Source organism: Neoarius graeffei, chromosome 23, assembly GCF_027579695.1.
Source record: "Neoarius graeffei isolate fNeoGra1 chromosome 23, fNeoGra1.pri, whole genome shotgun sequence".
Taxonomy (NCBI): domain Eukaryota; kingdom Metazoa; phylum Chordata; class Actinopteri; order Siluriformes; family Ariidae; genus Neoarius; species Neoarius graeffei.
This window is the reverse complement of record NC_083591.1, coordinates 45,732,025-45,804,113: the sequence shown is the minus strand read 5'-3', so window position 1 is coordinate 45,804,113 and position 72,089 is coordinate 45,732,025. Positions and strand designations below refer to the sequence as shown.

At 41.3% G+C, this 72,089-nt stretch overlaps 3 protein-coding genes across 3 annotated transcripts; all 3 read right to left on the bottom strand.

Moving 5' to 3' along the window:
- Positions 1-18,445: 18,445 nt before the first annotated feature.
- Positions 18,446-22,285, bottom strand: LOC132871236 (CD59 glycoprotein-like). The gene is made up of 3 exons (XM_060905357.1): positions 22,237-22,285; positions 21,649-21,768; positions 18,446-18,599 (listed from the first exon to the last, which is right to left on the bottom strand). The coding sequence occupies exons 1-3, from the start codon at positions 22,283-22,285 to the stop codon at positions 18,499-18,501; spliced, it is 270 nt and encodes an 89-aa protein (XP_060761340.1). The 3' UTR covers positions 18,446-18,498.
- Positions 22,286-35,149: 12,864 nt separating this feature from the next.
- On the bottom strand, positions 35,150-46,264 carry LOC132871302 (MICOS complex subunit MIC26-like). The gene is made up of 6 exons (XM_060905417.1): positions 46,181-46,264; positions 40,782-40,814; positions 36,179-36,225; positions 35,964-36,082; positions 35,807-35,880; positions 35,150-35,290 (listed from the first exon to the last, which is right to left on the bottom strand). Exons 1-6 carry the CDS (start codon positions 46,262-46,264, stop codon positions 35,150-35,152), a joined length of 498 nt encoding a protein of 165 aa, XP_060761400.1.
- Positions 46,265-63,928: 17,664 nt separating this feature from the next.
- On the bottom strand, positions 63,929-68,411 carry LOC132871301 (phospholipase A2 inhibitor and Ly6/PLAUR domain-containing protein-like). The gene is made up of 3 exons (XM_060905416.1): positions 68,303-68,411; positions 64,578-64,697; positions 63,929-64,221 (listed from the first exon to the last, which is right to left on the bottom strand). Exons 1-3 carry the CDS (start codon positions 68,409-68,411, stop codon positions 64,121-64,123), a joined length of 330 nt encoding a protein of 109 aa, XP_060761399.1. The 3' UTR covers positions 63,929-64,120.
- Positions 68,412-72,089: the final 3,678 nt, after the last annotated feature.

The following is a 72,089-nucleotide window of genomic DNA, read 5'->3' as shown; positions in this document are numbered from 1 at the left end:
CAATAGTAAGGGCTAGACAAATCGTGGTCAGGAAACAGGCAATAGTCGAAGAATCGGGAATCAGGAGATACTGGCAAGCTAAACACAAGGACTAGGCAAATCGTAATCAGAAAACAGGTGAGGATCGAGAAACCGGGAATCAAGAGAAACGGGCAATCAAAACACAAGGGCTAGGCGAAACAGGAAAAAAACGGAAGGCAAAAAGGGTCATACACAGGTAAACAATCAGTACAATAATGCTCAGTAGGCTTACAAAAAGTGAAGGCAATACTGAGCAAAGAACAAAACAGACAAAGGGGTATAAATACAGACATAAACAAAAAAGTACAGGTGATTGTGATTAGAACTCAGGTGAACCACTCCTAGGAGGTTCCGGATTGGATGACGGAGTGCACGTGGTAGTGACTGGTGTGTGAGGGGGATTATGGGAACTGGAGGCCTGAGGGTTGAGGCAGATGGAGGGTGAGACCGGAAGCGTGACAGATACCATCAAGGACATTCTGAAGCATGGTGGAGTACTGCACAAGTGAAAGGATATTGTAACTGAGAGGCCACAGCGGCGGAGGTTCATTTATGACACATGCAAAAAGATTGACACTGCCAGGAAGGAGGATAACTGGAGGAAAAAAGCTAAATGACATGAAAAGAGAGCTTTTGAAAGGACATAAACAATGAATTTTGATATGAAAAGAGAGAGCCTTAAGAGGACTCAATTAATGACCTACAGTGGCATGCAAAAGTTTGGGCACCCTTACTGAAAATGTCTGTTACTGTGAATAGTTAAGTGAGCAGAAGATGAACTGATCACCAAAAAGCATAAAGGTAAAGATGACACATTTCTTTTCAGTGTTTTCTGCAAGATTTGTGTATTATTTTTGTTTTGTACAATTGGAGACTGAAAAAAGAAAAGGAACACCATGCAAAAGTTTGGGCACCACAATATATTTGTGTTCTCAGGTAACTTTTACCAAGGTTCCAGACCTTAATTAGCTTATTGAGCTGTGGCTTGTTCAAATTCTTCATTAGGAAAGGTCAGATGATGCAGATTTCAAAGCTGTATAAATTCTCTGACTCCTCAAACTTGTCCCTAAGATCAACAGCCATGGGCTCCTCTAAGCAACTCCCTCGCATTCTGAATAATAAAATAATTGATGCTCACAAAGCAGGAGAAAGCTACAAGAACACAGAAAGGTGATTTCAGGAAGCTGTTTCCTCAGATTGTAATGTTATTAAGAAATGGCAGTTAACAGAAACAGTGGAGATCAAGGTGAGGTCTGGAAGATGAAGAAAACTTTCTGAAAGAACTGCTCGTTGGATTGCTAGAAAGGCAAATAAAAACCCCTGTTTGACTGCAAAAGACCTTCAGAAAAATTTAGCAGACCCTGGAGTGGTGGTGCACTGTTCTACTATGCAGCGACACCTGAACAAATATGACCTTCATGGGAGAGTCATCAGAGTCATCAGTCACTTTTCCTGTGTCCTAACCACAAAATTCAGCATCTGAAGTTTGCAAATGAACATCTAAATAAGCCTGATGCATTTTGGAAACAAGTCCTGTGGACTGATGAAATCAAAATATAACTTTTTGGCCACAATGTGCAAAGGTATGTTTGGAGAAAAAAGGGGGCCAAATTCCAGGAAAAGAACACCTCTCCAACTCTGAAGCATGGGTGTGGATCGATCATGCTTTGGGGTTGTGTTGCAGCCAGTGGCACAGGGCACATTTCATTGGTCGAGGATTCGAATAAATACCAGCAAATTCTGGAAGCAAACATCACACCATCTGTAAAAAAGTTGAAGTTAAAAAGAGGATGGGTCCTACAATAAGACAATGACCCAAAACACACCTCAAAATCTACAATGGAATCCCTCAAGAGGCCCAAGCTGAAGGTTTTGCCCTGGCCCTCACAGTCCCCTGACCTAAACATCATTGAAAATCTGTGGATAGATCTCAAAAGAGCAGTGCATGCAAGACCACCCAAGAAACTTGTAGAACTGGAAGCCTTTTGCAAGGACGAGTGTGTGAAAATCCCCCAGGTAAGAACTGAAAGATTATTAGCTGGCTACAAAAAGTGTTTACAAGCTGTGATACTTACCAAAAGGGGTGTTACTAGGTACTAACCATGCAGGGTGCCCAAACTTTTGCTTCGGGCCTTTTTCCTTTTTTGTCATTTTGAAAATGTAAAAGATGAAAATAAAAAAATATATTTTTTTGCTTTAAATATAAAGGGAATGAGTCATCTTTAACTTTATGCCTTTTGGAGATCATTTCACCTTCAACTTGCTTAACTGTTCACAGTAATAGTAATTTTGACCGGGGTGCCCAAACTTTTGCATACCACTGTATAATGAACATAACTTAATATACATTTATTGCCATATACGTACATGTGATTGATTATAATGTCTCCTGCAGCTGTCTTGTAATCTGTATTTACCCGTATCGGGTTTAAGGTGAATTATATATATATATATATATATATATATATATATATATATATATATATATATATATATATATATATAAAACACTGTCACTTATACTGTTTCATACTGTAAAGATAATGTAAAAGTCAGGATATATTCAGATTTCCTTTTTCATTACCTTAAGCCCATGTACGGTACAACCCCGATTCCAAAAAAGTTGGGACAAAGTACAAATTGTAAATAAAAACGGAATGCAATAATTTACATATCTCAAAAACTGATATTGTATTCACAATAGAACATAGACAACATATCAAATGTTGAAAGTGAGACATTTTGAAATTTCATGCCAAATATTGGTTCATTTTAAATTTCATGACAGCAACACATCTCAAAAAAGTTGGGACAGGGGCAATAAGAGGCTGGAAAAGTTAAAGGTACAAAAAAGGAACAGTTGGAGGACCAAATTGCAACTCATTAGGTCAATTGGCAATAGGTCATTAACATGACTGGGTATAAAAAGAGCATCTTGGAGTGGCAGCAACTCTCAGAAGTAAAGATGGGAAGAGGATCACCAATCCCCCTAATTCTGCGCCGACAAATAGTGGCGCAATATCAGAAAGGAGTTCGACAGTGTAAAATTGCAAAGAGTTTGAACATATCATCATCTACAGTGCATAATATCATCAAAAGATTCAAAGAATCTGGAAGAATCTCTGTGCGTAAGGGTCAAGGCCGGAAAACCATACTGGGTGCCCGTGATCTTCGGGCCCTTAGACGGCACTGCATCACATACAGGCATGCTTCTGTATTGGAAATCACAAAATGGGCTCAGGAATATTTCCAGAGAACATTATCCGTGAACACAATTCACCATGCCATCTGCCGTTGCCAGCTAAAACTCTATAGTTCAAAGACAAAGCCGTATCTAAACATGATCCAGAAGCTCAGATGTCTTCTCTGGGTCAAGGCTCATTTAAAATGGACTGTGGCAAAGTGGAAAACTGTTCTGTGGTCAGACGAATCAAAATCTGAAGTTCTTTATGGAAATCAGGGACGCCGTGTCATTCGGACTAAAGAGGAGAAGGACGACCCAAGTTGTTATCAGCGCTCAGTTCAGAAGCCTGCATCTCTGATGGTATGGGGTTGCATTAGTGCGTGTGGCATGGGCAGCTTACACATCTGGAAAGACACCATCAATGCTGAAAGGTATATCCAGGTTCTAGAGCAACATATGCTCCCATCCAGACGACATCTCTTTCAGGGAAGACCTTGCATTTTCCAACATGACAATGCCAAACCACATACTGCATCAATTACAGCATCATGGCTGCGTAGAAGAAGGGTCTGGGTACTGAACTGGCCAGCCTGCAGTCCAGATCTTTCACCTATAGAAAACATTTGGCGCATCATAAAATGGAAGACATGACAAAAAAGACCTAAGACAGTTGAGCAACTAGAATCCTACATTAGACAAGAATGAGTTAACATTCCTATCCCTAAACTTGAGCAACTTGTCTCCTCAGTCCCCAGACGTTTACAGACTGTTGTAAAGAGAAAAGGGGATGTCTCACAGTGGTAAACATGGCCTTGTCCCAACTTTTTTGAGATGTGTTGTTGTCATGAAATTTAAAATCACCTAATTTTTCTCTTTAAATGATACATTTTCTCAGTTTAAACATTTGATATGTCATCTATGTTCTATTCTGAATAAAATATGGAATTTTGAAACGTCCACATCATTGCATTCCGTTTTTATTTACAATTTGTACTTTGTCCCAACTTTTTTGGAATCGTGGTTGTAAATGTGATGAGTAAAAGGGAGACGTAGAGGACTTGTTGATAATAAATTTCTCATTTATTCCTTCTATGGTGCAATTAGGAGCACTGTTTACCCAGCCTAGTGAGCCATTAAAACTGCCATTGTCTTGCTCATTAAATTCACCTCCTTTATGGCCTCTGGGAGGATATATGACATATGGGCATGACAACCAGCCAGGCTTAATGTCCTGCCAAGCTCAGTGTCCTAAACATGAACTGCACTTGACTGTGTCACCTCATCATGATCCCTAGTCTTCTGTCATTTCTTTTATATTCATGAATTCACAGAGACTGGACTATTGTCCTCCTGATGTATGTAAGTGTAACTAACAGTGTGTAAACTCCTGTGGAGAAACAAAACCATGAACGAAGCGATGTACAATTAGATCCCCCACCCGTTGATTCTACATCACCTCCCCCTGCCACTTCCTCGCCATGGTAACAGGTGCAGACGTGCAATCCTGCTCCTCTTTGGTAGCGTTTGCCACCATTTCTCTTGCTCTGATTCCCCGCCGCTGCCATGGCAACAGGCTGATCATATGCAAAGAGGACCGATACAGGCGTAGCCAGCTGAGGCCAAGCCATCATTGCAGTCTTTGAAAATCAAATTGACTGTTATGAGGAGTTAGTCCACAGTGCATTCATGCAGACTTTTAACATTGCAGGTTTAGGGTTTTGAGGACTAAGGAAAAGCAAAAGAACAAAAAGAGCACAAATTTCTCTTCTCTTGTTAATGAAAACATGGATTCTTGAAGATTCCTTCTGTATGTCAAGTTTCATTAATTCTGGTATAGTGCAGTGGTGAAAGAAGAGCAGTCTGATATTATTTGAAGGCTCCAAAACCATAAAACCAATGACCCACCATGGCTGCACTATTAAACACAAAAACACTTTTCTCATTTGTTATAGAAACATTATTCTGGTTCTTTTATCTTGGATGCTTATGATGAAACACATGTATCCATTCTCAAACAAAATTTGTATTTCTACTTGATGAGTAGAAATGCAGGCGGCACGGTGGTGTAGTGGTTAGCGCTGTCGCCTCACAGCAACAAGGTCCTGGGTTCAAACCCAGTGGCCGGCGAGGACCTTTCTGTGCGGAGTTTGCATGTTGTCCGCGTGGGTTTCCTCCGGGTGCTCCGGTTTCCCCCACAGTCCAAAGACGTGCAGGTTAGGTTAACTGGTGACTCTAAATTGACCGTGAATGGTTGTCTGTGTCTATGTGTCAGCCCTGTGATAACCTGGCGACTTGTCCAGGGTGTACCCTGCCTTTCGCCGTAGTCAGCTGGGATAGGCTCCAGCTTACCTGCGACCCTGTAGAACAGGATAAAGCGGCTAGAGATAATGAGATGAGTAGAAATGCAATATGTATGAAAGGGGACACTGTTTTACAGACAGGGGTGAATACATATGAAAGGACAAATATATATATATATATATATATATGCCATTCTATAATTGTGGGTACATTTAAAGTGTTAACTCTGTTCGTCATTGTCAACTCTGTTATCATTAAACTGGGCAATCCATTAACAGGATTGATGATAACAGAGTTGACAATTTCCACCATTTTGTGTCTTAACTCCACGTGCTAACCTCAAACTAGCTACCACATGGCATGTATAAAAACAGAATTTTATGGCTTTTAATCATATTTTTGTTTTTTTAAAAAAAATGAATGAGAAATTTGCTCCAATATCACAATAACAGATTTGACAAATAATTAATCCACTCTTGGCGTATCCTCAACATTTGGTTCAAATTAATGAGAGAAGAAACATAACATACCTCACTGCCTTTCTGAAGTTTCCCACCAGAGGAAGTGACATCTCTTGGTGCAGGGGTCATGTGTATTATTAAAAGTCTTTGTGGATTTTATGCGGTTTTATAACAGAGTTAACAGCGTTGACAAGAACATTGGGATGGATAAAAAAATGTGTATTTTTATTATTGAAATTTCACATCATACAGAAAATTGACTTTCTATGCAATTGATTTAATAACAGTTGATAGAATAAGCCCCCCAAAAAACAGATTGCTAGACTAAATCACTTCATAGTTTATTCAAGTTGAATGTATGAATCAGGAGTCGAAGACAGCCAATAATGTGTGTGGGGGGGGGGTGGGGGTGAGGGGTGGGAGTCATTTGGTTAATGTTTTATGGATAAATTGGGTCGAAAATGTACATCAAGCATCGCTACTGGTGAAAGTTCATCATAATTTGCGTTATTGTTCAAAACTGATTGTTCAAAATCCCAAATTATACTAACGTTCAAAAGTTTGGGGTCCCTTTGAAATTTCCTTATTTTTGAAAGAAAAGCACTGTTCTTTTCAATGAAGATCACTTTAAACTAATCAGAAATACACTCTATACATTGCTAATGTGGTAAATGACTATTCTAGCTAAATTCTACTAAATGTCTGGTTTTTGGTGCAATATCTCCATAGGTGTAGAGGCCCATTTCCAGCAACTCTCACTCCAGTGTTCTAATGGTACAATGTGTTTGCTCATTGCCTCAGAAGGCTAATGGATGATTAGAAAACCCTTGTACAATCATGTTAGCACAGCTGAAAACAGTTTAGCTCTTTAGAGAAGCTATAAAACTGTCCTTCCTTTGAGCAGATTGAGTTTCTGGAGCATCACATTTGTGGGGTCGATTAAATGCTCAAAATGGCCAGAAAAATGTCTTGACTATATTTTCTGTTCATTTTACAACTTATGGTGGTAAATAAAAGTGTGACTTTTCATGGAAAACACAAAATTGTCTGGGTGACCCCAAACTTTTGAACGGTAGTAGACTTGTGTCCTCTGTAGTTGACATTTGTTTTACGTGCACACCCTCTTACTCTTTCAAGCTATTCACTTGAATCCTGGTGTCATGTAAAAAGTACATCCTGGGCTTTCCAATGGTATATAATGTAACTAGGAGGGTTGCTGGGAAATTCCTAGTAAGGAAATCACAACAAAAGAGAAATTGAGAGACACATTTTTTTCTTGGTTCCCAGGAGGTTATATGAAAAGACAGGGTTTTTTGGACCATTTCAGGTCCAGATCCTACAAATTCTGGGAAATTTCAACAGAGTGAATACTTATGCATTACAAAATTGCATAATAATATTAAATATTTTAATTTATAACAACTGATCAAATTGTATGTGAGATCAGGTTGCCTTTAAGCACATTTCTGTTGAAGGAAAAGTGGCTGAAGAGCTCTGCCAGACCCTCTGAGGGAGAGCTCCTCTGTTCTCTGTGTAAACACAACCGTCCGGAAAAAGTAAAACACAGGGCCATGGCGAGGAGAAAAGAATGCCAGAGATGTAGTCCAGCTGAGAATATCCAGATAGCACTCTGTTTTCACTTCAAATAAACATGACTGATGGGCGTTTTGTGGGTTAGATCCAGAGTTGGTGCGTGTGTGTGTTTCCCATCAGCAACTCAATGCAGCTACTGTACAGTTCTACAAAGATGAGGCCTGACACAAAAACCATTGTTTCTTCTTGGCTAAGCATTTATTATAAGTCAATAAGCTCATGAGGGATAGATCAGATTTTATACTCTTCAGGTTAGTCAAACTAAAAATAGTCAAAATTAAAGACCCCATTAATCCCAGGTGTCACACCTATTGCACTGTAGATTTCATCCAAAGCATATGATTAATAAGGGCTTAGATATCAATTGGTTAATGATATCAATGTGTTTAATGTTCTGTAGTCTTCCACCTGGTGTCTGGCATGCCTGATATAAAAGGCATGCTGTACTAGGAAAATGATCAGTGAGGCGTAATCTGAATGCCTCTAAGCTGAAATGGCAAGAGCAAGTACAATCCCAAATCAGAAAAAGTTTGGATGGAATGTTGAAATTGAAATTAAAACTAAAAACAGTTATTTATGAAAAATCTTTGACCTGTATTGCACTCAAAACAATATAATAGCACATTATTTGACATTTTACCTCATGAATTTTATTGTTTTTCCAAAATAAACACTTATTTCAATTTTGATTCTTGCAACACATCGGTATGAGCTCTACCAAGTGTTCTTCTAATTTCGAAATGTGTTGCACATGCAATATTAGAATATCCAGATGTTTACTATGTTTATCTGGATTTGCATCAAAATCTAATCAATTGTTCCTTGGGCCATGGACCACATTTCCTGAAAATTTCATCAAAATCTGTTCAGTACTTTTTGAGTTACGTTGGGAACAGACAGACAAACAAACAAACAAACAGAGGTAAAAACATAACCTCCTCCAACAAATTTGGCAGCGGTAAAAGGTTGGGATGGTAAAGCATTTATCGCTTTATAAGTTGCCATTCCTTCTCAGGACACACAAAAAAGATGTTTAGGGACAGAAGACACCAAGCGATGAAGTGTTTCAGGTGTTATTTTGTCCCATTCTTCCTGCAAACAGGTCTTAAGGTGTTGAAATATGCATGGGCATCCCTGGAAAAGATGTCATATTTAAATCTCATGTACGTTTTTGCATTAATGCTCCATCACAGACGTGTAAGTTACTTTTGTCAAGAGCACTGACACAACGACATACCATGCCACACCCTGGCTTTTGGACTTGTTCCTGGTAACAGTCTGGATGGTCCTTTTCATCTTTGGTCTGGAGCACACAGCGTCCATTTCTTACAAAGAAGACCTGGAATACTGATTTATCTGACCACAATACATGTTTCCACTGTGTGATGGTCCGTCCCAGATGCCTCTGAGCCCAGAGAAGTCGATGGTGCTTCTGGACACAGTTAACATAAGGCTTCTTTTTTGCACAGTAAAGTTTTAACTGGCATTTGTAGATGTAACTCTGTATTGTAGAGCTTTTCAAAGGTTTGCCAAAGTAATCCCAAACCCATGTGGTTATATCAGCTATAGATGAATGATGGTTCTTGATTCAGTGCAGTCTGAGGGATCGGAGATCACGGGTGTTCAGCTTAGGCTTGTGCCCTTGCCCTTTACACACTGAAATTCCTCCAGATTCTTTTAATTGTTTAATGATATTATGGCACCATAGAGGGTGAAATATCCAAATTCCTTCCTATCTTTCTTTGAGGAACATTGTTTTTAAACATTTGAGTAATTTTCTCATGTATTTGTTAACAAACTGGAGGTCCTCGGCCCAGCTTTAGTCCTCAAAGGCTAGTCCTTTCCAGGACACTGATTTTGTCCCAAATCATGATCACAATCACATGTTGACATCACCTGTTTCAAATCACATCATTATTGAATTGCTTTATCTTATTGCTAGCCATAAATTGCCCAGTCCCCACTTTTTTTTTTTTGAATGTATTACAGGCCTGAAACACAGGAATGAATGTATATTAACAAATAACATGAAGTTGATGAGACATACCATGAAATATCTTGGGTTTTATTCAATGTCAAAGTAAATTTAGAAATCACTGCTTTCTTTTTTTATTGGCATTTTCCATACCATCTCAATTTTTTCTGATTTGGGGTTGTAGATAAGAGCCTGTTAAAAAAAGTATTGAAAAAAAGCCCTGGATTGAATTTTCTTCAATTAAAGAAATAAAAATTTTATTTTACAGTGGTATGCAAAAGTTTGGGCACCCCTGGTCACCCCTGGTTCCTAGAATTTGGCACCCTTTTTTTCTCCAAACATACCTTTGCACATTGTGGCCAAAAAGTTCTATTTTGATTTCATCAGTCCACAGGACTTGTTTCCAAAATGCATCAAGCTTATTTAGATGTTCATTTGCAAACTTCAGATGCTGAATTTTGTGGCTAGGATGCAGGAAAGGTTTTCTTCTGATGACTCTCCCATGACCAAAACCCCTATGGAGAAAAAATCAAGGACCGTGACGTCGCCCGGTATGACGCAGCCGGGGCCCCACCCTGGAGCCAGGCCCGGGGTTGGGGCTCGTATGTGAGTGCTTGGTGGCCGGGCCTTTGTCCATGGGGCCCGGCCGGGCTCAGCCCGAAGAGGTGACATGAGCCCGACCTCCTGTGGGTTCACCACCCACAGAGGTAGCAGTAGGGGATTGGTGCAGTGTGGATTGGGTGGCAGTCGAAGGCAGGGGCCTCGACGACCTGATCCCCGGACACAGCGGCTGGCTGTTGGGACATGGAATCCTCGGATCCAGGAGGAACAATGCGGTTTTCGTCCTGGTCGTGGAACACTGGACCAGCTCTATACCCTTCATAGGGTGCTCGAGGGTTCATGGGAGTTTGCCCAACCAGTCCACATGTGCTTTGTGGATCTGGAGAAGGCATTCGACCGTGTCCCCCATGGTATTCTGTGGGGGGTGCTTCGGGAGTATGGGGTTCGGGACTCTTTGTTAAGGGCTGTCCGGTCCCTGTACGAACGGAGCAGGAGTCTGGTTCGCATTGCCGGCAGTAAGTCAGACCTGTTCCCAGTGCATGTTGGACTCCGGCAGGGCTGCCCTTTGTCACCGGTTCTGTTCATAATTTTTATGGACAGAATTTCTAGGCGCAGCCAGGGGCCGGAAGGAATCCTGTTTGGGAACTACAGGATTTCATCTCTGCTTTTTGTGGATGATGTTGTCCTGTTGGTTTCTTCAAACCAGGACCTTCAGCATGCACTGGGGCGGTTTGCAGTCGAGTGTGAAGCGGCTGGGATGAGAATCAGCACCTCCAAGTCCGAGGCCATGGTTCTCGACCGGAAAAGGGTGGCTTGCCCTCTCCAGGTTGGTGGAGAAGTCCTGCCTCAAGTGGAGGAGTTTAAGTATCTCGGGATCTTGTTCACGAATGAGGGAAGGATGGAGCGTGAGATCGACAGGCGGATCAGTGCAGCCTCCACAGTGATGCGGTCGCTTTACCGGTCCGTCGTGGTGAAGAAGGAGCTGAGCCAAAAGGCGAAGCTCTCAATTTACCGGTCGATCTATGTCCCGACTCTCACCTATGGTCATGAGCTTTGGGTAATGACCGAAAGAACAAGATCACAGATACAAGCGGCCGAAATGAGTTTCCTTCGCAGGGTGGCTGGGTGCTCTCTTAGAGATAGGATGAGAAGCACAGTTACTCGGGAGGAGCTCGGAGTAGAGCCGCTGCTCCTCCACATCGAGAGGAATCAGCTGAGGTGGCTCGGGCATCTTTTTCGGATGCCTCCTGGACGCCTCCCTGGGGAGGTGTTCCAGGCATGTCCCCCCGGGAGGAGGCCCCGGGGAAGACCCAGGACACGCTGGAGGGACTATGTCTCTCGGCTGGCCTGGGAACGCCTCGGTGTTCTTCCCGAGGAGCTGGCCGAGGTGTCTGGGGAAAGGGAAGTTTGGGCTTCCATGCTTAGACTGCTGCCTCCGCGACCCGGTCCCGGATAAAGCGGAAGAAGACGAGACGAGACTCTCCCATGAAGGTCATATTTGTTCAGGTGTCGCTGGATAATAGAACAGTGCACCACCACTCCAGGGTCTGCTAAATCTTTCTGAAGGTCTTTTGCAGTCAAACAGGGGTTTTTATTTGCCTTTCTAGCAATCCAACGAGCAGTTCTTTCAGAAAGTTTTCTTCATCTTCCAGACCTCACCTTGATCTCCACTGTTTCTGTTAACTGCCATTTCTTAATAACATTACAATCTGAGGAAACAGCTATCTGAAAACACTTTGCTACGTTCTTGTAGCCTTCTCCTGCTTTGTGAGCATCAATTATTTTATTATTCAGAATGCAAGGGAGTTGCTTAGAGGAGCCCACGGCTGTTGATTTTAGGGACAAGTTTGAGGAGTCAGAGAATTTATACAGCTTTGAAATCTGCATCATCTGACCTTTCCTAACGAAGAATTTGAACAAGCCACAGCTCAATAAGCTAATTAAGGTCTGGAACCTTGGTAAAAGTTACCTGAGAACTCAAATGTATTGGGGTGCCCAAAATTTTGCATGGTGTTCCTTTTCTTTTTTCAGTCTCCAATTGTACAAAACAAAAATAATACACAAATCTTGCAGAAAAAGCTGAAAAGAAATGTGTTGTCTTTACCTTTTATGCCTTTTGGTGATTAGTTCATCTTCACTTAACAATTCACAGTAACAGACATTTTCAGTCAGGGTGCCCAAACTTTTGCATGCCACTGTACCTTTACAAAATTTTTTTGACCTGATAATAGGTCGTAATTTTTCAAGGACCAACTTAAATCACATTTGTAATGTTACCATAGGCAAGCTTTCCCCTTTCTCCCAACTGACTCCACCCCCTCTGTAAAACCTATTCCTTGTGAGTTACCTTTAAGGAAAGAAAGTCACATCTGAACATCTCATCTCATTATCTCTAGCTGCTTTATCCTGTTCTACAGGGTTGCAGGCAAGCTGGAGCCTATCCCAGCTGACTATGGGTGAAAGGCGGGGTACACCCTGGACAAGTCGCCAGGTCATCACAGGGCTGACACATAGACACAGACAACCATTCACTCTCACATTCACACCTACAGTCAATTTAGAGTCACCAGTTAACCTAACCTGCATGTCTTTGGACTGTGGGGGAAACCGGAGCACCCGGAGGAAACCCACGCGGACACGGGGAGAACATGCAAACTCCACACAGAAAGGCCCTCGCCGGCCACGAGGCTCGAACCCGGACCTTCTTGCTGTGAGGCGACAGCGCTAACCACTACACCACCGTGCCGTCCCCACATCTGAACAGTATATATATATATTTTTTGTTGGTGGGTGAAGCTAATTTTAGAAGGACAAAATGCAGACAGAACTTTGACATGACAAAACTGCAAAAACAATATTGCAGATCACAGATATTTTTCAAAAATATCTTTAAAATTATATAACTTTCAAACTACATCTTTAATTTGTTTCCAAAATGGTTATAAATTTCAGGATGGACTTGCGCTAAACTACATGCAAAACAGAACTCATCGTCTTATTACTAATAAAATCCTCCATTACAGCTGTGCATTCGCTTTATCTATCTTCAGCATCACTTTAATATATCAGAAGTGACATTTGTAGAACTGCTGTTTTCTGGATGCAGTTTTTCGCTCTGTCACTTTATTCTGAGATAAATCAATTGTTCCGTTTATTCTGACTGTCATAGGTGGCCTCAGGGATGCTAAAAGGAGATGACAATCAAAAACACAGACAGAAGGATGAATAGAAAATGAAAATATACATCAAGCAGAGTAGATACTTCTGTCAACCTAATTAAGTCACTCTGCATTAAATGAATCAGACTGAATCTTGTCGAGCTTCATTCAAACAACCTTCCGCACTGAACTTCACTGGGACACCAGTGTTTAATTGTTTCAAAATAAGATGTCTAGTATTCATATGAATTAGTTTGATTTAATTCCGGTTTCATCTTCAAAATAAGACAAAGTCAAGGTCGAGATTGTTTGCTGTATACTACTTCTGCCACTACTCCTACTAATACTCTTACTCCTCCTCCTCCCACTATTCCTTCTACAACTCTTATTTATACACCTTCTCTTACTCCTCCTCCTCTGCCTCCTCTTACTCTTATTCCTACTCCTATTAGTTCTCCTCCTCCCACTACTCCTACTACAACTCTTACTTATACACCTTCTTTTCCTCCACCTCCTCATCCTCTGCCTCCTCCTCCTATTACTACTCCTATGAGTCCTCCTCCTCTGCTTCCTCCTCTTATTACCACTCCTAGTACTACTCCTTTTAGTTCTCCTCCTCCTCCTCCTACTACTACTACTCTTCCTACTAGTACTCCTACTTCTACTATTACTGCTCCTATTATTCCTCCTTCTACTGCCCTTCCTTCTCCTATTCCTAATAGTAATTCTATTACTCCTCTTCCATCTCCAACTACTACTCCTATTTGTCCTCCTCCTTATCCCCCTACTATTCCAACTCCTCCTCCTATTCCTACTCCAACCATAACTACCACTAATTCTACTACAACTCCTATAAGTCCTACGACGACTGCTACAGTACTACTATTCCGACTCCTATTCCTACTCTAACTACTACTACTACTACTACTACTACTAATGTATTTTCAAAGTTCAAAATCTCAAACTGCTTTAAAAGATTGGATGGTCAAGGTCAAAACAAAAACCAGTGCAAATGAGTAATGATCAGTAACATCTGTTACTGCCAATAAAAAGATGAAGTGCAGGCCAAAATAATGAAGACATGCACTGGTTTCTCAGTGCATGTCTTCATATCCCATATCCCTATATCCCATAATATAGGATAAACATATTACTATTGTTTCTTACATGATAAGCAATTTTAGAGATGCTAGTTTCATGGTATTTAGGAATCCGTATATTAGCAGGAACACATCAGTGCTCTGCTGAAAGCTTAAAGGACAATGATGCCAAATGGATCTCCATCTAGGACCAGTCCTCATTCATGGAGAGAGAGAAAGAGAGAGAGAGAGAGAGAGAGAGAGAGAGCGCAAGTGTGGCCTCAAAGGCCAAATCTCATGGGCAAGTTTGGTTTGAATTGATCAGTGCAGTAAAACTGTTGTTTGATTTCATTCTTCATTAAAGTATAGATTGTAGCATGTATTTTGATTCCGTGCCAGGTATAAATCAGTTATTTGCATCTTCATTCTCTCTGTGAGATTTAATTTATTAGCCTGCAGAAAAATATTGCATCAACCTGACTAGGTTCATAGAATATCTCAATATGACATTAAGAGTTATAAAATTGTTTGAGGTTACATTTACAGCCCCCTGTAAAAATAAATAAATAAATAAATAAATAAATAAATAGGGCGGTACGGTGGTGTAGTGGTTAGCGCTGTTGCCTCACAGCAAGAAGGTCCGGGTTTGAGCCCCGTGGCCGGCGAGGGCCTTTCTGTGCGGAGTTTGCATGTTCTCCCCGTGTCCGCGTGGGTTTCCTCCGGGTGCTCTGGTTTCCTCCACAGTCCAAAGACATGCAGGTTAGGTTAACTGGTGACTCTAAATTGACCGTAGGTGTGAATGTGAGAGTGAATGGTCGTCTGTGTCTATGTGTCAGCCCTGTGATGACCTGGCGACTTGTCCAGGGTGTACCCCGCCTTTCGCCCGTAGTCAGCTGGGATAGGCTCCAGCTTGCCTGCGACCCTGTAGAACAGGATAAAGTGGCTAGAGATGATGAGATGAGATGAGATGAGATAAAAATAAATAATAATTATAGTGCTTTGTTATAAAACTCTTGAACTCTTGTAGTGTCCTGCTGACAGTTGGTCTGACAGCGCCTCCTAGTGGCATGTCATGAATCTCCAGCGTGATTTTCACCCTGCTTAAAGACTGTAGACTGCTTAAAGACTTTTGTTCCCCGAGCCACTGAGTTATCACTTTTTGCACCTAAATCAACCATTTATCGGATCATCAAGAACTTCAAGGAGAGAGGTTCAATTGCTGTGAACAAGGCTTCAGAGCACCCAAGAAAGTCCAGCAAGTGTCAGGACCACCTCCTAAAGAGGATTCAGCTACGGGATTGGGTCACCACCAGTGTAGAGCTTGCTTAGAAATGGCAGCAGGTAGGTGTGAGGTAGGTGTGAGTGCACAGTGAGGCAAAGACTTTTGGAGGATGGCCTGGTGTCAAGAGGGGCAGCAAAGAAGCCACTTCTCTCCAAGAAAAATATCACGAACAGACTGACATTCTGCAGGAAGTACAGGGATTGAACTGCAGAGGACTGGGGTAAAGTTATTTTCTCTGATGAAACCCCCTTCAGACTGTTTGGGACATCTGGAAAAATCATTGTCTGAAGAAGAAAAGATGACTGCTACCATGAGTCCTGTGTCATGCCAATAGTAAAACATCCTGAGACTATTCATGTGTGGGGTTGCTTCTCATCCAAGGGAGTGGGATCACTTACAGTTTTGCCTTAGAACACTGCCATGAATAAAGAATGGTATCAAAACATCCTCCAAGAGCAACTTCTCCCAACAACCCAGGAGCAATTTGGTGATGAACAATGCTTTTTCCAGCATTATTGAGCACCATGTCACAAGGCAAAAGTGATAACTAAGTGGCTTGGGGAACAAAACTTTGAAATTTTGAAGTTATGGAGTGATTTCTGGCACAAGAATTTACTTCAGGATTAAGAACGTTTTATCTAATCTTATCTTTGAATTACCTTTATGTGAACTGTGTGATATAAATAATCTTGCCTTGCCTGACTGATTTCAGCAGGAAGAGTTCTTGAATGATTAACCCTTTGGTGACTGACCCCTTGAAAATGGTTCCTCCAGGAACGATGACGTTTCAGTTGTCAAGACAACGGAAAAACTAAAATACAAAAACAGAAAGATACGTCACAATGCTCTTGTGCACAAAACAAAATGCTCTTGTATTTGTATTTGTATTTTAGTTTTTCCGTTGTCTTGACAACTGAAATGTCATGGTTCCTGGAGGAACCATTTTCAAGGGGTCAGTCACCAAAGGGTTAATTTGAACAAAATAAAACAAGAAACCTTTATTATTTGCCACATGCACACTTCAAGCACAGTGAAATTCATCCTCTGTATTTAACCCATCTGAAACCATGAACACACACCCAGAGCAGTGGGCAGCCCAGAGCGCAGTCAGGGGTTAGGTACCTTGCTCAAGGGCACCTCAGCCCAAGGCCACCCCACATCAACCTAACTGTGTGTCTTTGGACTGTGGGGGAAACCGGAGTAAACCTACGCAGACACAGGGAGAACATGCAAACTCCACACAGGAAGGCCCTTGCTGGCCGCTGGGTTCAAACCCGGAACCTTCTTGCTGTGAGGCAACCGTGCTAACCACTACACCACCATGCCACCCTTAACAGAACTTAAACTTAACAGAGAAACTTGGCTTCAACAGAATTAATGATGTTAAAAATATATAACAAAGACTGGTTTTCAGTTTTTGCTGGGGTTGACCTGAAGATTTTACTGTAAACATCGCCAGTTTTTAATTGGTTGTTTGCTTGCTAAGGTGTTTTCCTCATGCAGTGAAAGTCATGCTTTGATAGTCAAGTTAGAGTCAATTGTCCAACATGCTCAAGTATGCTGATGACACAGCCCTGTACTATATTTCCTCTTCAGTTGCTGACATTGAAGATGATCTCAAAATGGTTGGTGATTGGTTTAAGCACAATCATTTAACCTTGAATACATCCAAAACTAAAGCCATGTTGTTTGGAAGTAAGAGGAAAACTAGCGACATTTCCGCTATATCCATTCAAGTACACCTGAAAGAGATTGAAAGAGTGGAGGAATTCAAGTACCTTGGTGTGCTCTTTTCAAGCAACATGTCTTGGTCTGCTCACACTGAAAAACAGATGAACAAAATCAATAAACTCCTTGGTCTTTTGAAACGAATTAACCCTTTGATGCAAAACATGGGTCAAAAGTGACCCGGCTGAGTTTTTCTCTTCTATATCTTTGCAATAAATTAATTCCATCATTCAATATTCAAGGTATTCCTCAATTAACTTGTTTTTGATCATCATACATCCTTATTTTATTTTTTCCTTTCTTACTTATTGAATAAAAACCCTTTTTGTATTACTACCCTTCGTCCCAACTTTTTTGGAATCGGGGTTGTATGTGTCAGCCCTGTGATGACCTGGCGACTTGTCCAGGGTGTACCCCGCCTTTTGCCCGTAGTCATCTGGGATGGGTTCCAGCTTGCCTGCGACCCTGTAGAACAGGATAAAGCGGCTAGAGATAATGAGATGAGATGAGAAAGATCCACATCTCTGGCATCATATTGACAGTGTCAGTGTCAGGAACTAATAGAATGTGACCAGGATTTGAGAAACAGAAACTATAAAACCTGAGTAGTGAGTGAGAGAGATGTGATGTTATTGGAAAATAATCTGCAGAAACTCAGGTTAGCGTCAACCCATATTACTCCACTGATAATTGATTATTTTCCAATTACAGCATGCCCATGTTGTGTTTTCTTCTTTAGCGCTCATATTTTCATGCTTGCAAAGCAGCTGATGGATGAGCACCTGTAAATTAATTTTATGCCATGAATATTGTTCAGTCCAATATAGAAGAACATCAAATTTGATGATGTTAATATATTAACTCTATAAATACTGTATGTACAGTCAGGCTGTGTTTGTCTTCCTGCTCCGCCACCTTATCAATCCTGACAAAAATAAATTAAAATACAAAACTTGCTGCTGAAAAGACTTTATTTAAAATGCATTTCTTCAGTACAGGCTTTTCACACTGTAAGTAAAGACAGACCCAGAGAGAGAACTGAACATACTACTGATGTTGCTGAATATATAATTGAAAAGTAAAATGGACAGAAAACAACAGGAATAGTGAAGAGATCATCTTTTGGATTAAGCATGTTCATGGTCCAGCAGTGTCCTAATTGCAGAGGTCACTCTGACAGCATCGGGCTTTAATGCTAGGACTGGTCTGGAGAATGAGGCAATCCGACAGAGAGCTGCATCTCCTGAAATAGGTAACTAAAGAGAGAAAGAACATTGAGCAGTCAGTACAAGTCCCTCTGAACAAACTGATATCATTAGCATGTTTTAATTCTAGCAGGTGTGGGCGTGGTCTAGTGTGCAGTGGGAGGTGTTTGGGGAACTAGGGGGTTATTATTAACGTGGCACGTGTGAGTCGTGTGTGTGTGTGTGTGTGTGTGTGTGTGAGGCTGGGGGTGCATGAGTAGAGAAAAGCTAAAGCTCTTATCCTGAATGTGCCATGTTTTCTAAACAGTGTAGTACAGAGATTGTTAGATTGAGTTTTATATTTAAGCTCTGCAGTGCTGTTATGTTATACGGTATTAACAATCTCACACACAGTTCTCCTGTCCCTCCTGTCCGGCCCTTCCCTCCATCATGGACCCGCTCTTCAGCAGTTCATACAGTGGTGTGACTCTTCCTGCCTGGAGTTGAATGTTAGTAAAACTAAGGAGATGGTGGTGACCTTCTCCAGCAGCCAAAGGGAACTAGCGGCAGCTGTCACCACTATGGTCCACGGTTTACCGGTCGAGACAGTTGAGGAATATAAATACCTGGGAACCATTCTGGACTGCCAACTGAGGTTCTCTTCCAACACAGAAGGGATCCTGAGGAAGTGCCACCAGAGGATGTACCTACTAAGGAACCTGAACTCTTTTTCTGTCAGTCAGAAGATCTTGTTGACATTCTATTATACATTCATTGAAAGTGTTTTAGCTTTTTCGATATGCTGTTGGTATTACTCCATTACTGTACAGGATAGGAACCGCCTGCATAATATTGTCAAGGTGTGTTCTAAGATTATTGGACTTCCTGCTCGCCACCTGAATACTGTGTACGAGCAGCAGGCTAGTGGCCTGGCTTGTCGAATTCTTAAGGACTCAACTCATGCTTTGTTCCCGGCATTTGAGCAGCTGCCATCTGGTCGCAGGTTCCGCTGTCCGGCCTGTAAGACCCAGAGGAGGAGAGCAACCTTTGTTCCAAGTGTTATTCTCCTCCTGAACTCTAAGAAATCTAAGACAGTTACAATAACTTGAGTCTTCTGTACAATACTCTAGTGCAATATCACAGCAATATTACAATATCACCTTGTCACTTTAACTACAATGCCACTCTAATCATATTGTCATTTTAATTTTGTCCACGTGTCATTTCATTTATTTGTCATATTTTATCTGCTGCCTTTTTTTAAATTAATTAATTTATTTTTTCTTTTACTTTGTTACTGGCAACAGGCCTGCCATTGTATATTGTACATAATACGCTTTTTTTCCCACCCATTTTTGTGATTTTATTCTTTTTGTGATTTTATTTTCTTGCTCTTTTAATGTACCGCTCTTCGCCCTTCTACAACCCCGATTCCAAAAAAGTTGGGACAAAGTACAAATTGTAAATAAAAATGGAATGCAATGATGTGGACGTTTCAAAATTCCATATTTTATTCAGAATAGAACATAGATGACATATCAAATGTTTAAACTGAGAAAATGTATCATTTAAAGAGAAAAATTAGGTGATTTTAAATTTCATGACAACAACACATCTCAAAAAAGTTGGGACAAGGCCATGTTTACCACTGTGAGACATCCCCTTTTCTCTTTACAACAGTCTGTAAACGTCTGGGGACTGAGGAGACAAGTTGCTCAAGTTTAGGGATAGGAATGTTAACCCATTCTTGTCTAATGTAGGATTCTAGTTGCTCAACTGTCTTAGGTCTTTTTTGTCGTATCTTCCGTTTTATGATGCGCTAAATGTTTTCTATGGGTGAAAGATCTGGACTGCAGGCTGGCCAGTTCAGTACCCGGACCCTTCTTCTACGCAGCCATGATGCTGTAATTGATGCAGTATGTGGTTTGGTATTGTCATGTTGGAAAATGCAAGGTCTTCCCTGAAAGAGACGTCATCTGGATGGGAGCATATGTTGCTCTAGAACCTGGATATACCTTTCAGCATTGATGGTGTCTTTCCAGATGTGTAAGCTGCCCATGCCACACGCACTAATGCAACCCCATACCATCAGAGATGCAGGCTTCTGAACTGAGCGCTGATAACAACTTGGGTCATCCTTCTCCTCTTTAGTCCGAATGACACAGCGTCCCTGATTTCCATAAAGAGCTTCACATTTTGATTCGTCTGACCACAGAACAGTTTTCCACTTTGCCACAGTCCATTTTAAATGAGCCTTGGCCCAGAGAAGACGTCTGTGCTTCTGGATCATGTTTAGATACGGCTTCTTCTTTGAACTATAGAGTTTTAACTGGCAACGGCGGATGGCACGGTGAATTGTGTTCACAGATAATGTTCTCTGGAAATATTCCTGAGCCCATTTTGTGATTTCCAATACAGAAGCATGCCTGTATGTGATGCAGTGCCGTCGAAGAGCCCGAAGATCATGGGCACCCAGTATGGTTTTCCAGCCTTGACCCTTACGCACAGAGATTCTTCCAGATTCTCTGAATCTTTTGATGATATTATGCACTGTAGATGATGATATGTTCAAACTCTTTGCAATTTTACACTGTCGAACTCCTTTCTGATATTGCTCCACCATTTGTCAGTGCAGAATTAGGGGGATTGGTGATCCTCTTCCCATCTTTACTTTTGAGAGCTGCTGCCACTCCAAGATGCTCTTTTTATACCCAGTCATGTTAATGACCTATTGCCAGTTGACCTAATGAGTTGCAATTTGGTCCTCCAGCTGTTCCTTTTTTGTACCTTTTAACTTTTCCAGCCTCTTATTGTCCCTGTCCCAAATTTTTTGAGATGTGTTGCTGTCATGAAATTTCAAATGAGCCAATATTTGGCATGAAATTTCAAAATGTCTCACTTTTGACATTTGATATGTTGTCTATGTTCTATTGTGAATACAATATCAGTTTTTGAGATTTGTAAATTATTGCATTCCGTTTTTATTTACAATTTGTACTTTGTCCCAACTTTTTTGGAATCTGGGTTGTAATTGCCCTTCGGGGATAAATAAAGTTTTGTCTAAGTCTAAGTCTAATCTCAGGGGTTCAATGATCATAAAGAAACACAAAAAGAGACATACAGGGGTAGATGGTGAAGTGAGCAGAGAGACAGGCATCGTCCTGAGAGCTGCAGACTTCAATAGTGCTAATACACTTGCTACGAACTTGTGGAAGACAATGGTGGCATTTCAGAGCAGAACCTGTAACCAAAGTGGAGATTCATTCATTCATTCATTCATTCATTCATTCATTCATTTCTAAATCAGCCTAATGGACTGTTTTTAATCATTTTAATATCTGTTGTATTAGGGTGGCACGGTGGTGTAGTGGTTAGCGCTGTCACCTCACAACAAGAAGGTCCAGGTTTGAGCCCCGTGGCCAGTGAGGGCCTTTCTATGCAGAGGTTCCATGTTGTCCGGGTGCTCCGGTTTCCCCCAAAGACATGCAGGTTAGGTTATTCTCAAGTTTATGTCCTGATTTGAGCCTTTTTTTTTCATGTTTATGTTTCCTGTTTATCCAGGATGATCTTTATTGATTTTTTGCCAACCTGTTCTTGCACTTGCTTCCTGACTCATCTTCTACCTGTACATGATAGTTACTGATAGGCATTATCATAGGAATATGAAGAAGATTTTGTTTTAAAACAAACTGAAGCCCTGTGAACTCACCACTCATCAACATCAAGGAAAGAACCAGAGTCAGGACTAGAGTCTTCATTTTTCTGGAGCATAAAGTGAGATTAAAAATAATAATATTTAATTTATTAAAAATCACTATTGGTTAATTGCAAAAATGCTCATGGAAAAAAAGTTTGGCTGTTACACAGTAGCGACATATAAACTATGAGATCTGACTGAAATTTAATTTTCATAAGTATATTGAAAGAAAAAGAAAAATTCATTCAGCAATTCCATTAGAATGATATTATTCGATGTATAATAGATCTTACCTTCAATGTTTAAGAGGGCAGTAAAAGAATAAATAGTCTCTGAGATTTGACTGTGTACCAGCTCTGAGTTCCACCAGTTTATCTTTCCTCCTTTAGATAAATCTCAGATGCAACTTTCAACCCTCCTGGTCAGGGGCAGAGCTTGCCTTTCCTGACAGTGGGTGCGAATGTTCAGAATCGGTGGAACAGTCGGTGTTCTTTTTACACATGCAACTTTCTGTCCCTAGACCAAGGAAACCGTGTTTGCACACATTCTCATCCTGGTGTTATTTTTTTTACATGTTTGCTGCTGTTCTGACACCAAGAACATAAGCTGAATTGTATTAAAATATGAATATGACACATGTGTAGGTTTCTGTGTGTGTATGTGTATGTGTGCGCACAGGCCCGCTGACAGGGGGGGACAAACGGGTATGTTGTCCCAGGCCCAGGAATGGGGAGGGCCCAGAACTGGGCTCTCATGAAGTTGCGATTAAATTATTTTATTTCATTTCAAAATGTATTGATTTGGGGGAGAAATGTGCTATATTTGCATTCAATAAATGATTTCTAGATCTTTTGCCTTTATTGTCTTTGAAAAAGGCGTCAAGAACCCCCTACCACTCCAATGCAAAAATGGTTTGGTCTGACTCTTTGATTAAGGGGAAAAAAACGACATCGTTCGATCATAGCGCTTCGACAATCAGCGTGCGTGCCATTTGCCAACATGCACAAGTCAGGAGCACAGAAAAGAAAAGAAAAGAGAAAAAGAGAGGAAGAAACCAAGAGACTCAGGGGCTCACTGCATAAATATTTTAAAAAAGATTCGGATGATGCAGCAGGTACTAGCAAAGGCAGTGGGGCAGCTGAGCCAGGTAAGACACAGCCAACTTTTTCCAGCCCCGTAAAGTAACCCCAACCAAGGCACGCGCGGCATGCAATTCATGTTACAAACGAGGGGAGAGCAAGTCACACTGAACACCATATCAAACGCACAGGGCATTGAATCATTTCATAACTACAACGGCTTAATAACATTGTGTTTCATATATCTGATTGAAGCTAAGAATATTCACATTAGCCCGCAATCATATCCCGCTGTTTCTCGAGCGGTGTGTTCTTCTCTGCTTTTCACACTGGACAGTACGCACGCACAGTATACTATGTTCGCCCCCAGCCCTGCCTGAAATCCCCCGTCCATTGCTGCTCCTTCAAGAGCACCCCAATCGCGTGATTATAGTAGACTATCCACGAGTTTAGGAAGGCATTGCAGGGGCTGTCGCATGCAGGCTTGGGGCGTAACGGAATACATTTAATGGCGTTCGGTTAAAGGATACAAAATAACAGTAACCGCTTATTCCGTTACAGTACAGGGGGGAAAGATTCAGTGAAATTGGGGATTACTTCACAGGATCACAATGTGTGTGAGATTGCTGGTTTTGGGCTTTTTTTTTCAAGCCTGCATTTTACATTGGCTTTTCGTTTGCTACCTGCGCTCAAACATGTCACAGGAGAGGCTCAATGGGCTGGCAATGCTCTCTGTAGAGCACGAACTTGCGAAAAAGCTGGACTTCAATGACTTTATTGACGACTTTGCCACAACAAAAGTCTGGCGCATTGCATTTTGCACCTGAATAGTTGCAGACTAAGGAAATGTTAAAATGTTAAAACTGTAAAAATGTTGAAATGCTAAAATGAAATGGTTGTTGACTGGTTGAATGGTTTTTGAATACCTGTCATTTGAGGGTTGGAGTGAGTAGAGACTGGGATAAGAGAGGTGGGTGGGTGTGTGGGTTGGCCCGGGGGGGTTGTTGTTGGGGGGGCCCATTCAGAGCATCAGAGCATTCTGTCCCGGGCCCAGCCAAAGCTGTCAGCGGCCCTGTGTGCGCATATGATATGTTTTTTAAAGAAATCAAAACTTCCATTTTTATTTCTGTTTCTTTTCCACTGAGGTGTGTAAGTTAAAAACTTATTAATATTAAAAATATAATACATACATATTTACAGCAATACATTGTGCCCTATTTTATCACTACCATGTATAAATTTGAGTACTATTAATTTATAATATTCATTATACTAAAAAAAAGTCATAAATACATGATATCCTACTGTTAAACACTGATACTTTTAACAATAACCAGACAGATAAACCTACAGACTGAGTTTTTTTTACAATAATTGCTATAACTGCTTTATTCTAAAATTATTATTATTATTATTAAATATGCTATTATTAAATTAATGATTATGTACGAGTCTCAGGATGAAATACTTACCACACATTTACTGATGAATATGTGGTGATGAATGTGAGGCGTGAGGGTTATAGCTCACTCATAAATAATATCATTCTCATTCTAGTCTAGGATTGGGATGGGCCTCCTGATGAAGTCTCCTCAAGCTATTACTCAGGAGTCAAATGTTGCCTTCGACGAGGAGGGGCTTCTTCATCTTTATCTTCTTCATCCCTCCTCTTCCTTCTCCCATGACATTGGACAGGATTCCTCATACTGCTGATAGGAACCAGCATATACGGCCCTAGTCAAGGTTACCAATGACTTTCTGTGGGCTATGGAACAGTAGCAGGTCACGACACTTATCAGTCTTGCCCTGTCTGCAGCATTTGACACTGTGGATCATGATATCCTATTGGATGTCCTTCAAACAAATTTTGGTGTCTCGGGTCAAGCACTCAAATGGTTCGGGTCATATCTTAACGGGTGCCAAATGAGGGTGAAAATCAACAACACTTACTCCAACCCTCGAGATCTTCCATGCTCTGTCCCTCAGGGTAGTGTTGCGGGACCAGTCTTGTACACAACCTATGCAAGCACATTAGCATCTGTCATTCCTGGAAATACCCAAATCATGGGCTACGCTGATGATCACTGCATATATACTTCCTTTTCACCAACATCTGATAAGGAAACAGAAAATTCACAAAAAACACAACTCATCCTTCTGGACATAAAGGAATGGATGAACCATAACAAGCTTAAGATGAATGATGTCAAAACTGAATTGATCTACTTCGGCAGCTTCGCCCAATTACAAAAGTGCAGTTTGGAGAGCATACGAATAAACCAAGCATCAGTGTCTCGTTCTAAATGCATCAAATACTTGGGTGTAGTCCTTGATGAGCAACTAAAATTAAAAGAACTAGTCCTAGCCAAATGTAAAATAGCATCTCTCAATCTCCATATAGTTATAACACTATGCAGAGTAAAATCGTCTAAATGGTAGTGTCAAAAGTGAGAGTTAATTCCCACTTGCACACAACGACAAAATCTACTCTGCAGGGTGATGATCATTGTTAATTTTGACACAAAATAGAGTAAAATTAACTCTAAAAATCTTACACTGGCTATAGAGTAAATTTTACACTGATTTTGAGTGGGACCAAATGTTATCTGACAGAGAGTTAAATTCAACTCTTAAAGAGTAAAATTGACACTATGATTTTTACTGTGTAGTTTCTTAAAATTGCATTTCCTATACACTATGTTCTTATTTATTTATTTATTTATTTATACTCATTGATCTTAGGTGTGTTCGTAACTCAAAAGTCAAAGTAAAAAATCAGACTCATTAAAACATTTGTTATAACATTATTATGTTTATGGAACGTAAATATGGAATTAAAAAAAAGATCCTCATCTGCATAAAGCCTGAGTGAAAATGAAATTATAAGTATTTGAAATAAAATTCTGTGCTCCTTCTTCTGATCATAGGATAATTATAGGATTGGATCAAAAACAGTAAATGAATTATTACATCATGTTGTGTTGCGCAATAACCATGTGTTTTATTTTACTCCTTTAATTAAAAAAGTCTACCTTTCATTGTTTCACGGATAATAATTCATGGATCACAACCAAATGCATTTGAAACCAATCACAGTAAATTCTGTGCTCCTTTTCCTAATCATAGCATAATTATAGAACTCGGACTGATGGATTTGAAGAAAAAACATCATTTCCTCGTGTAGCAACGCGGTGAAACAAAGAGCCTTCACTGGCCAGGGTTCCACTTTCCTTTAATTACTCATATGAATATTAATTATTTCCCTGCCCACCCTCACACCAAAAAAGGAAAAATGTGGCTGCTCTTTGGAATGTTTGTGTTTGAATCTTTAGAATGTTTCATTTCCAAAACACTCATTTGTGGAACTTACAAGCTGTGGATCACACGTAAAACTTTTACTCAGCGATTATTACTGCAAAACCACTGGACACAGCTTTGGATTTATTCCTGCACCACCTGCGAGTTATTCCTGCGTCCTCAGGATGAGGAGAAGACCTGCTGAAGATCCAGGAGGAAGAGCGTCAGCCAAAATGGAGTGGACTGACCGACCCCCGGAAGGGTGACTTACCAAGTTTTCTTGGTTTAAACACCGCGTTATTACACAAAAATTAAAAATAAATAAATAAAATAGGGGGAAAAACACGATCAGGAATATAGTTAAGCAGGGCTGCCAACTTTTCGAAATTTCTTGGAGTGAGATTTTTTTTTTGGGGGGGGGGTTCGACGGCAAAATTTTTCCGCACACCATGCAGTAAGTGGGAATTTTGTTTTCAGTTTGATATTCACTTGTCCCCCTGCATTCTGGTGTTTTGTTTGTGGGTCGTCCAGCTGGAGATGGACAATGGGGGGGGGGGGGGGGGGGGGGGGTTTGAGAGTTTGGATTTAGTAGATGTTCCTGCATTCTGGTGGATTTTTGGAGTGGCCTGCTGTGCCATACCTACATTCTTACACACCCTGACTTGCCAGGCCTTCAGCTTGTGGCCAATAAAAGCAACAAGTTTTGGCTTAAAAGCCCCCACACTAGAAAACTACAGATGACTGCCAATGTTCCTGTAGCCCTATAGACCTGCGTTTCAGATTTAAAGGCAAGTTCATGTTTGAAAATATTTCATCAGCTAAGCCTAAACACCTTCTGAATTGAAACTAAATGTTAAGTTTTTAATAACTGTTGCAAAAATAAGATTGTCCCTCACTAACTATTCATTATGCATTTAAGGGCTTTCCCCACCACTGGGTTCAACAGAAGATTGGCATGGGGAAAAATATCAACAGCAAAAGAACAAATAAAATGCTTAAACAGTAAGCAAAATGTGCATGTGCTACAAGAAACATTAAAATGATTAAGTTTGAACAGTATTGAAACACAAAAAGCTGAACCTTGGCCATAGGTGGGAATGTGCACACAAAGTTGGGCTTAAAATTTTTGGTCATACTTAAATAAGCTATATTAATATATTTCTTATTAATTTATTTCTTATCTATGTTTCTTATTAGTAATAGAGCATTCGTCAGGGCCTGTTATCTGACAAATATTCTCTACCTGTCTTGCCCTCTTTGAAACCCTGTCTCCTCAGTATATTGTTCTCTGTCTTTTTTTTTTAATTATTCACAAGTTCAAGTTCTTTGATATTACAGGTGACCATGCTTTATTTACTTTAACTGAGCAATTACATACATCATAAATAATTAAAAATAAATACCCTGTAAATAAACAATAGGTATGGTGGCTAATGACTCTTCTTGCATTTGTGATATTATCTCTTACTTGCTTTATTTTACAACATTTCCAGTATGGCTTCAAATAAAGTCATAAAGTATGATAACATACAGTAAACAAACTAAAAATGCGCCTTAATAACCGTGTGCTAAGGAGGTGCTCTCCCGTGCTGCTTGTTGGGGAAGATAGAGGCTGTGGCACGGCAGTAGGCCTATAATGATTTAGCATGCCTAGTACACAGCTCTCGATATGGCATTAAATATTCTCACAACACTTATAGGCTAAAACAATTCAGAAACTTTATATAAGTTCATAATTACGCCAGTAACACCACACATTGGCATGCATATGTACAAACCTGTCTGAGACACGCGTCTTCAACTTGGATACCTTCTTCTCTCTCCTCTTCCTCTAAATTGACGGTAGGCAATTATCCAACTTCCGGCGAGTGCAGCATCATTAGATGCGCCACCTACCATAGGGGAGTGTGTACAGAAGGGAACACCTCTCTGCCTGTTTAGCCGTGCGTAAGGCGTAATTGATCGATCGCAAGTGGTTGGCGCGACGCAATGGGTAGCCTAGATTAGATAGATAAACTAGATTTTTTTCTAGCGTGAGAAATCGGAGGTATGGCGTGTGAGCGTGTGAAGACAATCAAATGCGTGTGTCTCACGCTCATTGCGTGAGAGTTGGCAGCCCAGAGTTAAGAGCGTTAAGAGGGTTTTTGGTCAAAGCGACCTGTTCCTGATTGTTTGGCTAATCGGTTTACATTCATGCTAATTAGCCTAAAGTATAGTGGCTTCTCAGAAAAGTTGGATCTAGTTGCTAAGCTAACTAGCTGTCAGCATTATCACGTTACCATTTGAGTATTAAAGCTATAACGGATACAAACACTGCAGATAATTTTATGGTTGTTAAACACAGACAGAAGCGCTGAAAAATGTCATTAAATGTGTTAAAGTATAAACACGAAATGAACAGAAAAGAAAAAGTGTTTATGTTTTCAGAAATGTTAACGTGGGCAGAAATGAACCATTCGGCAAAAGGTTTAAGATAATAATAACAATAATTTATCTAACCAAGTGTTAGTTTGTGTTCTCTAGTTTATTCTAAAAGTCTGACAGTTTACTTTAAGTTTATTACAAGTCAATAGTTACTCTGAGGAGCGAAGCTAAGATCAGCTAACTGGCTAGTTAGCATAGTTAATGTCACTAAATGACTGTTTTTTCAGCGTTCAGGGTTTTATTTGTATTTTTATTGGGCTGTAAAAGAGTAAATAGACCCTTCAGAAAATAATAGCCGAGTTAAAACAGATAAAATGCTTTCATTAAGATGAAAAGTGTTCGAGTTTATTCTTGAGTTATTCACTGGTGTGGTTCAGCAAACTGCTGTGGAACTAATAGGAAAGAAAACTGTGGGATAGTTTGCACTTCAGCGGGCGCAATTCTGCCATATTGTTTACATTTACTGTGCATGCTCCGCCTTTCCGATGCAGGTGTGTGACCGTTGCTATGCAAGTGTTTAGAAATCCGCCATATTGATTTTGACTTTCGCCATACTTTACCGAGCCTAGCGGCGTTTGAGCGAATTTAAGCAGGGGTTCGGGGCGGCAGCCCCCCTATTATCAATAATAAAGAAAGAAAAGCTTACCTTGTTCGATTATATGTCAAAGTCATCAAAACTGGTGTTTGTCTGTGCTTTGGGATTGGTTGTTTGAGCCTGAAGAATCTTTCTGGTTTTGACCAGGTAGACACTCTTGATTAGCTCCAAAAAGCTCAGAAATTTGTCACTGGAGTCTGTTAAATATTTCTTTCTAATACAGTACTCACAGGGGCGGCACGGTGATGTAGTGGTTAGCGCTGTCGCCTCACAGCAAGAAGGTCTGGGTTCAGGGGCGTATCACCCGTGGGGGATGCGTACGTTTCATCCCCCCCACTTTTGTTGAAACACAATTTCATCCCCCGCACTTTTGTCAGATTAAAATGACATCATTATGAAAATTATACAGCTACTATAAAATGTGTAACAAGGAAGTAAACTATTGCCATAACGTTAGACAAAAAACAGCCACGCAACGGACTCAAAACAGTTTTTCTCACCCGACCAATCAGCAGTTGTGTGAATATAATAGCCAGTTTGCGTAGCGTGCCGAAAGCGCTCAATAATACAGTATCTGTCTGCAGAGCTGCAGAGCCAACACCAGTTTTACCGCTCCTGATTCACCGTTCCAGGTTTGACGTCGCATGCGGTGCTTACTGTGCCTGGCTCTGCGGCTCTGCAGACAGACCCTTCTCAAAGCGCTTGCGATGCCGTCGTTCAAACAGTTGTCCCAGGTGCCATGCCCTAAAAGACTGTGTTAATAGTAGTTACTAGTTGTAAAGTCAGTTGAGGCAAGTTTTTTATTACGAGTGTGTGTGTTTGTACCAAGTCTACTTTTCATGCATTATAACTGCTTATCACTTTTTAGAAGAGTTTTTCAGTTGAGATTTAAAGGCTTTTCAAATCGAATGAATGTTCAATAATTGTTGTACAGTAATGTTATTTGGCCATTAAGTGTTTGTTGTATGTGTAGTCTATTGCATCATTTTCAAATTTTATGCATTAAACCTGATGTAATGCATGACGCAAACAAGTTTTGTACACGAGTTTGAATAATTAAAGACATTAAAAGCAGGAACTGCCCCGTCTTATTTGAATGCTATACTAAAGAGGTCCTTCCAGGATGCTGCGCTTCTCCAACATGAACTGATTAGCCATGCCTCCTGCTCACACAAAGCGATCCCAGTCCAAACTGTTATGCATGATGGTGTATGATCTATACACTGTGCATGACTTCTTGGGCTATGTGAAGTTTTTGGTTGTGTTTATATCAGTGTATACCAGTGTAGGCAGCAATACTGACATCTCTGTTATAGAGCAGTATCCTGTTACCTAGAATTATCACTCAATACTTTTTGCCTTCACTTACTGAATAATTACATAGCCCTGGCAGTAACAACACCAAAACCCAACATGATAGATCTCTGCATGAAATGCAGAACTTGGCTGGAGTCAACTGGATTTATAGGCTTTCTGCTGTCCTCCCTTTCATTTGCATCCATGGACCATGGGTATGAAAAAGTTCCATATCGGTCATTGACAGTACATCACAGTGTACACCCCGGGCGTGTATATAGCCATAAACCGATTTCTAATGATATGGCTTCCCCATTCCAGAACACCCCCACTTTTGGAAAGCTTGATACGCCCCTGTCTGGGTTCGAGCCCCGTGGCTGGCGAGGGCCTTTCTGTGCGAAGTTTGCATGTTCTCCCCGTGTCCGCGTGGGTTTCCTCCGGGTGCTCTGGTTTCCCCCACAGTCCAAAGACATGCAGGTTAGGTTAACTGGTGACTCTAAATTGACCGTAGGTGTGAATGTGAGTGTGAATGGTTGTCTGTGTCTATGTGTCAGCCCTGTGATGACCTGGCGACTTGTCCAGGGTGTACCCCGCCTTTCGCCCGTAGTCAGTTGGGATAGGCTCCAGCTTGCCTGCGACCCTGTAGAACAGGATAAAGCGGCTAGAGATAATGAGACAGTACTCACAGAAATATGAGTCATAGAGAGCAGACTGTTCTTCACGGCGTGCCAGGTGCTCTCTATGGTATTAGTACATGCACCAGTGTCTTTGTCGACAAGCTCTATGCTGTGATTGACAGTTTGATGGACATCCCCTTCACTGCTCAAACTGGCATATGCCTTCCAACAGTCATTAATTGTGGTTGTGCCCAGTAAGATGAACTCCTTAATAATGGAGATCAACTTGAGGATCTGTCCTCAACTATCTTGAAAAAAGATTCCTTGCTGCCCCTCTCAATTCCCCCAAACACCTTCAACTTGTTTTCCCCTGTGATATTTCCTCTTTCCAAATTTCAATTCGCCAATCTCAACAATCTTTCCCGGGCCACCTATCTTTTCGTTGGCTTTCTCCAAAATTTCTACACAACCTTCTCTGGCAAAGTTATACCAGTCAACTGTTGTGTGCTCACGTCCTATTAGTTTTGCAGTTCATGCAAAACAAATTATGCAGGATATTTAGACACCCAATAGTAAGTTACAGTAGTTTCACAATTTGTGATAAAGAAAGATGAGATTTAGAAAACCAAGGATCTTGGTGAATTGAAAACTTCTTTCCACACTCACGATCTGAGCACCTCCAACACAGCCTGTCTTTGCTGAATGATTTGTCTGTATAAAGATAAATACTACCTTTTCTGCACACCTGACAAACACCACCTAGATTTCCAAGTAATTCTCTCTCTGGCAACCACTCTCTTAACTGAATTTGATCCTTGCACAACTTGTAAACATCATCATAATTCATTGTTTACATTGAACAGCTGATTTTACTATCATTTTACTATCAATCATATTCTCCTTACCTGCTAACCAATGAAAATGGCAGACAAATCCTTCGACCAATAGAAATACGCGTAACAAAATACCCATCAGCCCTTGCATAGTAACGTGACGACAGTGGAATTTCATTCATTAAAATCGTCAACAAAGGGTTAATTTTCTTTGTTCTACTGGATTTAATTAACACCTTCGGTATTTACATCCCGAAGGTATTAACCCAATTTAATGTGCTCTATCCAAATTTGGCATTATTTTTCCATTTTGACCTCGTTTTCACCATTTTTTGCCCGTTCGCGCGTGCTCTTTGTTTAATACACAGATTTCATGTGACTTTTTGCATATTTTAGGGCCCACTAAAGTGCAGTAATCCCAAACAGGTGAGCAGAGATGAGATTATAAACAGTTTTACGACAGGCAAAAGAGTTAAAACATTTAGTAAAACATTTTTTTGATTTTCCACTGTGTGATAACTAAGTGTAAAAAAATTTTCATGGGTTTATTGAGGGGATCGTGGTATATAATTGGTTTAAAAAACAAACAGGCTGGTTGTGAAAACTGAAGGGAATGTTTATTACAGATTCTCTGTACAGAATTGTTTTTGCACATCTTTATTTATTTTTCACAAAAGGAAAGAAAAAAGATGAAATTCCCATATTGTTTATGTTCCTGCGTTTGCAGTAGCATCACTTGTGTAAGTGTGTCTGGTGTAAAGGATGTTTGGAGTGAGGATTTTCTGCTAAACCAAGCAGACTCTCTGTGATAAAAAGAAAGGTTTCTGATTCATTTGACAAGACATGCAGATGTGTCTCACTGTCTCTTCATTTCTTTGGACACATGAAGGATGTATTCTGTCAGTCAGCTCGACCACAGCACAGAGGAGAGAGATGACAAGAATGAAGACCACAGGCCTGATCAGAATGTGCAAGAGGATGGTAATGAGTGTGAGGTAATTTTGAGGACCCCCTCCCCTTCAGGTAACCAGACCCCATCCCCTTTATGGAACCCTACAAGGACCCCGTCCACCTTACGGAACCTGTCCCCTTTTGGGACCCTGTCCCCCTTATTGGACCAGTCCCCTTTTGGGAACCAGACCCAATCCCTGGTGAGGACCCCTATCCCTTCAGGAAACCAGACTCCATCCCCTTTATGGACCCCAACAAGGACCCCATCCCCCTTACTGAACATGTCCCCCTTATTGAACCAGTCCCCTCTTGGGAATCAGACCCCATCCCCTTTTTGGACCCCAACAAGGACCCTGTCACCCTTAGAGAACTGGTCCCCTTTTGGGACCCTGTCCCCACTATTGAGCCAGTTCCCTTTTGGGAACTGGATCCTGTCCCTGTTGTGACCCCCTCCCCTTCAGGAAACCAGATCCTGTCCCCTTTATTGAAAGTGTCTCCTTTTGGTAACCGGACCCCATCCCAGTTGAGGGAACCAACCCCCATTTGGGCCCCAACCCCTTTGAGGGCCCCGACCTCCATTAGGATTCCGACCCATTTGAGGAACCCTTCCCCCCTGAGGAATCAGAACCCACTGAGGATCCCGACCCCCAAATGGAATCCTATCCCTTTGAGGACCTTGACCCCTCTAAACACCCCATCCCCCTTCAGGAACCCATCCTCTCTGAGGATCCCGTCCCCCTTAGAGATCCCATCCCTCTTAGGGTACCCATCCCCTCTGAGCACCCCACCTCCCTTCAGGAATCTGTTACCTCTGAGGACCCCCTCCTTCTTTGGAACTCCATCCACATATGGATCCCACCCCCTTTGAGTGTTCCATTACCTTCATTGGGCCCGTCCCCCTATAAGTTTAAGTTTATTAGCATTTATATAGCGCACATAATTGTACAATATATATATACACACTACACTGTAAAAAATGATTTGTTGTTTTAACTTAAAAAAGTTAGTGCAAGGGTTGCCTTAATGGCTGCCTTAAAATTTTGAGTTCACTGAAATTAATATAGTAAGTTCACAACAATTTAACTTACTATGTGAATTCCAGTGAACTCAAAATTTTAAGGCAGCCCTTGCACTAACTTTTTTAAGTTAAAACAACAAATATTTTTTTTACAGTGTACTCTATCCAGAGGAAAATAGGTTTACACTGCAATATTGACACTCCATTTTTTACTGTGTAATAAAGGTTTAGCAAAAAATGTAAACACTTGCAATGGAATTGAATTCATGATCCCTTTTCTAGTTATCTGCCTAAAAATGTCATATTAATTAACATTTTTTCCCTTTTAGACATTTTAATTCAAATCAACTTCTTTAAGCATCAGATAGAAAAGCATCCTGTACTGATGGCTTCATCAGGGGGAAATGGGGGAACTGTCCTTCAACTGCTTCACTACATCAACTAAATTATGATTTAAAAGCTGAGACCTAATACAGACAGACAATAGTAGTGTTTAAACACTAGAAGAGAACTTCTGTACTGATTCATAGATCAAATATGCACTGTCCCAGATCCACACACCAGCACAAAACTGAATGGAATGAGTTAAGCAGAGTGAAGTCTCTTTCAGCTTCATAGCAACTTTCCCTTCCTTCATCTTTCATCTGTCTTTGACCTGTGTCTCTTCATTTCTGGATAGAGAAAGAGGAAAAGAGATGATACAAACCTGACATAAAGAACAATTTCATACATAATGATGATGATGATGATGATGATGATGATGATGATGATGGTTAACATGAAGATGGCTATCTTATATTTCTAATAAATCAGGATTAGTCTGAGACTCTGATGGAAACATTGCAGAACTTCATGTTCTCTGTGCTCACCTTCTTCCCACGTGATTTTCCCTTCCGCATGTCCTCCAAATGCACACGTAGCTGTGAACCCAAACTGGATATCTGGTCTTTGGCCTCCTAAAAATCATTAAACATTAAAAATGAGATCAAATTCAAACAATTCTTCAACAAGGTTCTCTGGATGATCAATGTTCTAGTTTTCTAACCATGGATCCAGTTTTTTTTTTTTTAAACAAAAGCTCACACTGTAGGGATACTTCTGAAGATCTCTGCTTTAGGTATCTCCTGAGAAGAACAAACTAAAGAATGCTTAAGGTTGCTAGATGAAAACGTTTCCCCCTTGAAAGGATATGGTGGATATTTCGTCTTTGGCAACCTAAAAAAGAAGAAGAAGAAATTGAGTAAGGATTAAAAAAAAGCTTTATTTATTAAAGACCAATGTGTCATGTGTTTTATCAATTTATAGCTACATTTAATGTTCTGGGACATCCATGAAACAAGCTAGTTCCTGTTATTACTTATGTTACAAAGCAGATATAAACACATTCCCTCACTAGTTTCTTTTTCATCTTACCAAGAGACCCAAAAAGTGTAAAGTTCTCAGTCCTGAAGGCTTTATCATGTCAGACTTGCCTTGGCCAGAAAGGCAGCGTGCTGTGGGTAAAACATGGAGGAGCTCAGCATCATCAATCTAATGGGGAAGAGAAAAAACGAACAGGACCACATTTCATTTCACTGATACAGGAAATAATCACTAACTATAAATGAAAAATAATAATGATCAATGTATCAGTTTCACACCTACCTTTGGCAGGGTAAAGTCTGAGGATTGCAGAAAACCCTACAGCACTAACACTTGGGTAGAACTCGGATGGAGGATTAATCAGAAATGCATAAGTGTCTGAAACAATAAACCAAAACACACTGTGAAAATATTGCATGTAGTAAATATACTGTCTTTCTAAAATATTTATTTGTGCACTGATTAAAGCTTCTCAGCTCTCAGTCTGTACAGATGGATTAATACCAGACTCTATGGTCTTATAATATTCCTGAAAGATGAAATGATTTACAACCCCGATTCCAAAAAAGTTGGGACAAAGTACAAATTGTAAATAAAAACGGAATGCAATAATTTATAAATCTCAAAAACTGATATTGTATTCACAATAGAACATAGACAATATATCAAATGTCGAAAGTGAGACATTTTGAAATTTCATGCCAAATATTGGCTCATTTGAAATTTCATGACAGCAACACATCTCAAAAAAGTTGGGACAGGGGCAATAAGAGGCTGGAAAAGTTAAAGGTACAAAAAAGGAACAGCTGGAGGACCAAACTGCAACTCATTAGGTCAATTGGCAATAGGTCATTAACATGACTGGGTATAAAAAGAGCATCTTGGAGTGGCAGCGGCTCTCAGAAGTAAAGATGGGAAGAGGATCACCAATCCCCCTAATCCTGCGTCAACAAATAGTGGAGCAATATCAGAAAGGAGTTCGACAGTGTAAAATTGCAAAGAGTTTGAACATATCATCATCTACAGTGCATAATATCATCAAAAGATTCAGAGAATCTGGAAGAATCTCTGTGCGTAAGGGTCAAGGCCGGAAAACCAAACTGGGTGCCCGTGATCTTCGGGCCCTTAGACGGCACTGCATCACATACAGACATGCTTCTGTATTGGAAATCACAAAATGGGCTCAGGAATATTTCCAGAGAACATTATCTGTGAACACAATTCACCGTGCCATCCGCCGTTGCCAGCTAAAACTCTATAGTTCAAAGAAGAAGCCGTATCTAAACATGATCCAGAAGCGCAGACATAAATGGGCCAAGGCTCATTTAAAATGGACTGTGGCAAAGTGGAAAACTGTTCTGTGGTCAGACGAATCAAAATTTGAAGTTCTTTATGGAAATCAGGGACGCCGTGTCATTCGGACTAAAGAGGAGAAGGACGACCCAAGTTGTTATCAGCGCTCAGTTCAGAAGCCTGCATCTCTGATGGTATGGGGTTGCATTAGTGCATGTGGCATGGGCAGCTTACACATCTAGAAAGACACCATCAATGCTGAAAGGTATATCCAGGTTCTAGAGCAACATATGCTCCCATACAGATGACGTCTCTTTCAGGGAAGACCTTGCATTTTCCAACATGACAATGCCAAACCACATACTGCATCAATTACAGCATCATGGCTGCATAGAAGAAGGGTCCGGGTACTGAACTGGCCAGCCTGCAGCCCAGATCTTTCACCCATAGAAAAGATTTGGCGCATAATAAAATGGAAGATATGACAAAAAAGACCTAAGACAGTTGAGCAACTAGAATCCTACATTAGACAAGAATGGGTTAACATTCCTATCCCTAAACTTGAGCAACTTGTCTCCTCAGTCCCCAGACATTTACAGACTGTTGTAAAGAGAAAAGGCATACATGTCAACCTATACGGAATGTCCGTATTTTATACGGATTTGATTCAATAAATGTAGTATACGGGCGTACAAATAAAGTTATACGGATTCTTTAAAAAAACTTCAATATTTATTTAGAGCTATAATCAATTCCCATGATGATAAAAGAGCGCATAACATTTACAAACATACTGTACACCACAGAAAGCACAGACAGCCAGTAAATCTCATCTCATCTCATCTCATTATCTCTAGCCGCTTTATCCTTCTACAGGGTCGCAGGCAAGCTGGAGCCCATCCCAGCTGACTACGGGCGAAAGGCGGGGTACACCCTGGACAAGTCGCCAGGTCATCACAGGGCTGACACATAGACACAGACAACCATTCACACTCACATTCACACCTACGGTCAATTTAGAGTCACCAGTTAACCTAACCTGCATGTCTTTGGACTGTAGGGGAAACCGGAGCCAGCCAGTAAATAGTCTTATGAAATCGTGCATTATCTTGTGGTAGCGAGACTTCGTTCCACTTTTGATCATGCGCACACCGCATTGCAAGAATCCTGCCAACCGGGAAGTAACATTTTGTTTGAAAAGCGTATTTCCACCTGAGCGACTTTCAATAGCGACTGAAAAGATTCTGAATGGGCACTCCGGCAAAGAAATTCAAAACACAATACAGTGGTAGGTTTCTCCCTGTGTAAAGTCAAACTGGTTTTTAATGGTGTTTGTTTACATTTGGGAAACACAGGGGAAAAATGTGTTTAGAAAACTGGAAAAAAGTGTGTGTTTTAAAGTGAGATCACTGCAACTAAGCTGATTGGCTGGAACGAGCATTGCCAGTCAGCTGATTATCAATTGCAGCTGGGCTCGTTGCAGCTGAGTGTGAGCTGCAAACTGAAGGCTCATAGGTGTGTTAATCAGCTGATTAGTTGTGGGGTGGTGGGAGACTAGTAAGAGTTACTTTAAAACTGTTGTGCTTCTGACCTACTTGAGCTAACACTGTGCAAATGTGGCATTTGGGAAACTGGAGAGGCATCTGGTAAGCATTTGGATTTTGTTCTGCTTTATTTAATGTTGAAATTAATTGTGCTGCATCTCTGTGTTTGGTATTTGCTTTGACAATGCGTGGCCGTGCAACAGTGTTGGGTGTTGGGCTTTCTATTTGAATACACACAGTGTAGTGTTTGTACTCCATTGTTGGTGTCTTATTGTTGTGTGGTTAAGTATAAACCTGGGCACAGATTCCTTCATTGCAATATTTATCTGCATTATATGGTATTGGTAGTTGCAGTGGATTTGTGGGCTACTTAAAGCAGCTGTGAATGGCCAAATTGAGCCTACTGCTATGGCTTGTGTGGTTGTATTGGTTCTTCTGGTAGTTTATTTCCTTGTGATTTTAATGTGTATACTAAGTAGTTAAATCTTATTTTTCTACAGTCATATTTAAGTGTTATCTGGTTTGTAGTTTAAAATATTTATTCTCATATGTCTATTTTGCACAAGTATTTAAGGCATATTTGCATAGTGCATTTCTACATGTGTACTTTGCCCAGAAGCACTGCATTTTTGCATTTTCACTGTTAATAATTGTTGTTGTGGTTTTTCTATTTTTATATTTTTCAAAGGTTTTTCACCTAAAGAGAAAATTAAAGACAAAGCTAAAGGAAAAGTGTTAAGAGCTAAAGAGAGAACTAAAGACTTAAAGAGCTAAAGACCTGTTAACTGTTTCTACCATCTACCTGCCACTGCAATTTTATGGATGTGCCTTGAACTTTAATAAAAAGAGAAAAAAAGAGGAAACGGAAACAGTTGACTTGTCGAATCCTTTGAGTGAAGTCCAGTTACCCTAAACCTCCACCAGATGCCACAATCCTTTATTCAAGTTGGGGAAATTGCACAGAAATAACCAAACAAAACTGACACGACTTGACACCCTGAATGGAAGGACCTTTTCAATGGCATAATCCAACCGGCAGCCTCCAAAAACGACAAATACGCACACTGTGTGTGTGTGACAAAGTTGCAGCATCGGGAGTGTATGATGTGAAAGAACATTTCAAATCGAAACTAAACATCAGTGGAATGCAAACCAAAGGCAAAATCAGCCACTGATGACCGTATTTGCGTGCTCAAAAACTGATATGCCAACAACTGGAAAAGACAGAAAACACAAGGTAGTGGGAGTTTTAGTTCAAGTTAGGCAGTGCTCTGTTTACCCCACAGTAATGCTGACTGTGAGAGAGTTTTCTCTCAAGTCAGGAAGATGCACACAGAGAGCAGACAGAACCTGAATGCAGACACACTGACCTGGCCTACTGCAGTGTAAGATCAACACAGCTAGACACTTGCTGTGACATGCAGCCTAGTGAGGTATTGGTGCAGAGTGCTAAAAAAACTGTCATGGAGTACAATTCAGAACATTAGAGTGACACTTTGTGTTTTTGTCAAATATTGGAGCTTTGTATTCATTCTGAAGGTTTATTGTTATTAATATTGAATAAAAGGTAACTGGGATATACTGTATCATTGTTAATTATCATTCAAATTTTAGGTAAACTATTTTAATTTGCATCTTATAAGGATTTTATAAGGGAAATAAGGATTTTGGAGGTTGGTTATACAGGTTTGATTGACCAAAGGTTGACATGTATGAAAAGGGGATGTCTCACAGTGGTAAACATGGCCTTGTCCCAACTTTTTTGAGATGTGTTGTCATGAAATTTAAAATCACCTAATTTTTCTCTTTAAATGATACATTTTGGGTGCTCCGGTTTCCCCCACAGTCCAAAGACATGCAGGTTAGGTTAACTGGTGACTCTAAATTGACCGTAGGTGTGAATGTGAGTGTGAATGGTTGTCTGTGTCTATGTGTCAGCCCTGTGATGACCTGGCGACTTGTCCAGGGTGTACCCCGCCTTTCGCCCATAGTCAGCTGGGATAGGCTCCAGCTTGCCTGCGACCCTGTAGAAGGATAAAGCGGCTAGAGATAATGAGATGAGATGAGATATGTCATCTATGTTCTATTCTGAATAAAATATGGAATTTTGAAACTTCCACATCATTGCATTCCGTTTTTATTTACAATTTGTACTTTGTCCCAACTTTTGTGGAATCGGGGTTCTATTAATAAAAAATATATTGGCACATCAGGATTACATTTCTGACAGAAGCAGTAAACAGAATACCTCAGCTTTATCCAGGGCATATGATGTCTTTTCCTGGAAAAGGGGGGGGGGGACAAGTTGAGAGTCAACTTAAAAAAAAAAAAACAGCATACCTAAACATGCTGCAAGAAAACTATTCTGAGAAACAATATTTGTTTTATAATTATTTGTCATTTTCACTTTCTCAAATATATCCAGTGCAGTTCAAAATATATCCAACAGGTGTCAGTGTTGTTAATGTCTCTATTAATACTATTTTAGTGACAATAATAAATCTAGTAAATGAATTAAAAATAAGCTCCAGCATTTTAGTTTTAACACTTTTTATAATTGCTTTCAAGTGAAAGTAGGAGAGAGAGAGAGAGATGTGGCGATGGCACTTTAGTCCTTTTGTCTGTCCAGCTCTCACAACTCCTCAGTTGTTCCTTCTGCTCAAACACATTGGCCCAATCCCAATTCTAATTCCTACCCCTCCCCCTTCCCCTCCGCCTTCCCCTTGGCCCTTCCCCTTGAAACTGAGCTACAAGGGATAGGGCTTGAAATTCAACCCTTACGTATTGGGATAGCCCTTCAACGATCGCATACGTCATCGCGTACCTCCGTCAGCGTTTACGTTAGCAAAACGCGACGCGTCATTGGCTGCGACCAGCCGCTACAGTCAGAGCCAGAGGCAGAAATCTCTGCTGGCAGGGTGTGATTTGTTAACTAACACCACTGAATGGGATATCTTTGGCGCTTCGTGCACCACATCCGACAGAATGAGGTGTCAGAACACTCATGTAAACAATAAAAGCGAGAATAACAGAACAAAACATACGCAGTAAAGCAACCGAAAACAATACTCACTCCCAAAGCTTTTTAGCAGCAGCTTGGATTTCAGAAATCGCTGCTCATTCTCAGCTCGAAAGCGAATCAAGCGGCGTGTTTCCTCTGGATAACAACTTAAAACACGTAAATAATGGAGAAAATACATTTATGACAATCTTTCGCCGCGGGAACCGCCATCTTTCTGAAATCCGCATGAAATCTCGCTGAAATCCGCATGGCATTGTGGGAAATCACTCAAACCCCTTCGTTCGGAGTCTGCTCCAGGAAAATCTCCGTTTGGAGGGGTACAGAAGCCCTACACCTTCCCCTACCCCTCCGCGTTAACTGGGATTGGGATGCCCCTACCCCTTCACGTGAACGCGCAAAATGGAGGGGAAGGGCTAAGGGGTTGGTCCAAGGGGTGAAATGGGATTCGGCCATTGTAGATCATCTTCCAAAGCTTCACCTTTCATTCTAATACCAACGCCAATGCCATCATGCTCACCATGTCACAGATCGCTAACTAGCCGAGTCTCTGCTCTAACTCAGTCTGTACAACTGCTTCAAAGAGCTGCATTGCATTCTGATACGTATAATTATATTTATAATTGCATTCTGAGATTTTGAGTCCAGTGTCTCCATGATACCCTTCTACACTGGACTTCCCCAAACTGTTGCCACAATGTTGGAAGCACGCAACTGGATAGAATGTCTTTATTTGCAGGAGCTTTACTATTTTCCTTCAGTGGAACTATGAGGCTCAAACTTGTTTCATCTGTTGCACAAATCAAGCTCCATGAAGACATGGCGTGTTAAGGTTGGAGTAGACGAACTTGAGTGTCCTGCACAGAGCCCTGACCTCAACCCCAGTGAAGACTTTTGGGATGAATTAGAACATGACTGCACCCCAGGTGTCCTCATCCAATATCAGTGCCAAACTGCACTTATGCTCTTGTGGCTGACTAAACAGAAATCCTCACAGCCATGCCCCAAAATCTAGTGCAAAATCTAGTATGATGTATCAAGTGCCTTTTGTGAGGACTATGCACATGGGACTTGGTTATCCATGTAAGATACCTGATTTCTCTCCCATATTGTTTGTTTGTTTTTGTTTATTTACTTTGTGGTGCAGGATTTCCCATAGTTTATATTACACTATTCTCTTTGTTCTTACATATGCTTTTATTTTTTGATAATTGTGGCTCACAATTGGGTTATGACAACAAAAAGATCTGTTCAAGAGTGTTCAGTGACATATTCATAGCCCCATTCATTTCATTTCAGGGTGACAGTGGCTGCAATTTATTGCAAGGAAAGATTTACTACACATTACTTACAAAGAAAAATCCACATCTCTGGCATCATATTTACAGTGTGTGGTGGCAAAATAATGAGGCCTGAGTCCAAAGGAGAATCAGAATAAAGGAAATTTATTGTGAGTATTCTCTATGCATCCAGAAGACTGGTGCGCTCTGCTCAGCCTGAAGGTATTTAGGGAGAGCCCATGAAGGTATTTAGGGAGAGCTCCCATATGGTAATGTGTGTGTGTGTTGGTACCACACAGAGCTGTCTCCTCATCTAGTACACTGTAAACAATTGCTGTAAAACTTACAGTATAGCACCGTATTATTTTACAGTAAGATACTGTGTGACACTTATACAGTAAATAACTGTAGGTGGCTACGTTTATACAGTACAGTGTACTGCTACCGTAATGCGCGAAGGTTTCTGGGAATTTTTTGACGCTAAGCACAAAGCGAGCGGACGGATGCTGATGCAACCCACTCACCCACTGCCGTGAATCTGGTAAGGGAGCAGGAAGCAACCTCTTTTGCAAGTTGCCTCTAAATATAATAAGCTTTACTGGATGTTGAACTCATACTGATTTGTTTTTATGACTGGTATGTTTCAACGTGTGCATAAGTCGGCAAAATCTGTATCAATTCTACAAGTATACGGACACAATCTAACGTTGGTTTTTAGGCCTAAACATTAGCCTCAGGGCGGCATGGTGGTGTAGTGGTTAGCGCTGTCGCCTCACAGCAAGAAGGTCCGGGTTCGAGCCCCGTGGCCGACGAGGGCCTTTCTGTGTGGGGTTTGCATGTTGTCCGCGTGGGTTTCCTCCGGGTGCTCTGGTTTCCCCCACAGTCCAAAGACATGCAGGTTAGGTTAACTGGTGACTCTAAATTGATCATAGGTGTGAATGGTTGTCTGTGTCTACACTGTTAAATATTTACAGTAACATCTTGCAGTAGTGTAAAGATTACAGTAACATACTATTCCACAATTTACAGTAGGGTTTTTTGTTACTGTAAATTTTACAGTAAAAAACTGGCTACTCTGCTGCCAGTAATTTACTGAAAATTTTATAGTAAATTTTTAACAGTGTATGCAAGGATGAACTAGTTTAGCAGAGAGGAGAACAAAGGCATTTTTTGTCATATACTTCAGCTATCTTTACAAAAACACACTCTACTAGTCAACAGATTAAACGGTTATACAAACATACTTGGATAAAATGAGGCTATGGTTTAACACAAGTGTTAGCATTAATGTTTTGATGAATATTTTCCCAATACAAGTGTCAGTGTCAGGAAATATTAGAATGTGACCAGGATTTGAGAACCATCCCAGAGTTAAAGTATATTATAACACCATCTATATTATGAAACAGAAACTATAAAAGCTGAGTAGTGAGTGAGAGAGCTGTGATGTTACTGGGAAATAATCCACAGAAACTCAGGTTAGCGTTGACCCACATCACTCCACCGATAATTGATGATTTTCCAAATACAGCATGCTCAGGTTGTGTTTTCTTCTTTCATAATATTTTCATGCTTGTAAAGTAGCTGATGGCTGAGCACCTGTACATTAATTTCATGCCATGAAGAGTGTTCAGTCCAATGTAGAAGAACATCAAATTTGATTCAGTTAATATATTAACTCTATAAATACTGTATGTAATATAGTCAGGCTGCTTTTGTCTTCCTGTTCCACCACCTTGTAAATCCTGACAAAAGTAAATTAAAATATCAAACTTGCTGTGGGAAGGACCTTATTTAAAATGCATTTTTTTCAGGCTTTGTATGAATAAAAACAAACCCAGATAAAGAACCGAAGAGCCTCCTGATGTTGCTGAATATATAATTGAAAAGTAAAATGGACAGAAAACAGAAATAGTGAAGAGATCATCTTTTAGATCAAGCATGTTCATGGTCCAGCAGTGTCCTAATTGCAGAGGTCACGCTGACAGTATTTGAATTCCATGTCAGAACTGGAGATGAGCATGATTAAATCTGACCAAGAGATGCATTTCCTGAAATGCACTGAAAAAAGTGAAACAAAGCTGTTGCTCATTTAATGTATTTGTTTTCATTCCAGTGAATAAAAAAAAAATAGTTTGCTCCCATATTCAAAAGTTGTTTAAATGAATTTAAAATATTCAGGTTTAACAAAGATTATGGGCGGCACGGTGGTGTAGTGGTTAGCGCTGTCGCCTCACAGCAAGAAGGTCTGGGTTCGAGCCCCGTGGCCGGTGAGGGCCTTTCTGTGCGGAGTTTGCATGTTCTCCCCGTGTCCGCGTGGGTTTCCTCCGGGTGCTCCGGTTTCCCCCACAGTCCAAAGACATGCAGGTTAGGTTAACTGGTGACTCTAAATTGACCGTAGGTGTGAATGTGAGTGTGAATGGTTGTCTGTGTCTATGTATCAGCCCTGTGATGACCTGGCGACTTGTCCAGGGTGTACCCCGCCTTTCGCCCGTAGTCAGCTGGGATAGGCTCCAGCTTGCCTGCGACCCTGTAGAACAGGATAAAGCAGCTAGAGATAATGAGATGAGATGAGAACAAAGATTATTTACATTAAGTAATAAAACCAATGTATTTTGCGGGCACCATGGCTCAGTCGACTAAGGCACCATACCATAAATCCGGGGACCTGGGTTCAATTCTGACCCGAGGTCATTTCCCAATCCCTCCCCGTCTCTCTCTCCAGCTCATTTCCTGTCTCTACACTGTCCTATCCAATAAAGGTGAAAAAAGCCCTAAAAAAAACCAATGTATTTATTTTAATTTAGGAAAATCTGAAATAATTGCTTTGGTTCAACCATCAGAAATTGGTTTACATGAAGTTAAATATTTCAGGTCAAATCAAATGAATTATTTATATTGTACAACACTACAATATTAGGTGTGATCGATTACCTCAATTTTTTTAATTTGAGCTAATGTTTAATTTTTTTCAGTGTAGGTAACTAAAGAGAGAAAGAACATTTAGTAGTCAGTACACGCCCCTCTGAACAAACTGATATCATTAGCATGTTTTAATTCTAGCAGGTGTGGGCGTGGTTTAGTGTGCAGTGGGAGGTGTTTGGGGAACTAGGGGGTTATTATTAACGTGGCACGTGTGAGTCGTGTGTGTGTGTGTGTGTGTGTGAAGTTGTGTGTGCATGAGTAGAGAAAAGCCAAAGCTCTTATCCTGAATGTGCCATGTTTTCGAAACAGTGTCCTACAGAGATTGTTAGATTCAGTTTTATATTTAAGATCTGCAGTGCTGTTATGTTATATGAACAATCTCAGGGGTGCAATGATCATAAAGAAACACAAAAAGAGACATACCGCGGGGGTAGGTGGAGTAAACAGTGCCACAGCCAGTTTTCTCTTCGTCGCAGATTTCAATAGTGGGAGTACAGCTGCCACCATTACGAGCAACACAATGGTAGCATTTCAGAGCAGAACCTGTAACCAAAGTGGTATTAATCAATTAATTTCTAAATCAGCCTAATGGGCTGTTTTTGATCATTTTAATATCTGTTGTATTCTCCTTTCTGCATAACAGCAGCCCCAGTCGAACATCAAGTCTGCCATTGCATCTTTATGAAATAGAACGGCCAACTGTGACTATGCTAATATGATTAAGTAGATGCCCTGACTGGTATCCTTCCTTCCTTCAGATTCTCGGTCAGTATGAATGCTGAAATACAGTACAAGTCGAAAGTTTGGACACCCCTCCTCTACTCATTCATAGGTTTTTCTGTATTTTGTATTTTTGCCACTGTAGAACAATACTGAAGACATCAAAACTATGAAATAACCTATGGAACACATATGGAATTATGTAGTAAACAAAAAAGTGTTAAAAACAAAATATATTTCATATTTTAGATTCTTCAAAGTAGCCACCGTTTGCCTCGATGACACTTTGCACACTACTGGCGTTATCTTAACCAGCTTCATGAGGTAATCACCTGGAATGCTATTCAATTAACAGGTATCTTGCCAGAAGTTAATTAGTGGACGAATTTTTTGCCTTCTTAATGCTTTTGGGATCAAACAGTAAATAGTAAATAATAAAAATACAGTAAATAGCCCTATTCCGTAACTGTAGTAATCCATATTATATCAAGAACCGCTCAACTAATTCAAGAGAAACGACATCCATCATTACTTTAAGACATGAAGTGACTTTTAATTCATAAAAATAAATAAAAAAACCATTGAATTAGAAGGTGTGTCCAGACTTTTATTTGTGACAAAATGTATGCTAACTTTATACATGTCTTTTAGATTAGGTTAATATTTTTACTTTTATACCACAGTGGAAGGAGACAACTGGGTCTTTGTGTTTGAGGTTTCATGTGTATTTTATATTCTGCACACAACTTCTTTTTCTTCTTCCTGTTTTGGCTGCTCCTGTTCATTAGGGGTTGCCACAGCGGATCTGTTCCAAATGTTTGATTTGGCATAGGTTTTACACCTGATACCCTTCCTGACGCAATCCTCCACAATCTGTCTGGACTTGGGACTGGCACTAAGGGTGCACTGGCTTGTACAATTCCAGTGGGTGGGTATTTTATCTAATCTGCATGTTTTAGGACTGTGGGGGAAACCGGAGCACCTGGAGGAAACCCACACAGACACTGGGAGAACATGCAAACTCAACACAGAAAGACCCCCGTCGGCCAGGAGGTTCAAACCCGCTGGGGTGCCATGGTAACGGCCCGCGGGCCGGATACGGCCCGATTGGTCATCACATCCGGCCCGGTGGTTCATGAGACTTTTTTTTTTTAATAATAAATTTATAAAAATCGAATGTTGTGGGTTTTTTTCGTAATGATTTTAAATCTAATGTTTCAATTTGATTCCATTTTCGTGTAATCCATCGGTTCGTTTTTAGCTGCTCTCTGCTTGCTGCAGCACGCGCAGGTGCAATGACCCGGATTTAATGTAGAGTAGGCTAGCTGTTGCTCGTTCACAAGCAACAACAGTCTAAAAAGAGAAAAGTTGATTCTGAGGGTCGCATCTTTCAGGAAAAATGGAGAGAGAAATACTTTTTCTGGGAAGTAGGGGGAAAACCTGTTTGTCTGATTTGTTCGCAACAAGTGGCTGTACCGAAGGAATACAATGTCAAAAGACATTACGAGACCCACGCCGACAAATACAGCCAATTCACCGGGCAACGCAGGACTGAAAAGCTAAATGAGCTTGCCTCAAACCTTCAAAAACAGCAAGCAGCTTTCTCAAAGTCTCGAGAGACACATGAAGGTTCGTTTTAATATCATACATCATCTTCAGTTCTCCTTTAATGTTAAATGCGGCTGTTTTCAAAGAGGGGTGTCTCAATATCTTTGTTGTACATTTTATTTCATGTTAGGGGCAGTGAAGGCGAGCTACATCATCGCGTGGGAGATCGCAAAAAAGTGTCCAAGCCATTTTCGGAGGGTGCATTCGTCAAGGATAAATACGCATCTGTTGGAATCCAATCTTTCTATCAGTCATTGCCACCAGAGTACCCAATTATCACGGCCTTTGCCGGTAAAATACAATGTATGTTCGGGACAACATATTTATGTGAACAGGCATTTTCAGTAATGAATATTAATAAATCGAAACTGCATAGTCGTCTGACCCATGGACATCTCAACGATGTCATGAAAATAGCAACTGCCCAGAGTCTGTCCCCCAATGTCGACAAGCTGGTAAAAAGTAAAAGACTTCTGGCTTCCACATGTAAAATGTAGCTGGTATTTCTCCCCCATGTTGCTGTGTGCTTGAGGGGGAATAAACAGGATGGGTGTGTGGAAATATATGTGGGACTTGACCAGCAAAGTTAATGTGCCATCTGTAGCTTGTTTTTATTGGTATGTTCAGTCATATTTGGCTCTTTTAAACTAATGCTACTGGATATTTAGTCACTTGACCTATTGGTGGAATTATTTACCCTGGCACTTCTTTCTTTTGACTCGTTTAGGCCTACTTGCCAATCATTTTAATTGGCCTAATTAGGCCTATGCATTGACATGTTTTTGATGTGCAAGATCAATAAATCTGATCTAAGTCATTTACAGTTTACACTTGTGTTATTTGTGTCTTAGTCCATTTCTGTAGCATTTTTTTTTTATAAATGTAGGCTACTTGCATGCTTAGACTGTTACATTTTCAGAGGGTAAATTGCTTTTGTCTGCCATGTTATTGTGCCCCTCATTTTGAGGCTATAGCTTTACAATTCCTTTTGGGCGTATAGGCCTTCAAAAATCATATAAAATAATGTCCTTTTGTTGAGTTAGTGTCTGGTCTTTTCAGGCCAAAAGTGTAATTCGGCCCCCAAGGTCCCACTTGAAAAAAATCTGGCCCCCTTACCAATTTCACCCTGGCACCCCTGCTGTACAGTAAATTCTTGCTGTGAGGTGACAGTACTAACCACTGCACCACTATGGCCCTGTCCACACGGCAACGGATTCAGGTGAATCCGATAACATTTTTTATCGTTTCGGCCTGGCGTCCACACGGCACCGGCGTTTTGGGTGCCCCAAAACGATATTTTTTGAGAACGGTTTCCAGAGTGGAAAAATCTGGGAACGGTGCCGTTGCAAAGTCGTCTGGATGAGTAGAACAGATTTGTTTACGATGACGTCACAACCACATGACTAGAACAAGCAGCACGCCGGGTAGAAGAAGGGGTTTATGCGCATGCGTCCTACTTCTTCTATTGTTTTGGTGTCTCCGATGGGACCGTCTTACAGCGCACGTAGAGGTGTGGCATGTGTATTGTATTGTTTTCAGCAAGCGTTGCGTTGCCATATATACCTGATATTTTACTGATCCGTTGCCCATGTGGACGCGATATTTTTTTTACCCGCTAAAAAAGAAATCTCGTTGCCGTGTGGATGTAGCCTATGTTTGAATCATTTTGAGGTTATTACTTTTAGGAATTCCACTTTTTCTGTGCGCATGTTTTTGAGTTCTCTCCCTGTGCTTTTTGTTTACATTGAAACAGATTTGTTATCTAAGGTGCACTACTTATACCCGTCTGTTCCTTTGTTTGCAAAGTTTTATCGTGCACTTGTCTTAATAGGTCCAAGTCATGTTCTCAAGTTTATGTCCTGATTTGAACCTAACCTTTATTCATGTCTATATTCCATGTTCATCCAGAATGATCCTTATTACCTCTGCCAAGGAGGTTATGTTTTCGGTAGCGTTGGTTTGTTTGTTGGTTGGTTTGTCTGTTAGCAACATTACGGAAAAAGTTATGAACGGATTGCTCTGAAATTTTTTCCAGTGGTGTGACTGGGCACAAGTAACAATCCATTAAATTTTGGCGGTGATCCAGATCACCGTCTGGATCCTGGATTTTTTTAAAGGATTCTTGACGGAGGTCTGCGCTCTCCGAGTGCTTTTCTAGTTGATTTTTTTTGCCAACCTGTTCTTGCACTTGCTTCCTGACTCATCTTCTATCTGTACATGATAGTTACTGATAGACATTATCATAGAAATATGAAGAAGATTTTGTTTTAAAACAAGCTGACACTTTTTTTTGTTTTAAAACCTTTTGACACTCACCACTCATCAACATCAAGGCAAGAAGCAGAGTCAGGACTAGAGTCTTCATTTTTCTGGAGCATAAAGTGGGATTTAAAAAAATAATTTATTAATAATCACTATTGGTTAATTGGAAAAATGCTCATGGAAAAAAGTTTGGCTGTTACACAGTAGCGACATCAGGGGCATGTTTAGCCTATTTTTGGGGGTGCTCAAGCACCCCCAAAAACGAGCTCAGCACCCCCTAGCTCAGCACCCTCAAAAACACTGCTTTTGGACGTAATTTTCAGAAATAAGTGCCCTTGCGCACTGCGCAATGAATATGTGCGCGGACGTGTGTGTGTTCTTGAATTCACCTGTTACGTGATAGTTCTATGAGCAGTAAAATCCCTCTCCTCCTTGCGTCCCCTCTGATTGGGTTGCCTGTCCGCGTGAGTGCTTGCTATGACATGGTGTTTTTTTAACTGGATTCCACGCCGATGAGGAACTCGAAGTAGTACCTGAGTATTACTGGCATAGCGAGATGTGAAGGTACGGACTGGAGTTACAATTGTTAAACACAACACAATAATATGCATAATGCAATATTGATGTTCCCTGGTCTATGAACAGAATGATAAAAACGACATTTATCATCGATCATTAAAAGTATCTCGATATGATATCGAGATACTTTTGTGCAGAGCTGTACAAGTGCTACGGTGCTAGACCACCGTGTGTTAGTCAATTTTATTTAATGTAACATAGCGTTTACGTTTGCTTATCATTCACAAATCCAAACCCTGGTCATTGTCTGGGGGGACAGTGAGTGTGGTTTGGGTATAGCCTACATTTTCAAAAGAACACTACCAAAATATAACAAATATAACAAAAAATATAAACTAATGTAAACTAATGTAAAATCATAATAATACACACTATTATTACACAATACACAATAACACATTAATTAACAATTACCACTGTTCAAAATGAATAGCTCCAACATTACAAATGCAGTAGTAGGTCTTGTTTAGTTAAAAATCTAACGTAAATATCTGTGTCAGTGGTTGTAAATGTGTAGATATCATAGTTTATTGGGTCAGCTTCTGTTAAAACATTGCATAAGTCTAGTCTTGTCTAGTCTAGTCTTCTTGTCTAGTTAAGTCTAGTCTAAATGCGGAATAAACGTGGAAACACTGTCGTTCAAGCCAGGTGCCTCTGTCAGCTCTGGGGGCTAAGCACCCCCAAAGATCAGATGCTAGAATCGCCCCTGAGCGACATATAAACTATAAAATCTGACTGAAATTTAATTTTTACAAGTATATTGAAAGAAAAAAAATCATTCATCAATTCCATTAGAATGATATTAATCGATGTATAATAGATCTTACCTTCAGTATTTAAGAGGGCAGTAAAAGAATAAATAGTCTCTGAGATCTGACTGTGTACCAGCTCTGAGTTCCACCAGTTTATCTTTCCTCCTTTAAATAAATCTCAGATGCAACGTTCAACCCTCCTGATCAGGGGCAGAGCTTGCCTTTCCCGACAGTGGGTGCAAAAGTTCAGAATCGGTGGAACAGTGGGTGTTTGTTTTACACATGCAAATTTCTGTCCTTAGACCAAGGAAACCGTGTTTGCACACATTATCATCCTGGTGATGTTTTTACATGTTTGCTGCTGTTCTGACACCAAGAACATAAGCTGAATTGTATTAAAATATGAATATGACACACGTGCAGGTTTCTGTGTGTGTACTGTATGTGTGGGCATATAATATGTTTTTTAAAGAAATCAAAACTTCCGTTTTTATTTCTGTTTCTTTTCCATTGAGGTGTGTCAGTTAAAGATACATTTAGTGTACCATAAGTCTAAGTAACGTGCTTTGAATATATCTAATGTTACTGTAGTTAGGGATGTCCCGATCAGGTTTTTTTGCCCTCCGATCCGATACCGATCATTTGATTTTGAGTATCTGCCGATACCGAGTCCCGATCCGATACTTCTTATAAGCCATAAAAAATAAAGACAAGGAAAGAAACGGATCCAGGATGTTCCTCATTTTTTATTTAACACCTTATTTTAACATCCAACAACTCCGTTAGCAAACAGAGCACTTACGTGAGGCAGTTTCAACAATAAATAACAAATTAAAAAAAATAACCTTAAAATACCTGGCAGGAATGTAAACAAATAAAAAAAATAACGTGCCACAGTGCCGGTAATTTGCTTTTAAGAACACATCTCACAGTGGTGTACAGTAATTTCAATTAAGGAAATGAACGTTTTTCTTGATGAAAACAAGCATTTCTACCCTTTCAGGTTTGAGCCCGTTTCTTTTGTCATCCAACAAAAAAAAAAAAAAGATCTCATGCTTTGCTTTCCGCTTCGAACTGCTTCCGTGTTCAACTTTGCCGGCAACAGGCAGCCAATAACCAATAGTGTCTCCGCTACAAAGTGATGTCATGCCGCACGCGTTGATGTTGCTGTGTTGAGACAAGAGGTCTGGTCTCACTCTGTGCCAACGCATAGCTATTGATGTGTTAAAAATGAGAATATATTATATAGATATATATCCGATCCCTGATCGGGAGGCAATGCCCGATTCCGATCGAGTCTGAAACCATGTGATCGGGCCTGATTTCCGATCACGTGATCGGATCGGGACATCCCTAACTGTAGTACAACCCCGATTCCAAAAAAGTTGGGACAAAGTACAAATTGTAAATAAAAACAGAATGCAATGATGTGGAAGTTTCAAAATTCCATAGTTTATTCAGAATAGAACATAGATGACATATCATATGTTTAAACTGAGAAAATGTATCATTTAAAGAGAAAAATGAGGTGATTTTAAATTTCATGACAACAACACATCTCAAAAAAGTTGGGACAAGGCCATGTTTACCACTGTGAGACATCCCCTTTTCTCTTTACAACAGTCTGTAAACGTCTGGGGACTGAGGAGACAAGTTGCTCAAGTTTAGGGATAGGAATGTTAACCCATTCTTGTCTAATGTAGGATTCTAGTTGCTCAACTGTCTTAGGTCTTTTTTGTTGTATCTTCCGTTTTATGATGCGCCAAATGTTTTCTATGGGTGAAAGATCTGGACTGCAGGCTGGCCAGTTCAGTACCCGGACCCTTCTTCTATGCAGCCATGATGCTGTAATTGATGCAGTATGTGGTTTGGCATTGTCATGTTGGAAAATGCAAGGTCTTCCCTGAAAGAGACGTCGTCTGGATGGGAGCATATGTTGCTCTAGAACCTGGATATACCTTTCAGCATTGATGGTGTCTTTCCAGATGTGTAAGCTGCCCATGCCATATGCACTAATGCAACCCCATACCATCAGAGATGCACGCTTCTGAACTGAGCGCTGATAACAACTTGGGTCGTCCTTCTCCTCTTTAGTCCGAATGACACGGCGTCCCTGATTTCCATAAAGAACTTCAAATTTTGATTCGTCTGACCACAGAACAGTTTTCCACTTTGCCACAGTCCATTTTAAATGAGTCTTGGCCCAGAGAAGACGTCTGCGCTAGAGCCCTGCACTCCCGTGGGAGACCCGCGGGACCCGACTCAAAGCAGTGCGGCGCGGGACAAATTTTGAAAGCTCATTGCGGGCACGGGCGGGAGGGGGAGTGCACAATGCGGGAGCGGGTGGGAGAGGTGATAAGCTGCAGTCCCGCTAACTAAAAACGTGTTTAAAATAAAATTTATAAATTATTAATTTATGTCTATCGTATATAATTTGTGCTGGATATTTTATTTGGCATTAATAAAAACATTTTAAGATGCCTAAATTTGCGGATGTGGTCTAATCTCGCATACGTTTCCGATTCTTTTCCACACATGTTTTTTCAGAGGGGACACACACACACACACACACACACACACACACACACACACACACACACACAATGCTAATGCACTACTGCCAATGTGCAATTTTAATATTTTTGCCTGTGTGTGTGTGCGTACATAAGTGTGTGTGTGTGCATGTGTGTGTGTGTGTGTGTGCGTGCGTGTGCATTGGATTTGTTTCACACACACACACACACACACACACACACGGACAGATAGAGAAAGATAGAGAGAGAGAGAGACAGAGAGATAGACAGACAGACAGACAGAGATACAGACAGACAGACAGACAGAGATATAGACAGACAGACAGATAGATAGACAGATAGATAGATAGATAGATAGATAGATAGATAGATAGATAGATAGATAGATAGATGTACATGTAAAGCCTCAGCTGCGCATGCCGCCTGGCAACGCGCACCCTCGCTACGTGCGCTAGGTGAAGGATCGGTGAGTGGAGAGCTCAGCTAAGGCCAGCATGTTTAATTCCCCAAGCCAATGACAAGAACTTTCATGAGAAATAACGCGAACATCTGCATCATGCGGGATTTGCGGGCGGGAGCGGGACAAAATATGGCAGGCGCGAGCGGGAGCAGGACTGAAAATCATAATTCTTTGCGGGAGCAGGTGGGAGTGGGAGCGAGACTGAAAATTCTGTCCCGCGCAGACCTCTAGTCTGCACTTCTGAATCATGTTTAGATATGGCTTCTTCTTTGAACTATAGAGTTTTAGCTGGCAACGGCGGATGGCACGGTGAATTTTGTTCAGAGATAATGTTCTCTGGAAATATTCCTGAGCCCATTTTGTGATTTCCAATACAGAAGCATGCCTGTATGTGATGCAGTGCCGTCGAAGGGCCCGAAGATCACGGGCACCCAGTATGGTTTTCCGGCCTTGACCCTTACGCACAGAGATTCTTCCAGATTCTCTGAATCTTTTGATGATATTATGCACTGTAGATGATGATATGTTCAAACTCTTTGCAATTTTACACTGTCGAACTCCTTTCTGATATTGCTCCACTATTTGTCAGCGCAGAATTAGGGGGATTGGTGATCCTCTTCCCATCTTTACTTCTGAGAGCCGCTGCCACTCCAAGATGCTCTTTTTATATCCAGTCATGTTAATGACCTATTGCCAATTGACCTAATGAGTTGCAATTTGGTCCTCCAGCTGTTCCTTTTTTGTACCTTTAACTTTTCCAGCCTCTTATTGTCCCTGTCCCAACTTTTTGGAGATGTGTTGCTGTCATGAAATTTCAAATGAACCAATATTTGGCATGAAATTTCAAAATGTCTCACTTTCGACATTTGATATGTTGTCTATGTTCTATTGTGAATACAATATCAGTTTTTGAGATTTGTAAAATATTGCATTCCGTTTTTATTTACAATTTGTACTTTGTTCCAACTATTTTGGAATCAGGGTTGTATAAATTTGATTACTATTCATTATTCATTGATTACTACAATATTTATTATATTAAAAAAGTCATAAATACACGATATCCTACTGTCAAACACTGATACTTTTTAACAATAACCAGACAAATAAACCTACAGACTGATTTTTTAAAACTAATTGCCATTACTGCTTTATTCTAAAATTATTATTATTCATCTCATCATCTCTAGCCGCTTTATCCTTCTACAGGGTCGCAGGCAAGCTGGAGCCTATCCCAGCTGACTACAGGCGAAAGGCGGGGTACACCCTGGACAAGTCGCCAGGTCGTCACAGGGCTGACACATAGACACAGACAACCATTCACACTCACATTCACACCTACGGTCAATTTAGAGTCACCAGTTAACCTAACCTGCATGTCTTTGGACTGTGGGGGAAACCAGAGCACCCAGAGGAAACCCACGGGGACAACATTCAAACTCCGCACAGAAATGCCCTCGCCGGCCACGGGGCTCAAACCCGGACCTTCTTGTTGTGAGGCAACAGCGCTAACCACTACACCACCGTGCCGCCCATTATTATTATTATTATTTGTTCAATATGTTGTTATTCAATTAATGATTATTATGTACGAGTCTCGGGGCAAATACTTACCACAGATACTTACTACACATTTAATGATGAATATGTGGTGATGAATGTGAGGTGTGAGGGTTATAGCTCACTCATAAATAATAAGATAATTCTATTCTATTCTATTGCCTTCAACAAGGAGGGGCTTCTTCATCTTTATCTTCTTCATCCCTCCTCCTCCTTATCTCATGGCATTGGACAGGACTCATCATACTGCTGATAGGAACCAGCATGTAGGGGGACAGGCCCAATGAAGGCAATGGTACACTCAAAAGGGGTGGGATCCATAGGTGGAATGGGGTCCTCAAAGGGGACAGGTTCCCGAAAAGGGATGGGGTGCTCGGAGAGGACGGGTTCCTGAAGGGGGATGGGGTCCCAAAGGAGGAGGGGGTCCTCAGAGGGAATGGATTCCTGAAGGGGGATAGTGTGCTCAGAGGGGATGGGTACCCTAAGGGGGATGGGATCTCGAAGGGGGACGGGATCCTCAGAGAGGATGGGTTCCGGAAGGGGGATGGGGTTGTCAGAGGGTTCAGGGTCCTCAAAGGGATAGGATTCCATTTGGGGGTCGGGGTCCTCAGTGGGATCCGAATCCTCAGAGGGGAGGTGTTCCTCAAATGGGTCAGAATCCTAATGGGATTCGGGGCACTCAAAGGGTTCGGGGCCCAAATGGGGGTTGGTTCCCTCAACTGAGATGGGGTCCGGTTCCCAAAAGGGGACAGGTTCAATAAAGGGGATGGGGTCCAATTCCCTGAAAGGGATGGTGTCACAACAGGGACGGGGTCCAGTTCCCAAAAGGGGGCTGGTTCAATAGTGGGGACAGGGTCCCAAAAGGGGACCGGTTCTCGAAGGGTGATGGGGTCCTTGTTGGGGTCCATAAAGGGGATGTGATCTGGTTCTCTGAAGAGGGAGGGATCCTCAATGGGGATGGGGTACGGTTCCCAAAAGGGGACTGGTTCAATAGTGGGGACAGGGTCCCAAACGGGGACTGGTTCTCTAAGGGGGATGGGGTCCTTTATGGGGTCCATAAAGGGGATGGGCTCTGGTTCCCTGAAGAGCGAAGGGGTCCTCAATGGGGACGGAGTCCGGTTCCCAAGAGGGGACTGGTTCAATAAGGGGGACAGGTTCAGTAAGGGGGATGGGGTCCTTGTTGGGGTCCATAAAGGGGATTGGGTCCGGTTCCCAAAAGGGGACTGGTGCAATAAGGGGGACAGGTTCTATAAGGGAAACGGGGTCCTTGTAGGGGTCCATAAAGGGGATGGGGTCTGGTTACCTGAAGGGGAGGGGGTCCTCACCAGGGATTGGGTTCGGTTCCCAAAAGGGGACTGGTCCAATAAAGGGGACAGGGTCCCAAAAGGGGACAGGTTCCATAAGGTGGACGGGGTCCTTGTAGGGTTCCATAAAGGAGACGGGGTCTGGTTACCTGAAGGGGAGGGGGTCCTCAAAATTACCTCACACTCATTACCATCCTCTTGCACATTCTGATCAGGCCTGTGGTCTTCATTCTTGACATCTCTCTCCTCTGTGCTGTGGTCGAGCTGACTGACAGAATATGTCCTTCCTGTGTCCAAAGAATTGAAGAGACAGTGAGACACATCTGCACGTCTTGTCAAATGAATCCGAAATCTTTCTTTTTATAGCAGAGAGTCTGCTTAGTTTAGCAGGAAATCCTCACTCCAAACATCCTTTACACCAGACACACTTACATAAGTGATGCTACTGCAAATGCAGGAACATAAACAATATGGGAATTTCATCTTTTTTCTTTCCTTTTTTGAAAAATACATAAAGATGTGCAAAAACAATTCTGTACAGAGAGTCTGTAATAAATATTCCCTTCAGTTTTCACCACCAGCCTGTTTGTTTTTTAAACTGATTAAATTCCATGATCCCCTCAATAAACCCATGAAAACATTTTTACACTTATCACACAGTGGAAACTTCTAAAAATGTTTTTCTAAATGTTTTAACTCTTTCGCCTGTCGTAAAGCTGTTTATAATCTCATTTCTGCTCACTGGAACACAGTTTTCTTTCCTATTAGTTCTACAGCAGTTTGCTGAACCACACCAGTGAATAACTCAATAATAAACTCGAACACATTTCATCTTATTGAAACCATTTTATCTGTTTTAACTCGGCTATTATTTTCCGAAGGGTCTATTCACTGTTTTACAGCCCAATAAAAATACAAATAAAACCCTGAACACTGAAAAACAGTCATTTAGTGATATTATCTATGCTAACTAGCCGGCTAGCTGAACTTAGCTTCGCTCCTCAGAGTAACTATTAACTTTTAATAAACTTTAAGTCATCTGTCGGATTTTTGTAATAAACCAGAGAGTACAAACTAACACTTGGTTAGATAAATTGTTATTATGTTGAACTTTTAGCCGAATGGCTAATTTCTGCCCATGTTAACATTTCTGAAAACATACACTAGGGTTCAAAAGTTTGGGGTCACTTTGAAATTTCTTTCTTTTTGAAAGAAAAGCACTGTTCTTTTCAATGAAGATCACTTTAAACTAATCAGAAATACACTGTATACATTGCTAATGTGGGGCGGCACGGTGGTGTAGTGGTTAGCGCTGTCACCTCACAGCAAGAAGGTCCGGGTTCGAGCCCCGTGGCCGGCGAGGGCCTTTCTGTGCGGAGTTTGCATGTTCTCCCCGTGTCCGCGTGGGTTTCCTCCGGGTGCTCCGGTTTCCCCCACAGTCCAAAGACATGCAGGTTAGGTTAACTGGTGACTCTAAATTGACCGTAGGTGTGAATGTGAGTGTGAATGGTTGTCTGTGTCTATGTGTCAGCCCTGTGATGACCTGGCGACTTGTCCAGGGTGTACCCCGCCTTTCGCCCGTAGTCAGCTGGGATAGGCTCCAGCTCGCCTGCGACCCTGTAGAACAGGATAAAGTGGCTAGAGATAATGAGATGAGATGACATTGCTAATGTGGTAAATGACTATTCTAGCTGCAAATGTCTGGTTTTTGGTGCAATATCTCCATAGGTGTATAGAGGCCCATTTCCAGCAACTATCACTCCAGTGTTCTAATGGTACAATGTGTTTGCTCATTGCCTCAGAAGGCTAATGGATGATTAGAAAACCCTTGTACAATCATGTTAGCACAGCTGAAAACAGTTTAGCTCTTTAGAGAAGCTATAAAACTGACCTTCCTTTGAGCAGATTGAGTTTCTGGAGCATCACATTTGTGGGGTCGATTAAATGCTCAAAATGGCCAGAAAAATGTCTTGACTATATTTTCTATTCATTTTACAACTTATGGTGGTAAATAAAAGTGTGACTTTTCATGGAAAACACAAAATTGTCTGGGTGACCCCAAACTTTTGAACGGTAGCGTAAACACTGTTTTTCTTTTCTGTTTGTACTTTAACACATCTAATGACATTTTCAGTGTGTCTGTCTGTGTTTAACAACCATAAAATTATCTGCAGTGTTTGTATCCATTATAGCTTTAATACTCAAACAATAATGTCCTAATGCTGACAGCTAGTTAGTTTAGCAACTTGAGCCACCTTTTCTGAGAAGCCGCCAAGTTTAGGCTAATTAGCATGAATGCAAACCGATTAGCCAAACAATCAGGAACAGATTGCTTTGACCAAAAACCCTCTTAACATTCTTAACTATATTCCTGATCATATTTCTGTCTGTTTAATGCTATTTTTTTTTTGTAATAACACAGTGTTTGAACCGAGTAAACTTGGTAACTCACCCTTCCAGGGGTCAGTTAGTCCGCTCCATCCCAGCTGACGCTCTTCCTCCTGGATCTTCAGCAGGTCTTCTCTTCTGAACCTCATCTTGAGGATGCAGGAATAAATCCAGAGGATGTGAGAGAATAAATCCAAAGCTGTGTCCAGTGGTTTTGCAGGAATAACCACTGAGTAAAAGTTTCACATGTGATCTGGAGCTTTTCAGTTCCACAAACGAGCGTTTTTGAAATTAAACATCCCAGAGATTCAAACACAAACATTCCAAAGTGCTGCCACATCTTTCCTTTTTTGGTGTGGGGGTGGGTGGGGAAATAATTAATATTCATATGACGAATAAAAGGAAAATGGCACCTGATTGGTCGGTGAAGGCTCTTTGTTTCACTGCATTGCTTCACAATGAAATTATGTTTTTTCTTCAAATCCATCAGTCCGAGTTCTATAATTATGCTATGATCAGGAAAAGGAGCACAGAATTTACTGCGATTGGTTTCTATAACTTGATGAGAATCAGGAAGGGTGATGAATGGAAGACAGCATTCAGTACAACCACGGGTCACTTCGAATACCGGGTAATGCCATATGGCCTTTCTTTGGCTCCCAGTGTCTTTCAGTGTTTGATCAACAACGTGCTAAGAGACATTTTAGGATGCTACGCCATAGCATATATTGATGACATTTTGATATATTCCCCCAATGAAAGGAGTCATAGAGAACACATCAGAGCAGTTCTCCAACACTTACTGGAGAACCACCTCTATGTCAAAGCTGAAAAATGCAAATTCCACAAGAAACAAATCTCATTCTTAGGCTACATCATAAGCTCAGAAGGAGTAAGCACGGATTCCTACAAGGTTCCTGCAGTCACGTCCTGGCCTGTACCTACCTCTATCAAGGAACTTCAACGATTCTTGGGTTTTGCAAACTTCTATCGACATTTCATTTGAGATTTCAGCACAATTGCAGCCCACCCCCCAACGGCCTTGCTTAAGAAGGGACCCAAACGACTGCAGTGGAATCCCTCTGCTGAAGGAGCCTTCAATTGACTTAAGAGAATGTTCATCTCAGCCCCGGTTCTACAGCATCCTGACCCAACTATGCCTTTCGTCGTAGAGGTCGATGCATCTGACACAGGGGTTGGAGGGATCCTATCTCAACGTTGTGGTGAGAAGCACAAACTTCATCCGGTGGCTTTCTTTTCAAAGAAGCTCACGTCTGCTGAAAGAAACTATGATGTAGGTGATTCTCTTGAATGTGAACTCTTAGCCATCAAACTTGCTCTTGAGGAGTGAAGACACTGGCTGGAGGGAGCCACTCATCCCTTCACAATACTCACTGACCACAAAAACCTAGAATACCTCAAGAAGGCTAAGCGTCTCAATCCACGCCAGGCCAGATGGGCTATCTTCTTTACCTGATTCAATTTCACAATCTCGTTCCACCCAGGATCTTGGAACACTAAGGCGGATGCTCTGTCACGCATCTTTGCCTCCTTACAGAAGGATTCTATTACCCATGCAATTCTTCCACCCTACTGCTTCGTGCAATCTATTACTTAGGACTTAGATCAGCAGATAAGAGACTCTCCGCCCAGAACAGTTCCTGTGAGCCTTCCACCTGGTCTACTCTATGTCCCTAAGCAGTTCCGAGGGTGACATCATCTGGACCCACATGTCTCCCACCACAGGACATCCTGGTAGCCAACAAACTCACCAGATGTTAAGCAACAAATACTGGTGGGAAAACATGCTCACAGAAGTCAATCAATTCATTGCATCTTGCTCCGAGTGTGCCCAGGCAAAAGTTCCTTGTACCCTGCCAACAGGTAAACTTTGTCCTCTCCCAGTACCACAGAGACCCTGGTCACACATAGCCCTTGATTTTGTCATGGATCTACTGCCTTCCATGGGAAACACTACCATCATAGTTATTGTTGACAGATTCTCTAAAGTACTTCAACTCTTTCCATTACCAGGCATCCCGACTGCACTCCAGACCGCCAAGCTATTGTTCCAGCACATATTCAGATACTTTGGCATCCTCAAGGACATAGTCAGCGACAGAGGTCCACAGTTCATTTCATGGCTATGGTCATGCTTCATGGAACGACTTGGAGTGTCAGTCAGTCTCACGTCAGGTTATCACCCTCAATCGAATGGACAAGCAGAGAGGGCAAAGCAAGAGATCGGATGCTTCCTGCGAATCTTTTGCATGAGGAACCTGGGGGAATGGGCATGTTTCATCCCATAGTCCGAGTATGCACAAAACTCTTTGAAGCACTCTACGATGCACCTAACCCCTTTCCAGTGCATACTTGACTACCAGCCCCTCTTGTTCCCCTGGGACAATACCCCAGCACAAGTCCAAGCCATTGAAGACTAGTTTTCACGCAGCCAAACCATCTGGGAAGAAGTACATCAACGCATCAAAATAGTCAATGCCAAGTATAAGGAATATGCTGACAAACACAGGGGTAACAACCCAGATTTTGCTCCTGGTGACAGAGTATGAATTGCCACCAAGAATCTCAGGCCATCAAACACCTGCCAAAAACTTCAAGTCTGGTATATCGGCCCAGTCAAGGTTCTCAGGAGAATTAATGAGATTTCCTACAAGGCTAGAGCTCCCCCCTCATAGTCGGATATCCCCAACATTTCATGTTTCCTGTCTCAAGCCTGCCATTCCAGGCCCACTCGCCAAGAACCCTCTTGTCCAGCAACCCCAACCACTGAGCCTAGAGGGTGAACCCATCTACCAGATAATTAGACTACTCAATCCCAGATGCAGAAGAGATCAAATTGAATATTTGGTAGATTGGGAAGGCTATGGGCCTGAAGAACAAAGTTGGGTAAGTGCCAAGAATGTCCTGCATCCTCTGATGAAACAGGAATTCCTCGCTCAAAACCCTGAGAAACCCGCACCTAGGGGTAGAGGGTGCCCCAAGAAGAATGCAGCTCCCAGAGGGAGCTCCTCAGGTGGGGGTTCTGTCAGTAAGACCACTGAAACCAGCATCGCTAACCAAACTACAAACATGGCTGCTCAGAACTACAACAACCAAAATTCACAGTGCCCCCTGTCACCAGAGTATTAAACTCAGCTGTTGCTCATTTGCACATCACCACCACGCTATTTAAACCCCTCTCTGACACTGCTTCACTGTGAAGTATTGTTCTGAGTTCCCAGTCCATACTGAGCCTTTGTTATTCTCTGCCTGGTTTGCTCTCTCGCTGTCCTTTCTCTGTCTTTGCTTCCTGTTTTGCCTACGTTACTCTGATTGCCAATCGACTGACCCTTGCCTGCCTTCTGACTATGATTTTCGCTTCATGATTTGGCTCTGTACACTTTGCTCACCACTTCTTCCTGCAATTACATCTGTAAGTGCCTGCACCCTGACATAAAATATATAATAACACTATCTATACTGACCTGGCGACTTGTCCAGGGTGTACCCCGCCTTTCGCCCATAGTCAGCTGGGATAGGCTCCAGCTTGCCTGCGACCCTGTAGAACAGGATAAAGCAGCTAGAGATAATGAGATGAGATGAGACTATCTATACTATGAAACAGAAACTATAAAACCCAAGTAGTGAGTGAGAGAGATGTGATGTTATTGGGAAATAATCCGCAGAAACTCAGGTTAGTGTTGACCCACATCACTCCACCAAGAATTGATGATTTTCCAAATACAGCATGTCCATGTTGTGTTCTCTTCTTTCATAATATTTTCATGCTTGTAAAGTAGCTGATGGCTGAGCACCTGTAAATTTAATTTCATGCCATGAAGAGTGTTCAGTCCAATGTAGAAGAACATCAAATTTGATTCAGTTAATATATTAACTCTATAAATACTGTATGTAATATAATCAGGCTGCTTTTGTCTTCCTGCTCCACCACCTTGTAAATCCTGACAAAAGTAAATTAAAATATCAAACTTGCTGTGGGAAGGATTTTATTTAAAATGCATTTTTTTTTCAGAACAGGTTTTTCAGGCTTTGCATGAATAAAAACAAACCCAGATAAAGAAACGAAGATCCTCCTGATGTTGCTGAATATATAATTGAAAAGTAAAATGAACAGAAAACAGGAATAGTGAAGAGATCATCTTTTAGATCAAGCATATTCATGGTCCAGCAGTGTCCTAATTGCAGAGGTCACTCTGACAGCATTTGGCTTCAACGTAATCACTGTCCTGGAGAATGAGGCAATCTGACCAAGAGATGCATCTCCTGAAATAGGTAACTAAAGAGAGAAAGAACATTTAGTAGTCAGTACAAGTCCCTCTGAACAAACTGATATAATTAGCATGTTTTAATTCTAGCAGGTGTGGGCGTGGTTTAGTGTGCAGTGGGAGGTGTTTGGGGAGCTAGGGGGTTATTATTAACGTGGCACGTGTGAGTCGTGCGTGTGCGTGTGAGGTTGTGTGTGCATGAGTAGAGAAAAGCCAAAGCTCTTTTCCTGAATGTGCCATGTTTTCGAAACAGTGTCCTACAGAGATTGTTAGATTCAGTTTTATATTTAAGATCTGCAGTGCTGTTATGTTATATTAACAATCTCAGGGGTGCAATGATCATAAAGAAACACAAAAAGAGACATACAGGGGCGGTTGGTGAAGTGAGCAGAGACACAGGTGTCTTTCTTATAGCCGCAGGTTTCAGTAGTGGTAGTACAGCTGCCACCATTACGAGCAACACAATGGTAGCATTTCAGAGCAGAACCTGTAACCAAAGTGGAGATTAATCAATTAATTTCTAAATCAGCCTAATGGGCTGTTTTTGATCATTTTAATATCTGTTGTATTCTCCTTTCTGCAGAACAGCAGCACCAGTCGAACATCAAGTCTGCCATTGCATCTTTATGAAATAGAACGGCCAACTGTGACTATGCTAATATGATTAAGTAGATGCCCTGACTGGTATCCTTCCTTCCTTTAGATTCTCGGTCAGTATGAATGCTGAAATACAGTACAAGTCGAAAGTTTGGACACCCCTCCTCTACTCATTCATAGGTTTTTCTGTATTTTGTATTTTTGCCACTGTAGAACAATACTGAAGACATCAAAACTATGAAATAACCTATGGAACACATATGGAATTATGTAGTAAACAAAAAAGTGTTAAAAACAAAATATGTTTCATATTTTAGATTCTTCAAAGTAGCCACCGTTTGCCTTGATGACACTTTGCACACTATTGGCGTTATCTTAACCAGCTTCATGAGGTAATCACCTGGAATGCTTTTCAATTAACAGGTGTCTTGCCAGAAGTTAATTAGTGGACGAGTTTTTTGCCTTCTTAATGCTTTTGGGATCAAACAGTAAATAGTAAATAATAAAAATACAGTAAATAGCCCTATTCCGTAACTGTAGTAATCCATATTATATCAAGAACCGCTCAACTAATTCAAGAGAAACGACATCCATCATTACTTTAAGACATGAAGTGACTTTTAATTCATAAAAATAAATAAAAGAACCATTGAATTAGAAGGTGTGTCCAGACTTTTATTTGTGACTAAATGTATGCTAACTTTATACATGTCTTTTAGATTGGGTAAATATTTTTACTTTTATACCACAGTGGAAGGAGACAACTGGGTCTTTGTGTTTGAGGTTTTATGTGTATTTTATATTCTGCACACAACTTCTTTTTCTTCTTCCTGTTTTGGCTGCTCCTGTTCATTAGGGGTTGCCACAGCGGATCTGTTCCAAATGTTTGATTTGGCATAGGTTTTACACCTGATACCCTTCCTGACGCAATCCTCCACAATCTATCTGGACTTGGGACTGGCACTAAGGGCGCACTGGCTTGTACAATTCCAGTGGGTGGGTATTTTATCTAATCTGCATGTTTTAGGACTGTGGGGGAAACCGGAGCACCTGGAGGAAACCCACACAGACACTGGGAGAACATGCAAACTCCACACAGAAAGGCCCCCGTCGGCCAGGAGGTTCAAACCTGTACAGTAAATTCTTGCTGTGAGGTGATAGTACTAACCACTGCACCACTATGGCCCTGTCCACACGACAACGGATTCAGGTGAATCCGATAACATTTTTTATCGTTTCGGCCTGGTGTCCACACGGCACCGGCGTTTTGGGTGCCCCAAAACAATATTTTTTGAGAACGGTTTCCAGAGTGGAAAAATCTGGGAACGGCGCCGTTGCAAAGTCGTCTGGATGAGTAGAACGGATTTGTTTACGATGACGTCACAACCACATGACTAGAACAAGCAGCACGCCGGGTAGAAGAAGGGGTTTATGCGCATGCGTCCTACTTCTTCTATTGTTTTGGTGTCTCCGATGGGACCGTCTTACAGCGCACGTAGAGGTGTGGCATGTGTATTGTATTGTTTTCAGCAAGCGTTGCGTTGCCATATGTACCTGATATTTTACTGATCCGTTGCCCATGTGGACGCGATATTTTTTTTACCCGCTAAAAAAGAAATCTCGTTGCCGTGTGGATGTAGCCTATGTTTGAATCATTTTGAGGTTATTACTTTTAGGAATTCCACTTTTTCTGTGTGCATGTTTTTGAGTTCTCTCCCTGTGCTTTTTGTTTACATTGAAACAGATTTGTTATCTAAGGTGCACTACTTATACCCGTCTGTTCCTTTGTTTGCAAAGTTTTATCGTGCACTTGTCTTAATAGGTCCAAGTCATGTTCTCAAGTTTATGTCCTGATTTGAATCTAACCTTTATTCATGTCTATATTCCATGTTCATCCAGAATGATCCTTATTACCTCTGCCAAGGAGGTTATGTTTTCGATAGCGTTGGTTTGTTTGTTGGTTGGTTGGTTTGCCTGTTAGCAACATTACGGAAAAAGTTATGAACGGATTGCTCTGAAATTTTTTCCAGTGGTGTGACTGGGCACAAGTAACAATCCATTAAATTGTGGCGGTGATCCGGATCACCATCTGGATCCTGGATTTTTGTAAAGGATTCTTGGCGGAGGTCTGCGCTCTCCGAGTGCTTTTCTAGTTGATTTTTTTTTGCCAACCTGTTCTTGCACTTGCTTCCTGACTCATCTTCTACCTGTACCTGCTAGTTACTGATAGGCATTATCATAGAAATATGAAGAAGATTTTGTTTTAAAACAAACTGACACTTTTATTTTTGTTTTAAAACCTTTTGACACTCACCACTCATCAACATCAAGGCAAGAAGCAGAGTCAGGACTAGAGTCTTCATTTTTCTGGAGCATAAAGTTGGATTTAAAAAAAAATAATTTATTAATAATCACTATTGGTTAATTGGAAAAATGCTCATGGAAAAAAGTTTGGCTGTTACACAGTAGCGACATATAAACTATAAAATCTGACTGAAATTTAATTTTTACAAGTATATTGAGAGAAAAAAAATCATTCATCAATTCCATTAGAATGATATTATTCGATGTATAATAGATCTTACCTTCAATGTTTAAGAGGGCAGTAAAAGAGTAAATAGTCTCTGAGATTTGACTGTGTACCAGCTCTCTGAGTTCCACCAGTTTATCTTTCCTCCTTTAAATAAATCTCATGCAACGTTCAACCCTCCTGATCAGGGGCAGAGCTTGCCTTTCCCGACAGTGGGTGCAAAAGTTCAGAATCGGTGGAACAGTGGGTGTTTGTTTTACACATGCAACTTTCTGTCCTTAGACCAAGGAAACCGTGTTTGCACACATTATCATCCTGGTGATGTTTTTACGTTTGCTGCTGTTCTGACACCAAGAACATAAGCTGAATTTTATTAAAATATGAATATGACACACGTGCAGGTTTCTGTGTGTGTACTGTATGTGTGCGCATATAATATGTTTTTTAAAGAAATCAAAACTTCCGTTTTTATTTCTGTTTCTTTTCCATTGAGGTGTGTCAGTTAAAGATACATTTAGTGTACCATAAGTCTAAGTAACGTGCTTTGAATATATCTAATGTTACTGTAGTACAACCCCAATTCCAAAAAAGTTGGGACAAAGTACAAATTGTAAATAAAAACAGAATGCAATGATGTGGAAGTTTCAAAATTCCACATTTTATTCAGAATAGAACATAGATGATATATCAAATGTTTAAACTGAGGAAATGTATCATTTAAAGAGAAAAATTAGGTGATTTTAAATTTCATGACAACACCACATCTCAAAAAAGTTGGGACAAGGCCATGTTTACCAGTGTGAGACATCCCCTTTTCTCTTTACAACAGTCTGTAAACGTCTGGGGACTGAGGAGACAAGTTGCTCAAGTTTAGGGATAGGAATATTAACCACCCACGTTCGATGAGCTGCAGCGAGCGCTGAAGGCCCTCAAGGCCGGAAAGGCACCAGGCGTCGATGGGATACCGGCTGAGGTGCTAAAACACAGTGGCACTGTGCTGCACAACGAGCTATTGTGGTTGTACCGAAGATGCTGGGAGGATGGCGCCGTGCCCCAGGACTTCAAGGATGCCATGATAGTGACCATCTACAAACGCAAGGGTGACCAGCGTGACTGTGGGAACTCCCGGGGTATCGCGCTTCTCAGTATTGCTGGCAAAGTGCTGGCCAAGGTCATTTTATCAAGACTGCAAGCAATCTCGGAGAGAATACTACCGGAGAGTCAGTGCAGTTTCCGACCTGGCCGCAGCACTACAGACATGATTTTTGCCTTGAGACAACTTCAAGAAAAGGCTGTTGAACAAAGGATGGTTCTGTACATCGTCTTCATAGACTTCATGAAGGCCTTTGATTCGGTGGGAAGGGACGCCCTATGGCACATCCTGGAGAAGTTTGGACGTCCATCAAGGCTGCTGGCTGTTATCAAGGCCTTCCACACGGATATGCAAGCCACAGTAACCATCGATGGCAAGGCCTCCGACTTCTTCCAAGTCCTTCATGGTGTCAAACAGGGATGCATATTGGCTCCCACATTGTTTGCACTGTTTCTGGCCGCTGTCATTGAAGAAATGTTGGACGACACGCTGGACGGAATATACATCCGAACTCGATTGGATGATGGACTCTTCAACCTTGCACGACTAAAATCCCAACGTCACATACTGGTGAAGTGTATCCGTGAGCTCCTCTACGCCGACGACTCTGCTCTGGTGGCACACACACTGGACAGTATCCAGCAGCTGTTAGAGAAGTTTGCTGAAGCAGCCAGTGCTTATGGTATGACCATAAATGTCAAGAAAACCGCAGTACTCTACCAGCTAGCACCTAGGCAGCCGCATGCCCCACTACGGGTCCTGCTGGGCGGAACGCCACTTGTCGAAGCTGAAACTTACACGTACCTGGGATCCACAGTGGCAAATGATAATTCCATGGATAGTGAGATCGACGCACGGGTGCGGGCCGTCTCAGCTTCATTCGGACACTTAAAGGACTGGCTGTGGAATGAGAAATTGATACTACTGAACACAAAGCTAAACGTCTACAGGGCTGTAGTGCTGAGCACACTTCTATATGGACTAGAGGTGTCAATCCTGTATGCCCGACATGTCCGATGACTGTCTGTCCTGGTTCAACGCTATCTCGGCTGGCTGATTGGTATCACCTGGAAAGACTGTACTACCAACGTTGAAGTCCTGGGGCTATGGAAGCCATGATTACCCGCTCGCAACTCAGATGGACCGGACATGTCATCAGGATGTCTGAAGAACGACTGCCGCGGGACCTGCTGTTTTATGAACTGAAGGAGAGGACAAGGCCCCGTGGTCGACCACGACTGCGTTTCAAGGACACTGTAAAACGTTGTCTGGGCCTGGCGGGTATCAGCTATCAGCAGCTGGAGAAGCTGGCGAATGACTGGGCTGGATGGCGCACAGTAGTGAGGGAGGGCGCCAAAGCGGTACACAGAGACTGGGAAAACCGGGAAAACGAACGAAGACACCGACGACATGTAGCTGGCACAGACCCCTGAAAATGAATATTGAACTGTTCTTAAACGTTGAACTGCTCTCTGAACTTTCGAACTGTTTCTGAATATTTTTGTTTTTTTTAACTTGAAACTGTATTTTTTGTGCGCAGTACCATGTCCTAGTCTGTACTAGACTGACTGACAGTGAGTGAGTGAGAGTAGTACTTTGCTAGTTTCTAATTCCTGTTTATTTACAGAAAATACTTTTCCAGGTGGGCGGCACGGTGGTGTAGTGGTTAGCGCTGTCGCCTCACAGCAAGAAGGTCCTGGGTTCGAGCCCCGGGGCCGGCGAGGGCCTTTCTGTGCGGAGTTTGCATGTTCTCCCCGTGTCCGCGTGGGTTTCCTCCGGGTGCTCCGGTTTCCCCCACAGTCCAAAGACATGCAGGTTAGGTTAACTGGTGACTCTAAATTGACCGTAGGTGTGAGTGTGAATGGTTGTCTGTGTCTATGTGTCAGCCCTGTGATGACCTGGCGACTTGTCCAGGGTGTACCCCGCCTTTCGCCCGTAGTCAGCTGGGATAGGCTCCAGCTTGCCTGCGACCCTGTAGAAGGATAAAGCGGCTAGAGATGATGAGATGAGACTTTTCCAGGTTTGGCCAGTATTTCACAATAAAATAGCTGTAGTTTTAGAAAAATACTGATATACAGGGAACAGAAATACCATGTTTTTATTCAGTACATGTCTGGCAACTACAGCTGCCTGCACTGTACCATAAAATACACTGTACAATTTTTTAAATATGTAGTATTAACACATTAATGGTAATATAAAAAAAGCAAACAGTTTGCTATTAATTTGTTCATGTAAAAGGTTTGGCTGTTAACATTACAGCAAAAATCTGGCCTTCGATTTCAGTAGTATAACAAACAAAATCTAAATGCGCAAAACATTTTGATAAATCAGGAAAGCTGTAAAAAGGAAATGGAAACTGGTTATTTCAACCATCATGAACTCAGTTTCTTCCTCATGTTGCATTTATTTGTAAGTTTTACCTGTAAACTAATGAACTGGCCAACTTGCTGCACTCACTTGTAGAAATGAGCTCTGAACTGTAAAGCTGTAAAGCTGCTTTGGGACAATGTCTATTGTTAAAAGCGCTATACAAACAAACTTGACTTGACCTCCAAACTGCAAAACTGCACCTTGAGATTCACCTCTTTTTTTTTTTATCTATTTATTGTTTGTTTTGCATTCCAACACCACCAGATTACACAGATTGAACAGTTTCAGACCATTGGCTGGAGTGTATTTACTTGTGAGAAGAAATCAGTGGAATTACTTCTGAACACAAGGTTTCAGCTGAAGGAGGATTTCTTCTAAACTGTAATTATCTGGGAAAGCAGTGAGAAATGCTGATAGTGTGTGATTAAAAAGACACTTGAGACATGAGTGTTGAACAAAAAGATAATTTTATTGATTATTTAAAAGCAAAAAAATTCCAGTCATTAACACACACACACACACACACACACACACACACACACACACACACACACACTATACAGTACAGTGGGGCAAAAAGTATTTAGTCAGTCACCAATTGTGCAAGTTCTCCCACTTAAAAAGATGAGAGAGGCCTGTAATTTTCATCATAGGTATAGACCCTTCCCGCATGACGTCACCGCGCCGCGAGATTTTGGTAGTCGCCATATTGGAAGACCAAGTACACATCTATGCAAGTACATACATACATAAAACAAACTACACCTGAAATGTAGCCAGGGCCAGTTCTGCCCTAATCTGGACCCGGGTGCAACATCGCGCAACCCCCCCCCCCCCCCCAAAAAAAAAAAAAAAAACGCACCAGTCTAAATCAGGACAACCAGTGTTCGAACTACGGGGGTACTCAGGGGATCCGAGATCCCCTGAAACAGACATGAGATCCCTTGAAAACATGATTTGGGAAATGTTGGGGGGTCTCTAAAATATTGGCAAAATGATGTTTATTGACATAGCAATCGTGTGTAATGGGAAGCATTTGCATATCCGAAGTGTTGTGTTTACATCAAAGATATGACCGATAAACCGATATGACAACGACTGTTGCTGCCAGGTTGGTTGTTGAGTAGCCTGACTGTTTTTTTTTTTTCTTGCGTGTGGTATCATTGTTGACACGAGGTTGTTTTTTGAACATGCCAATGCGGACACAATTTCCCCTGATGAGTTATGACTTCAGACGCGATGCGTGTGTGGAGGTGTGGAGTCCGTGTGATATGTGCGTAAGATAG

Bases quoted from the DNA above. Each gene is read 5' to 3' on its own strand.
- LOC132871236 (XM_060905357.1), bottom strand. From the start codon at position 22,285: ATGAAGACTCTAGTCCTGACTCTGGTTCTTTCCTTGATGTTGATGAGT. The intron at 21,769-22,236 runs GTGAGTTCACAG...CTTTGGTTACAG, and splicing joins TTCCTTGATGTTGATGAGTG to GTTCTGCTCTGAAATGCCAC. The intron at 18,600-21,648 runs GTATGTCTCTTT...TTCTCTCTTTAG, and splicing joins TCACTTCACCATCTACCCCT to TTACCTATTTCAGGAGATGC.
- LOC132871302 (XM_060905417.1), bottom strand. From the start codon at position 46,264: ATGGTGGCAGCTGTACTCCCACTATTGAAATCTGCGACGAAGAGAAAA. The intron at 40,815-46,180 runs GTATGTCTCTTT...CCCCTTTTCCAG, and splicing joins TTACTCCACCTACCCCCGCG to GAAAAGACATCATATGCCCT. The intron at 36,226-40,781 runs GTATTCTGTTTA...TTCATCTTTCAG, and splicing joins ATGCCCTGGATAAAGCTGAG to GAATATTATAAGACCATAGA.
- LOC132871301 (XM_060905416.1), bottom strand. From the start codon at position 68,411: ATGGCATCCTTGAAGTCCTGGGGCACGGCGCCATCCTCCCAGCATCTT. The intron at 64,698-68,302 runs GTATCCCATCGA...CTTTGGTTACAG, and splicing joins GTGTTTTAGCACCTCAGCCG to GTTCTGCTCTGAAATGCTAC. The intron at 64,222-64,577 runs GTATGTCTCTTT...TTCTCTCTTTAG, and splicing joins TCACTTCACCAACCGCCCCT to TTACCTATTTCAGGAGATGC.